General features: G+C 44.4%; 1 protein-coding gene across 1 annotated transcript; it reads right to left on the bottom strand.

Annotated features, from left to right (window-relative positions):
* Positions 1-43,571: 43,571 nt before the first annotated feature.
* On the bottom strand, positions 43,572-69,089 carry LOC137623924 (uncharacterized). Its single transcript, XM_068354698.1, has 2 exons — positions 68,971-69,089; positions 43,572-46,959 (listed from the first exon to the last, which is right to left on the bottom strand). The coding sequence occupies exon 2, from the start codon at positions 46,943-46,945 to the stop codon at positions 43,637-43,639; it is 3,309 nt and encodes a 1,102-aa protein (XP_068210799.1). The 5' UTR covers positions 46,946-46,959; positions 68,971-69,089; the 3' UTR covers positions 43,572-43,636.
* Positions 69,090-72,089: the final 3,000 nt, after the last annotated feature.

Genomic DNA, 72,089 nt, shown 5'->3' with positions numbered 1-72,089 from the left:
TCGCTTCGCTCGCATGAAAATAAAACATCAAGCTCGTATGTACTGGCAAGCGGTAATGTTGAGCTGCGCACGCTAACATTACAGGAAAATAAAACGATCAACCTCGTATGCACTGGCAAACGGTAATGTTCGCGCATGCGCAGATTATCAAGGAGAATTCTGAGATCGGGGTATCGTTCAGACCATCACACCGGCAACACCTCTTAGTCAGCACTGGGAGAGTTAAGAAGGTGACTAAGAATAAGATCTGTTGGCTGATCTGTTGACCGTACCCTTTCACCACCTAAACATTCTGCTCCAGGTAGAGCTTGGGTTAGAGCTCATGATGTTGAAGGAGTAAGCATGACCTTGACATTCCGTAAGAATCTCTGTGGTGCTAGTGCTCCAGGCATGCATCTGGAGAAGGCAGACCTCATTTGCTACCCATTACTTACAGGAACTGACCCACAGGTCCCCAGATATTTCTTTTCTAGGACCTGTAGAGGCTGCACAGAAGATGGTATAGCTACCTCGGCTTTTCTCACAGGACCATTAGCATCGCATCGAGGATAGAAATTGTGTTAGACTGGGCTTAAAGTGAAGATTGACTGGCCCTTTCCTTTTCCTGTTATCTTCCCTTCTTTTGGGGCACAGCATCGGAAATCCTGTCAAATGGAATCGATTTGCTTGCTGGTAAGCAGAAGAGTCCTTAGGATAAGCTGGATTGAGAAAAAGACTAATGTGGAAGTTCTACAAAAGATCAATATTGAAAAAAGTTTACTTGACATTTTGGATGAAAGAAAACTAACTTTTATTGGACACCAGGTTCGGAAACACAATACTCTGGAAAGAACGCTACTAATTGGATCAGTCTATGGTACAAGAACGAGAGGAAGGCCTAAAACTAGATTAAGTGACAATATCAAGGAGATGTGCGGGCTAACGATGGTGGAGTTGGAAAGGAAGGCTCAAGACCGGAATGAATGGAGAAGTTTTGTGCAGAGGGCCACGGCCGTTCGACATCGAACACCCCGTAATTGATGATGAAGCCCCACTTAGCCTGTAGCTTTTCTATTATATTAGTGTCATTCCCTACACTCCTTATGAGGGGGAGTGTGTTGTAATCAGGTAAGCCCATTAACATACTGTATAAATGCCTCATTGTTACCTCCGTCAATGAAGTTGGAAGGCGGTTATGTTTTACCCTCTGTCTGTGTGCACGTGTGTGTTTATTTGTGAACAGCTTCCTGGCCACAATTTTAATCGTAGAGTAATGAAACTTGCAGAGATTAACTGTTATGTAAAAAGCTGGAGATGATTAAATTTTGGAAGGTCAAAAGTCAAGGTCTCAGTCAAGCAAAATGTCCAATTCACGTAATCAGCCATAAGTTTGGACGTCGTCGTCACAGAAACTTCAAACTTGATTCATATTTCAATGTATGAAAATCCACACCAGTTAATACATGTTAAGGTTGAAGGTTAAGGTTGAGAAATAAGCTTCCTTGGCGGAGGTCTGCGCTCAATTGAGTGCTCCGCTAGTTACTACTCAGATTTTCTGCTCCTCATCCTTTAATGCACGGGCTGTGGACTCGCTTGTATTATCAAACCACTGGTGCAGAAGGTGTAAAGAACTTTAAATCTGCACCACTTACAAGGGCCTGAGTTTTTGGTATCTTGGGATAAGCATCCAGCCAGTTAGAATATTGTCCTCTTCCCACCACAAATGTGAGTTGTTTGCTCATACTTCCCGCCATCACCTACCTCTTATAAAGTCCTGGCTGCAATCAAAGCGAGTACAGTACTTAATAAGCAAGCAGGCGGCGGGGCTTTCCCACTCCTGGCTGTTAACTACTAGCCAACGGTTTACACTTCGTTTTGAAAGTTTAGCTGCCGTGTACTCCAGCTTTTCTGATATCTCTGCTATGTAAACGGCTCAGGTTTGTATAGCTAGGAAAAATACAAATTACCTCTAAATTTGTCATGTTTTGGATTGGTAGTTTTATTAATGTTATCTGACTTTTGTTGTTTTTTTGTAATTTTTTGACATGACCAACTGTAATTTCATCAATTTCAAAGTTGATTATAAATGTAACTTTCTCGGTTCAATATGTAGCTGTTGTCATATATCTGGAAATTAGATTTATCCTAGAAATAATCACCAAATCATGTACTGCTTGCCAGATTCATATGAGCCTGCCAAGAATGTTTAATTATAAATGAAGCAAACCACAGCAGAGCAAACATTAGGATCAACAAGTTTTTGAAAATCAGTCTCATTCTGGGAAGGGACCACTAATTGTAGAGTCGAAAAAACTGTGACCGTTAATGTTAAAAAAAGAACATTATGACAGTTTTTTTTTTTTTACATAAGCTCCAATATAGTATTAAATACTGTATGACTAATAACTTAGATCTTATGAAAACTGACTCAGGTTAGCTATGTCTCTACAAATACAGTGTAACTACACTACCATGTACAGTACATGATAGTGTAGACAGTGAGCTAACACTAACTAATGTCTAAGATTTGAGAAATCAACAGAATTAGGCATATTGCTTAATAAACTAAGTTTGTTCCGTAACCGAAATACAAACCACGCTATTTACATTGGGTATTACTTTCGGCGTAGCTGAAATGACGAGCCATTAGATTTTAACGAGGGTTTCCTACCCCGCGCTAGTTAGCAGGGGTAGGGGGAGGGGTAGCTTGCTACCCCTCCCTCCCTCCCTCACACACCGGTGAAATGTCTCACTTCACTTTTGGCTCGGACGATGGACAGACGTGCCTGTCTTCGTCCTCGCTTGGCAGCCATTATTTGTTTTGTCTTTACTTAATCACTTACTTTTCTTTTACTCAATATATATGTAAACATTTTTTCATGTTTATGTATATATTTGAGTATAGAAATCAGTAAGTTTCCTTTTCAGAGTTCGTGCTTGTGTGTGTAGTGTACGATATCTCTGTGGAGCCCTCGGCAGTTAGGCCACCACGTTGTAATTTCATGGGTCGCGATCGAGTTTGACTACGGTCTTTCTCTCTCTCTCTTTTGAGGTCGTTCACCCTTACTATGTTTTACCTTTACTACGTCTGAGTAGCTTCCTTCCCGGGTGGGTGGGGTTGCTACGCCGTACGTTGTCTCAATTAGTTTATGAATCCAATTGTATTTGTTGGTTGTTCAGCTTTTGTAGAACGATTCCTTTCGGGGTTTTCGTTCTTTATTTAGTGTTCATTCATTTTTAAATTACATAATTACATGGTTACATAATTATAATTGTTATAATTCTGTGTTTGGTACAACTCTCCTTCTGTGAGTGAAGTGGTTGTGAAGGCACGTGCCTGTTGTGTAATTCTTGTGTTCTTTTCCCTCGGGATTCCTCTTCGGAGTCTTCCCGGGGGAATGAATGTTAACTAATGTTTTTTTTGTTTTTATTTTTCACAGTTAACGATCTAGCTCGTTTCTGTAATGTGACAATGGAGTGAGCTGTCTTGTTGAGGCCTGGGGAATCTGCTGTTGCTGCCTCCCCTATAGATCTTTGTCAGGGGCGTGTCTCCTCCTGGAAGTACTCCTGTGACGACTGACAGCTCTCCAGTTCATTTTAGAACACTGGAGGCTCGCCTCCTTGGGTGGGTAACTTTCCTTCCGAGGGAAGTTTTCCTGTCCAGGCTTGAGTTTTTTCCCTTTGGGGGATCTCCTCTTGCCTTTTTTTAGTGCGACTATGCTCTTGGTGCTGAGCGGTCGCACCTGCAGTTACGCTCAAGGGGCTGGGCTACTGCAGGAGTCCCTCTTCGGAGGATTGCTCTTTTTAGGTCACTGGCTGACCCGTCTCTTCTACGAAGTGTTTCTCTCTCGTTCACGAGGGAGGACACTCATAGAGACTCCTCTTCGGAGGACTCTTCTGCTGTTGTTGCTGTTGGCCGCCTTCGCCGTAAGGCTCACCGTCCGCTACGTCGTAAGGGCCTCCCGTCTCCCTATAAGGGTGCTAAGAGGCGCCTTTTTTTAATCTCCTCGTCGTATGCAGCCTGCAGCTCCTTCCTGCTTAGATCTCTCCGGGGTTCGATCTCCAGCGCCTTCCAGACCTTCCGCCCCTGGCGTAGATGGACAGCAGTCTGACCTCGTCATCCGACGGGCAACGGTCCCTTCGGGGCAAAGGGTTGCCTCCCACGGTGTGGGTGCTTCCCTTGCGCGTCAGGGTTCCCCTGCGCGCCCTTCTGCAGTGTTAGCGCACAGGCGCTCTCCTGCTCGTCAGCGTTCTCCTGATCGCTAGCGCTCTCCTGTTTGCCAGCGCTCTCCTGGTCGTCAGCGCTCTCCTGATGATCATCGCCCCTCTGCTCGCCAGCGCTCTCCTGAGGACTCCGAACATCCTGCTATTCCTGTTGTGCGCCCTGCGCGCCATCAGTTTCCTGAGCGCTCTAGATCTCCTGCCCGTCAGAGCGCACCTGCGCTCCCAGTTCCTGATACGCGCCCTGTGCGCCCACGTTCGACCGCGCAACCTGGAACTTCGGTTCAGGTCTTGGACAAGGACTCTTCTCTCCTCGCCCTCGCGATCCGGCTCGTCAGCCTGTTCCAGTGCAGCAACGCTCACGGTCGCCTACGCGTGCTTCTAAAGCTACTGTACGCACAGTTTTAAATATTAAACTTAGCCGGTGAATATATAATAGCTGACGTCTCCGACGGCTCGACAGAATTCAAAAACTCGCGAGCGATCGCCATGAAGGTAGCGGGTGTGCCCACCAGCGCCGACTATTGGCCAGATACCGCATATACATGTAAACAGCTCCAGTTCTTCTCTGTCGGTTTCATCGACAAGTCGATTCCACTCGCTATTATGACCTCAAGTTTTCTACCGAATTGGTGAAGTACTTGGTTTTGGTTTTATTGCTTTCGCCGTGTTGGATTATTCAATACTATCCTCAAAAGAAATGCTTTTGAAAGGAGAGTAAAAGTGTTTTCCCCTTGCTCTTTTATCTCTGGTTTTTTCCATAGAGTAAAGATGGCCGACCCTTCCCTTAGTGTACGGAAGTGTGTTTTAGGCTTTTAGCAATTATCTTATCACGTTATAAATTGTTGTTGTTAATTATAGATTTTCCTCTAAATATTTTATTTCTCACCCGCCTTTATTAGGCCTCTTCGATTAGCTTTCCATTTATACTAAACATCAAGATAAATTTTATGTTTTGTTTATATGCGGCCTTACCTATTCCTCCCCTAGTCCGAGGGTAGGCGGTCCTAACTTGGAAACCGAAGTTAAACAACGTTGAGCCCATTCAACTTTTATTTTCGTTAAGTTTAAATCATTTGCTCTGTAAGAGTTATGAAATGAATATTTTTTAGTAGATATTTTATGAAAGATTTTCTTTGAATAGTCTTCGTGCTGTTTCAAAGATGAACTAACGTTTGGTTTATTTATGCTACGCAGTTTGCGCTCTATCGTTACGATAGAGAAAGAGAGAATCACGGTTTCACTTTGCAGAAAGAGTAAATCGATTTTGACGTTTTGTTCATTCTTCTTTCAAACTGAAGTGTTTTAAATACTAATTTAAAGGAACTTGTTAATTTTCAATTTCTTAGTCCTTTCAGTTTTTTCCTTTGGTCAAATAACCTGTTTATTGACGAAGGGTGAGTGGGTTTTTTTTTCTCTTCTGTGTGAAATCAAGAGAGAGAGAGAGAGAGAGGAAGAGAGAACGTTCCGATCTTTATTCTCGTCCCAAGCGAGTAACGTTGTTCTCGATTCAGTTTTTTACTCTCGTCCCAAGTCTCTGTACGGGGAGAAAGGATAAAACTTTTTTAGTTTTTATTCTCGTCCCAAGGCACTGTACGGTGAGAGATTGAAAACGTAGTTTTTAATGAACTAGTGTTTAGTCTCCTCCCCAGTCACTGATCCTTTTAACTTTATATATTTCCGTTTTATTCGATATATATGTTTACTGATTTTTGCTTGTACTAATGTGCTTACATTATACGACTCATTTCGCAATTATAACCTTTTGATGTAGGGGAGAATTGCGTGCTTCAGGTAGAAATCAGTTTTATTCATGCCTAATGTGAAATTATTGAAAAATACGATTTCATTGAAGTAAGTGCAAAAACAGAAAATCGTAGTGATAAAGTGATAATTGCGCAAAGTGTTTTTTAGTGTTGCGACCGAGGGTTCGTCTGTTCGTGCTTGTCGTTCACCTAGTCCGAGACCTCTTTCAGGCTCCCATGCTACCAGGGAGAAGTAATGTTGTAGGACTTATGGGGACGAGAGGCTTTAACCAACGAACAAACGTTCCCTCTATGGTATCGGGCGTGTCTAGCAAGATCGCCCCTACCATAAGACGAGCGAGGCTGTTTTTCTCCTCATCATCCGAAGGCTTATCGCAAAAGAAACCTTGGAGCAAAGTTTCTAGACCCTTAAAGCGGAAGTCAGTCCCTTCAGGACAGGTCCAGCGTCCTGGCTGTAGCCATGGGGACAGCTCTGACCCTTTGCAGTCGTCGGAAGACGGTTCGCCTATTAAACGCAAGCGTAACACGGGGTCCGAGGGTCGCGGTAAAGGCAATGTTTTGCCAACACAGACGTTACCGTCGTCTCGGCCCGTTCCGACTCCTGTTGATCCTAAATGGGTTGTTCTGCAGGACATGCAGACTAAGCTTGCCTCCCTTATGGAGAAGTATGACGTTGAGCAGGTTCACGATGAACCTTCGCTTTCGAGTCGCCGTTACACTGAACGAGACTCTGGCCGTCAGCCGCCCAAATGAGCATTTACTCGTCCTTTTGACGTTATGAAACGTGAGGTCGGTAGTTTGTCACGTCAGTCACGTGACTTGGATCCTCACTCGCTGCAGTCCCGTGTTGACTTTCAGCCGCTGCCGCAGCCTCGTGTTGACGTTCAGCCGCTGCCGCAGTCTCGTGTTGACGTTCAGGACGTTCGCCAACCAGCTCAGTTGCCTTGTTTTGACGTTGAACGTCAAGCACCGCAGTCAAGAGTTGTTTTAACTGCTCTATCTAGGCAGTCAAGGCAGTCTCGACTTGACGTCGAGCGTCCTCCCGCACCTGTTGTTGTTGCTGGTCAGTCCTTTAAGCAGTTACATGACGTAGCGTCCTTGACTGCTACTGATGCTCCTTTGCGTGTGGACTCTGCTTGTCAAGCATTGCCACCACGGCAGGTCTCTCCCTTGCTTGAGACTCGGCAATTGTCGGACAAGGTTCCTTCAGATGAGGAAGTTGCTGATCCCCCTCCTACTGATATTCCCTTGGGGACTTTGTCAGACGGGGAGGAGCCTAAAGCTGCTCAGCCCTCTATGGACTTTAAATAAATCATGCTGATTTTTAAGGATCTTTGTCCGGACCTTTTTGTAACTGCTGCTCCTCGTTCGCCTAAACGTCAGAGTTTACACTAGGCCTAGCTACTTCGAAGCCGTTGTTTTCTAAGCTAGTGCTCTCTCGCTCTTCTAAGAGAGCTTTACGTTTGCTAGGCGACTGGTTGATCACCAGGAGGAGTTTGGGGGAGACAGCCTTTGCTTTCCCTCCTTTTAAACTGGCTTATAGAGCGAGCGTCTGGTATGATACGGGAGAAGTTCTCGGCTTGGGAGTTCCTGCCTCTGCCCAGAGAGACTTCTCAAGCCTCATAGACTCTCCCCGGCGTCTGGCCATGAGACGCTCCAAGATTTTATGGTCGGCTTCAGAGCTAGACCATCTCCTGTTAGGAGTTTTTCGAGCGTTTGAAGTTTTGCTGTACAATTATGTCATGCATAAACAAGGCAATGAGGGATGGCTCCAATGATCTGACAGCCACGTTCTCTGCAGGAACAAGACTATCAGGGATGGCTCCAATGATCTGGCAGCCACGTTCACTGCAGGAGTACTTAAGATGTAAGTGCGCTCAATGTGTTCATTGTCAAGACAAACTTCACGATGAAGACTACCAAGCTGTCTTGACAGCATTAAGGGAAGGCGACTGGATGGTCTCTCTCGACCTTCAGGATGCATACTTCCACATCCCGATTCATCCAAACTTTCAACTACATCTGAGGTTTGTGGACGGGAAAGTAATGTACCACTGTCGAGCACTGTACTCCGACCTCATTCCTGCTCCTCTTGTTTTTACAAGGCCCTTGCAAAATGTAGCAAGCTTTCTACATTTTTTGAGGATTCAGAGCCTCCCTTTATTTTGACGACTGGCTAATCAGGGCGTCGTCATTATATCGCTGTCTGGAGAGCCTCTAATGGACATTAGACCTAACCAAGGAGCTAGGTCTCATAGTGAACGTAGAGAAGTCGTAACTTACAGTATCCCATCCCAGACTATTCTTTTTTTTGGGAATGGAGATACAGTGTCTGATTTTTCGACCCTTTTCGTCTCCCGCAAGAATGGAACAAGCTCTGTTAAAAGTCCTTCACTTGCAAGAGAAAAACAGTTGCTCTGTAAGAGTTTGAACTAGCCTCGTGGGAACTCTTTCATCGCTGGAGTAGTTTATCTCTCTGGGGAGACTCAACCTATGCCCTTTCCTATTTCACCTAAAACATTGGAACAAGGAGAAGGGCTTAGTGAGTATCTCTTTCCCAATCTCCAACTCAGTCTAGACATGTCTGACTTGGTGGGACAGCAACATCAGACTTCGAGAAGGTCTTTCTCTTGCGATCAAGAACCCAAACCATGTGTTGTTTTCAGATGCATCGGATTTGGGTTAGGGAGCTCCACTGGACAGTCTGGAAGGCTCGGTTCTTTGATCCACGGATCAGAAGGAACTCCATTTAAGGCAGTAACATCTCTCCTTTGACGAGATTTGTGCAGAAATGAATGTCTTGGCGAACGGCCTCAGCAGAAGAGGACAAGTCATCTCCATGGAGTGGACGTTGCATAAGACTGTGTGCGAGAAGCTATGGATGACATGGGGTCTACCCACCATAGATCTTTTTGCTACTCTCTCTGACAAAGAGGCTCTCGACTTACTGCTTTCCAGTTCCAGATCCAGAGGCAGCTCACATAGACGCTTTCCTGCTGGACTGGTCTCACCTGGACGTTTATGCCTTTCCACCTTTCAAGATCCTAGACAAGGTGCTGCAGAAGTTCACCTCTCACGAAGGGACCAGGTTGACATTGGTTGCTCCACTCTGGCCCGCGAGAGAGTGGGTCACAGAGGGACTTCAATGGCTGGTAGACGTTCCAAGGAGTCTACCTTTAAGGATGGATCTCTTACGGCAGCCCCACGTAAGGAGTCTTCATCAAAGCCTCCCCGCGCTTCGTCTGACTGCCTTCAGACTATCGAAAAACTCTCAAGAGCTCGAGGATTTTCGAAGGAGGCAGCCAGAACGATTGCGAGAGCTAGGAGAGCATCTACCATCAAGGTCTATCAGTCGAAGTGGGAAGTCTTTAGAGACTGGTGCAAGTCATCATCCATTTCCTCTTCCAGTACCTCTGTAGCCCAAATTGCAGACTTTCTCCTACATCTGAGAAATGTTCGCTCCCTCTCAGCGCCCACTATTAAGGGCTACAGGAGCATGTTGGCGTCTGTGTTCAGACATAGAGGCTTAGATCTGTCCAATAATAAAGATCTCCAAGATCTCCTTAAGTCCTTCGAGACCTCTAAGGAGCGTAGTATGGCAACTCCTGGATGGAACTTAGACGTGGTCCTAAGGTTCCTAATGTCCGACAGGTTTGAGCCATTACATTCAGCCTCCCTGAAGGATCTCACCCTCAAGACGCTTTTCTTAGTGTGCTTGGCTTCGGCTAAAAGGGTCAGTGAGATCCATGCCTTCAGTAGGAACATCGGCTTTTCTACAGATAAAGCCACATGTTCACTTCAGCTTGGTTTTCTTGGCCAAAAATGAACTGCCTTCTCGTCCTTGGCCTAAGTCATTTGATATACCTTGCCTGTCAGAGATCGTAGGCAACGAGCTTGAAAGAGTGCTGTGTCCAGTTAGAGCTCTGAAGTTTTATTTAGCTCGGACTAAATCCTTACGAGGTGGATCTAAGGCCTTGTGGTGCTCAGTTAAGAAGCCTTCATTGCCTATGTCAAAGAATGCTTTGTCATATTTTATTAGATTTTTAATCCGAGAGGCTCATTCTCACTTGAGTGAAAAAGATTGTTGCTTGCTTAAGGTTAAGACGCACGAAGTAAGAGCTATAGCAACTTCCGTGGCCTTTAAGCAAAACAGATCTCTGCGAAGTATTATGGACGCGACCGTTTGGAGAAGCAAGTCGGTATTCGCGTCATTTTACTTAAAAGATGTCCAGACTCTTTATGAGGACTGCTACACACTGGGTCCATTCGTTGCAGCGAGTGCAGTAGTGGGTAAGGGTTCTACCACTACATTCCCTTAATTCCAATATCCTTTTAATCTTCTCTTGAAATGTTTTTAATTGGGTTGTACGGAAGGCTAAGAAGCCTTTCGCATCCTTTTTGATTTGGCGGGTGGTCAAATGTCATTTCTTGAGAGCGCCCAGATTAAGGGTTTTGATGAGGTCCTGTTGTATGGGTTGTCGCCCTGGATACTTCAGCTCCTGGGAGTCTTTCAGCATCCTAAGAGGATGGCTGGGCTTCGTGAGGAAAGCGGACTAACAAGGCAGAGTAATCGTTAGAGTCAGCTTCCTTACCAGGTACCTATATTTATTTGGGTTTTGTTATGATATAACTGTCAAAAACTCTAAGCATATACGCCGTAAACTGTATTAATACTGGTCTCTACCCGCCACCATGGGTGTGAATCAGCTATTATATATTCACCGGCTAAGTTTAATATTTAAAAATGATATTTTGATTATAAAATAAATTTTTGAATATACTTACCCGGTGAATATATGAATTAAAGGCCCCCCCTTCCTCCCCGATAGAGACCCAGCGGAATGAGAAGAACTGGAGCTGTTTACATGTATATGCGGTATCTGACCGATAGTCGGCGCTGGTGGGCACACCTGCTACCTTCATGGCGATCGCTCGCGAGTTTTTGAATTCTGTCGAGCCGTCGGAGACGTCAGCTATTATATATTCACCGGGTAAGTATATTCAAAAATTTATTTTATAATAAAAATATCATGATTCCACGCGTCGCCCTTCTGCTCGCCAGCGACCACAGACGCGTCAACGTTCGCCTGCTCGTCAGCGACCACAGACGCGTCAACGTTCGCCTGCTCGTCAGCGACCACAGACGCGTCAACGTTCGCCTGCTCGTCAGCGACCACAGACGCGTCAACGTTCGCCTGCTCGTCACCGATCTCCTGCGCGTCAGTGATCTCCTGACCGCCCGCGTGATCTTTTGCCTGCGCGCCATCACTTGCCTATGCGCCGGCGTTCACCAACACACCATCGATCGCCTGCTCGCTATCGATCTTCCACGAGTTACAGGTTCCCTGGACACCATCAGTAGCGATCTAGCGATCGGCTGCTGTGGACCACGATCTCCAGTAGCTGAGTCTTGCCGTAGATCTTCCTCTTGCTTGACGGCACTCACCTTTACTTCTGTCCTTCTGTGCGCCCGCTTTCTTCAAATTGCCAGCGCACATCTGCGCGCCCTTTCCCTGCCACGCACCAATGGGCGCTAACGTTTTTCCTGAACATCCAGGATCGCCTGATTGACAGCTCGCATCAGCGCTCGCCATCAAACGTCCCTAGTTTCTTACGCGTCAGCGATCTACACGCCCGCGCGATTCTTTGCCTGGGCGCTAGCGTTTTGTTAACGCACCACCGCTCGCCAACGCGCCGTCGCTTGCCAACGCGCCGTCGCTTGCCAACACGCTATCGCTTGCCAACACGCCTTCACTCGCCTACGGGCCATCGCTCGCCAAGACGCGCCATCGCCCGCCTACGCGCCATCGGTCTCCCGACCGCCTGCGCTCGGCCGCGCGCCCACATGCCTACGCGACCGCACGCCCACAGGCCCGCGCGACCGCACGCCCACGCGCGACCGCACGCCCACGTGCCCACGCGCATGCGCACTAATTTTCGCCCGCGCGCGAACCAACGGTGTTCCATCACGCGAGCGCCAGCTCGATTCCTGCAGTAAGCCATCGCTTGCCTACGTGTCATCGCTTGCCTGTGAACTATCGGATTCCGACCGCTAGCTCTCGCCCTTCCAACCACGCCCACCCTCCTTCTGCGCTCCCTCGCGCACTTTCGTCTGCGTGCCTGCGCACGGGCGCTTCCACGTTCGCCCACGCGCGAACCATTGATTTACCATCGCGCGAGTGCTAGGGCGATTGCGACTGCGATTCTCATCGGGGTTTCGCAACACGGCCAGCCTGGCGAGTCTTCTGGAGCGCGTATTTCCAGAACGCGGTCTTCACCCCGTAAACGCAGAGCATGGCTAGAGCAGGAAGAATCTTCTGGGAGGTCTGTGCAACATTCTTCTTTCCAGAACCTTGGTTAGTCCTTTCTCTTCGTCATTCCCTGGAAGGGTCTTGCCAGGGAGTTTTCCTTTCGAGATTTCTCCGTCGGGCAAGGGGTGACTGGTTTAGTCCCTCCTCTTCACCTCTCGTGGAAGGGGCTTACCAGGCCTTTCCCTCCTCGGTTGCGACCTGAGGTTTTGTACTAGGAAGCCCCAGGAAGATCATGGGTACTTTCCTCCTCTCGGGCTCAAGCCCCTTTGCATTCCGTTGCCAAGTTTCGAACTTGCGGGCAACCTCGATGTTGGAGCATCTAGACGCAGTGTCCGAGGGCTTCCTCTCGGGTGTCTCATCCGTGAATGTCGACAGGCTCAGACACTCTTCCATCCTTGGGAAGAGCTTGTTTTGAGCCCAAGGACAGAGAAATGGACAGTTGTGGTGTGGAGGAAGTCGAATTCCGTTTTCACTCCTCCAAGGCGCTTACTTCCAGACCCTGCAGGCCTCTGACGCCTCTTCATTCAGCCTCGTCAGCCTAAGTTATCGGAACCGGCTACGGCAGCTAAGACAAGGTATACAATAGCAGTCCCCTCCTGTCAGGGACAGGTAGCACGGGAGGCTCTCCCGGGGGGCCATAATCCTAGAGGGAGCGGCAGAGTTCGCAAATTCTAGGATTGGCAATCCCCCTTGCAGGTCTCACGCTGGGGGGATGCCTAAGGTTACTCGTCCGGATAACAGCCTCCCGATGCCGATTCCTGCACGATCTCCGTGATCAGCAAAGGATATCGCGCCTCGCTCTTACCATCTCTCCTTCACTGTCAGCGAATCCAGTGTCACTGAGCCTCTATGCCATGGGGTCGGCAAGAGGTTTGCCCGTTGGGCAGAAGGATCCATGCCTTAGGAGAGGGTCCTCCATAGGCTTCTTCAGTCAATCCTTTCTTCTGGGAAAGCATCTGAGACGGGAGTTCCGTCGTCGACCTCTCAGCTCTGATCAAGTTTGTGGAACAAACTTCGTCCAGCGTGGAACAGCAGAGTCGATCAGACTGGTAACGAGGCTGCAGGACTCCTTAGGCCATGGATCGGAAGGATGGGTACTTCCAGGTTCCATTCCATTCATCTTCCAGGAAGCTCTTGGAATTCAGCCTAGTCTACAGGTGTTCCTGCTTACGAGGTGGGGTGGCGATCCCGCCGCGGCATCGCAGGTTTTTCACCAGAGAACTCTCCCTGCTTTCCTCATGGCCGCTCAGGAGCAGGCTTCCGCCTCCTTCGCTTTTTGGAGGTCTGGTCAACTCCGGTAGGCTCGGGTTCGACCTTCTTCAACACCGGGACAAGCTTCTGGGTCTTTACCAAGAGTGAGGGATCATGGTAATTTGCTAGGAGCCTTCTCTACTTCTGCCTCAACATCTGGAGTATCTAGCCATGATATTGACTCCTTCTCCGAGCTTTCCCTTCAGTTGACTGTGGCAAGGCTGAGGAGAGGTGCAGTACCTGTTCTCAGTCAAGGAGAGCTTTCAGCCCTATCTTGGAACGTTTCCCGGGTCTCTTTTCCTCATTGACCCGTCTAGTTCCGAACGGTCGCCTCAGGATAAGTTCCCTGTGAGGCGGCCCAAGTTCCGGTGGTATCCAAGCAACGATTAACCGGACCAGCGGAAAGTTTAGACCGGCAATGGGTGTTGACCTATGGAACCTCTTGCATGGGAGTGGATATTCTCGGCCTTTCCCCACATTTGATGCTGTTCTCGGACTCGTCAAAGAAACGGGGGGGCCATGTTCCGGTTCAGGCCTATGGTCAGGACCTGAAGGGTACCTCCCCTTCATTCAGGCAGGCTTAGGGGCCGTAGTCTGGTCCCTCTACAGATCCTACAGATCCTGCCGAGTCGCTCCGTGCGCGACAACTTCATGGTACTGGCGTATTCCAACCAGCAGGGAGGCGCATTTTCATACTTTCGCATCTTGCAGTAGAGATGCTGAGAGGATCCGAGGTCCTCTCAATACCACTTTCGGCTCGCTCATTCCGGGCAGAGGAATGTTCTCTCCGACTATCTGAGCAGAGCCTCACAGATAGAGAGTACCTGGGGGTCTTTGGCCTATAGTGACCAGCAAGTCCTGGCCTGGGGGACCTGATCACGACAGCCTGGAACTTCAAGCTTCCGCTGTTCTTCCCCCCAGTCACAGACCCCAAGACACTTTGGCAAGATGCTTTCCTATGACGGTGGGACAACATCGACGCCTGCGTCTTCCCACCATTGTTGTCTGTTGAGAATGGGTCTCCACAAGACCAGGTTGTCTGTCAACCTTTCGATGGCCCTGAGAGCTCCGCTGTGACTACATGCAGAACGGTTTCCGGACCCTCTGCTTCCCCTGACGGAACTCCCGGGAGAGCTTCTTCCACGACACAGGCTACTCAAACAACCACACTACAACATCTTTCACGAGCCGTTGCATTGCTTCGGCTTAACGCCTGGAGACACTACGCCGCCTCCTCAAGAAGAGTCAACCCGCTACAGTTGCGGAGCGGAGGTCGCGTCACCTGCGATAGTCATCCGCAGGGGTCTACCAGGCGAAGTGGAGAGTCTTCTGTGGTTGGTGTCGTGGGAGAGATACCTCTTCCCTTGAGGCCTCTTCTCCAGCAATAATGGAGTTACAGTATTGCTTTTCGGCGGGAGGAAACTCTTTTCCGCTCTCGGCAGTGAAGCCTATCGCTCAGCCTTTCCCTGGCCTTCAGGCTGAAAGGAATAGACTTTTTTTCCTTCCCGCTGGACCTTTCTTCGCTCATGCGAAGCTGCGAATGTTCCTGCCCCCAGTCGGAGTGAGACCTCCTCCATGGAGCATGGTTTGGACTCTTTAGTCCCTTAAGAGATCTTCTCAAGAACCATTAGGTCAGGCCTCTGATCGTATTCCTTCTTGGGGGACGGTGCTCCTGCTCACTCTGGCCTCGGCCAGTTGTAAGCAATCTTCATGGTCTCGTACGACTCCGCCCTTTCAAAAGAATAGGGGAAGGCAACATTCAGGTTCGCTCCTGAGTTGTTTTCTAGATTCAGAATCTTGGAGTCCCGGACCTTCGGTTCGACTCCTTCAAGATTTTGAGTCTTCGTTCTGTATCAGATGACCCAGACCTTCTCCTTCTTGCCAGTAAAGGAATCGAGGGGTTATCTTTGAGAACAGCTGCAGTTTGTCCTCACGTGCAAGCCGGTTTGGGAGCACAGGGAGGACACAGGGGAGAGTCACCAGTATACCTCTTCAGCTCGGACTCGAGGGCATTCATCTCGACCTGAATCCAGACCCTCCCCCGTCACGTCGCCCTACAGCACGATGTCGGATACATCGCAACGTCCCTCGCCTTCGAGTAGAACTTCTCTGTGACGCAGGTGCTACAAGCTGGAGTCTGGAAGCGTCTAATGACCTTCGCAGCCCGCTTCCTGCAGGACGTGACCCACAGGAGTATTGATACGTTTCTGTCGCTCTGTGGTGGCTACACAACAGCTGGTCTAACCTCAGGCTCCTTTTTGGACAGGTAGCAGAAGGTTGAGGGCATTGTTATCAGGTTTTAGTCTGCATGAACGAAAGAAGTATGTCTGGCCCTTACTTCTTTCTTCATCGTCCCCTCTACTGGGGAAGCAGCATCCTGGTATCTGCATAGCTGACCTCAAACCTCTGCAGGTAAACCATGCTTCCTTGTGTTCCGAGTATTGAGTCAATACTGTTGCGTCCCCCATACCCTGACGAGGTGGTATTGGGAACGTCCTAACCCAGAGTTCCTTCTGGAACTCCAGGTCAACTGCCTAGGACGGGTCACACTTTCTTCCTTCACACACAAGCTTATGTAGGCCACATGTTTCCTTGCGGAGCAAGGAACTTGTGAGGTGCAGGGACAGCCAGTATGGCTGGGGACTTCCACCCTTCCTAAGGGGTTAGTCACCCAATGTAAATGGCGTGGTTTTTATTTCGGTTACGGAACAAATGACAAATTCGGAGATAATTTGTATTTTTCCTAACCATACAAACCTTAGCTATTTACACATATTTGCCCGCCAGCCCTGTCCCCCAAGTCAAGTCCTACCTCTAAGTGAAGTGAGACATTTCACCGGTGTGTGAGGGGGGGAGGGGTAGCAAGCTACCCCTCCCCCTACCCCTGCTAATTAGCGCGGGGTAGGAAACCCTTGTTAAAATCTAATGGCTCGTCATTTCAGCTACGCCAAAAGTAATACCCAATGTAAATAGCTAAGGTTTGTATGGTTAGGAAAAATACAAATTATCTCCGAATTTGTCATTTTAAAACAATTACATTTTACATATCTTGCTATTTGGTTTTATTTTTATGGTTTATATACATAGGCTATACATGATAACAAATGGTTCATAGATGCTCTATCTTCAATTAACCTAAGAGAACTTAGCAAGTACTGTATAAATTCTCTAGCTCAAGATTCCAGAATAGTTTTCTGTGTTCCCCATTTGTTCCTATACGAGTAGAAGGCACCATCCTTTCATTTGTTCCGTAACTGGAATACAAACCACGCTATTTAATAGGGGTACTACTTTCGGCGTAGCTGAAATAATTAGCCATTAATTTTTAACGAGGGTTTACTACCCACACCGCTAGTTAGTGGGGGTAGTGGAGGGTAACTTGCTACCCCCACCCCCCTCACACACCTGGGCTTGAGCTCACTTTGCTCTCGGCTCGGAGGGTGGTCGGACGTGTCTGCTCTCATCCTCGCCGTCATTTGGCAGCCATTTAATTGCTTTTGTTTTTTCTTTTTCTAGTTTCTGCGCACCTGCCCTGGTTTTCCCGACCGCCCCTGTGGAACGTTCATGTCGGCAGTTGAGACTGATCCTCACTCCCTTTGTCCTTCTTGTAGGGGCCAACGGTGTGATAGTACCAACAAGTGTAGTGAGTGTAGGGAGTAGTCTGCCTCCTAGTGGGAGAGGTTTTCGCAACGATGGAAGAAGTCCAAACGGGATATTTCTCCTTCGAAGATTGCTTCAAAAGGAGAAAAACCCAAGGCCTCTTCTACCGTTGCCCAAACCTCCTCCGAAGCTCCCACTCGGTTGGTCTTTTTTGAGAGACCGTTGAGTGGTAGCGTAGAGATGACGTTGCTTCCCCTAGCGAAGCAGCTTCACCTCTCCCCCTGGGGGAGGACGTGTCACTAACATCCTTGTTTCAGCTTTGGTCCTCCTTGGGGCTTACGGGTTCGCCCTCCAAGGAGGTTTTGGTTATCTACATCCGATTGGGTGCTGATGTCTAGTAATCGTCACATTCAGAGGTTGATCCTCTGTCTCTTGTCAACATTGTGGTGTCAGAAGTATCCAATGCGGTTTCACCCATCTCCTCTTCCACTCCAAACTCTACGGTAGCTGACGGCTTAGTTTCTCCCGTTCCTGATCAACCTACGAGGGGGAAACTAAGTCCATCGTCAGTCTCTCCTGCTAGTGTTTCTTCCCCTCGGGGGAGTTCACTTACAGAGACTCCTCTTTGGAGGACTGCAGAAGATCAGCTTGCTGATCCAACGGCCCTCAGAGGGCGCATCCGTCGGAAGGATCGCCTTTCTCTTCGCCATAGAGGCCTTCCTTCACCTGTGGTGAGGAGGCGCCTCTTTGGTTCAACATCTTCTATGCAGCCACCCGCAGAGGAGCCTCTAGACCGATCATCCGTCACAGCACCTGCATTGGTCCTGGACCTCTCTGCAGATCGTTCGCGATCTCCTTCGGTGGAAGGTCGTCCTTTTAAAGGACACGTTGACCTTCCACCCGACAGACCTGCTGACCTGCCGTCGCTGTTCCTGCATAGGCCTAACAAGGGTCCAACCAAACATGCTATTGCGCGCCAATAACTTACGTGCCCACGAAACCTGACAAGCGCTCATTAGCAGCTCGTCAGGCCCTATCACTACGCGCTGATATTCATCCTTACCTTAACACAGGGCATCAAGAGCGTACGCGCCAACATGCACATACCCTCCAACAAGAGCATAGCTACATCACGCGCCATGCGCGCCCTCATGCACACATGCGTCCACGATCTCCTGCGTGCCAGGTCTCGCCTGCGCGCCCTGCGCAAACTGCATCCATGCGCCCTGTGCTGACACTCCGATAATCTACGCGCCAGCGCCCATCTGCGCATCAACACTCACCTGCGTGCCATCGATCTCCTATGCAATGGCGCTCTCCTGCGCGCCAACATTCTCCTGCACGTGCGCATACGCGCCCAATATCTCACTCTCCCGCGCGCCATACAGCTGGAATGGACGTGTGCGAACAGTTTCCCACACGCTCTTCGTGATACTGTAATCCTGCGGGCCCCGATATCCTCCCGCGCGCGAGCCCACAGTATCCTCCCGCGCGCGCGCCCACGGCATCCTCCCGCGCGCGCGCCCAGGGCATCCTCCCGCGCGCGCGCCCAGGGCATCCTCCCGCGCGCGCCCAGGGCATCCTCCCGCGCTGGCGGCCAGGGCATCCTCCCGCGCGTGCGCCCACGGCATCCTCCCGCCATCCTCCCGCGCGCGAGCATACATGTATCAAAGAATGACATATGGTAAGGTCGCCATCGCCTCATTCCCCTCCCCGCAAGCGCGTACCACTCTCACATTGTGGGAGAAGGGAAACTTCCAAAGGGGTCCAGGATCCCAAAGCTACCACAGGCAAACCCACCAAATATAGTGACTCCTCCCAGGGATCCTTCAATCCCTTTCCCTTCAAGGGGTATGTCTGACAGTGGGTCTGTCAGCCAACAGCCCTGGTTCGGTGCCCTGATCAGAGCCGTAACTCAGGCTTTCAAGCGTGTCCTCTCTGAATTGGGACATAGAACCATGGCTTCTTCTACCCCATGGTGGGGAAAAGAGGAGTTCCAGGCACGGTCACTTCCCCAAGGGCGAAACTAACTCCACGCAGACCTTCGAGGCAGGTTCCTTCTATTCCTCAGACTGTTCCCTTTCAGACAAAGATTTCCCGTCTCCAAGGGAATCACGCGAGGAGAGACTTTCCTCCATTGCACCAATGGAGGAAACCTCTTTTTACGCCGAGCGGTCCACTCAGTCAGGGATTGGAAGGAACATGCCACCCTCATCAATGTTGGAGTCTTATATCCTTCCCAGGAAGGAATCTAAAGACTCCAAAACATTACCTAAGTCCTCTATGAAGACTAGGATGGAGCCAACTAGCCACTCAGGGAATGTTTGCGACTCTCCCCAAGAAGAGCCTTCGGGGATAGAAGGAGACTTCGCTGCAAGTCCTACAACAGGAGGAGACCAGCAAGAGTCAGAATGCATTTTGGCAAGTTCTGACTCTAATGAGGGCTCTCAACAGGTTTTCCGACCCAGAGATCATTCCTCGAGAGGGCAAAGACACGGTCTTAGACCGCGTCTTTGGTACTCAAAAGCCCTCCAAGACCAGTGCAGTCCTGCCCTGGTCTCCAAGGGGTAAAGAGTACCAGGGACAAGATCTCATAACAGCTATCCGAGATGTCCTCCTCCAACCGTTCCGGTACCACCAACAAGCTCCTCCCACCTCGCGTACAGCAGAGGAGGTACTTTGAGATCCTAGAGGAGCCTTGTCTAGCTCTTCCACTTCACCACTCGCCGGAAGAGCTAACCAGGGGAGTCCCTCTTGAGAGACTCTCCAACCCGCAGGTCTCATTCTCGGCAGCCGAGATCCTCAATCAGGAGAAGGTCGTGAAGTGTGCTATGCAAGCCACTTTGTGGCTCGATATCTGGGTGGGGACCTTAGGTATCCTGATATGTTCTGAGGATTTCTCCAAGGAACGTACCAGGAAAGCTATGGAAACCTTCCTTCTCTCAGGTACTCGCACAGTTGAGTTTCTGGCCCAAATACCATCCTGAATCGTCGGGATGCAGTAGCTGAGAGATTCCATCAGAAGGTCCCTAGCACCGAGATCAATAGGCTCAGACATTCCTCCATGGAGGGGTCTGTTCTTTTCGAGCCTAAGGATGTGGAACATGCCGCTGAGAGGTGGAGGAAATCTCTTTAAGACTCCCTCTTTCATAGGGCTTTAACATCCAAGTCCTATAAGCCTCCAGCACCACAGCAGTCCCGTCCAGTCAAGACCACTACGACGACAACAGCAGCGAAGACGATGGTGTCTAAGCCCTTTCCTGTTAAAGAAAGGAAAGGAAAAAGTGCTCCAGGGGAGGCAAAAATCCTTGAGGGAGCAGCCGAGACAGAAAACGTTAGGATAGGCAGTCTCCCTGCATTTCCACCAGTGGGGGGATGCCTACAAAGTTGCTCAAACAGGTGGTAGCAACTCGGGGCCGATTCCTGGACAATCTCCGTGATCAGTCTAGGATATCGCGTCCCGTTCATAACATCTCTACCTCCCCTGACAACGAATCCAGTGTCATTGAACTCCCTTGCCATGGGATCGGCAAGGAGGCAAGCCCTTCGGGCAGAAGTCCAGACCCTGTTGAAGAAGGGCGCTCTCCAAGAGGTCCTCGACGGATCCCCAGGCTTCTTCAGTCGACTCTTTCTTGTATAGAAGGCATCTGGAGGCTGGAGACCAGTCATTGACCTCTCAGCTCTGAACAAGTTTGTCAAACAAACTGTTCAGCATGGAGACGGCAGGCACGGTCAGACTAGCAGTAAGACCGCAAGACTTCATGTGCACACTTGACCTAAAGGACGCGTACTTCCAGATCCCAGTCCATCCGTCTTCAAGGAAGTACTTAAGATTCAGCCTAGACAACAGAATGTACCAGTTCAAGGTGCTGTGCTTCGGTCTTTCCACAGCACCACAAGTCTTCACCAAAGTGTTCACCCTAGTATCATCTTGGGCACACAGGATTGGCATCCGTCTCCTCCGTTATCTGGACGACTGGTTAATCCTAGCAGACTTAGTGTCAACCCTTCTTCAACACCGAGACAAACCTCTGAGACTTTGCCAAAATCTGGGGATCATGGTAAATCTTGAGAAGTCTTTCCTGCTTCTCACTTAAAGACTGGTATACTTAGGCATGATTATAGACACCACTCTCCACAAAGCCTTCCCATCAGACGACAGGATAGCAAGGCTGAGGAAGGTCGGAAGATCTTTTCTCAGACGAAAAGAACTTCCAGCCCAAGCGTGGTTACGTCTCCTCGGTCACCTTTCGTCGCTGGCCCGTCTAGTTCCCAATGGTCGCCTCAGGATGAGATCCCTCCAGTGGCGACTCAAGACCCGGTGGAATCAGGCTTACGACTCCCCGGACATCCAGATCCCCATGGGACTTGCGGAACTGATGGATCTCCAGTGGTGGGTGGCAGACGAGAACCTACGAAAGGGAGTGGATCTTCTCGTCCTCCCCCCGGATTTGATGCTGTTTTCGGATGCTTCAAAAAAAGGGTGGGGGGCCCACATACTGCACAACACAACCTCAGGCCTGTGGTCAGAGTCAGAAAAGTATCTTCACATAAATCTCCTAGAGATGAAGGCTGTCTTTCTAGCCCTTCAACAGTTCCAACAGTACCTGACAAGTCACTCTATGCTGGTGATGAGCGACAACCCCACAGTAGTGGCCTACATCAACAAACAAGGAGGTACTTTTTCACAGCAACTATCCCATCTAGTAGTAGAGATACTGGGATGGGCTGAAATCCACTCGATACCACTATCGGCATGCTTCATTCCGGGCAAGAGGAATGTTCTCGCCGACAACCTGAGCAGAGCATCTCAGATAGTGAGTACCGAGTGGTCTTTGGATCATCTAGTAGGCAACAAAGTCCTGACTTTGTGGGGTTCTCCGACTGTGGACCTCTTCGCAACGGCCCTGAACTTCAGGTTCCCGCAGTACTGTTCCCCAGTCCCAGACCTCAAGGCTCTCTGGCAAGATGCTTTCCAACAACGGTGGGATAACATCGACGTTTACGCCTTTCCCCCGTTCTGTCTGATGAGGAGGGTACTCAACAAGACCAGAACATCGGTCAATCTTACAATGACCCTCATAGCTCTGCTATAGCATCATGCAGAGTTGGTGTCGTGGAAGGGGTATCTCTCCACTCGATGCCACTATTCCAGCAATAGCGGAGTTCCTCGTGTATTTGCGTGAAGAAATGCGCCTATCAGTCTCGGCAGTGAAAGGCTATTGCTCAGTCTTAAGCCTCGCCTTCAGGCTGAAAGGAATGGACATTTCTTCTTCACTAGAACTTTCTCCACTCATACGGAGTTATAAACTTACCTGCCCTCAGTCGGAAGTGAGACCTCCCCCATGGAACGTGGTTCGAGTTCTCAGGTCTCTTAAGAGACCTCCCTATGAACTATTATGCCAGGCATCAGATCGCCACCTAACCTGGAAGACGGTGTTCCTGCTAGCTTTGGCCTCGGCCTAGCGAGTCAGCGAACTTCATGGTCTCTCGTATGACATCGCCCATTCAAGGGGATGGGGGGAGGTAACGTTCAGCTTCGTCCCTGAGTTTATTGCTAAGACTCAGAATCTGGGAGTAGCAGATCCTCGATTCGAATCCTTCCGGATTTCTAGTCTCCGTACTGTAACAGATGACCCAGACCATCTCTTACTATGCCCAGTAAGGAGCTTGAGGTTGTACCTCAAAAGAACAGCTGCAGCCCGTCCTCGTGTGCCAGTACTATTCGTCAGCACAGGAAGGACTAAGAGGAGAGTCACCAAGAACACCATCTCTGCATGGATTCGCAGGGTCATTGACCTGGCACTGAATCCAGACCCTCCTCCGTTACATCGCCCCAGAGCACATGATGGTCAGGGGCATAGCTACGTCCGTGGCCTTCAAAAGAAATTTTTCAGTGACACAGGTTCTTCAAGCTGGGATGTGGAAATGGCAAACCACGTTCACATCCCACTCTCTGCAAGACGTGACCCACAGGATACTCGATACTATCGGTCCTGTGGTGGCTGCACAACAGCTGGTTTAAAACCTCAAGCTCCTTATTGGACAAGTAGCAGAAGGTTGAGGGCATTGTTACCTGGTTTTAGTCTGCATGAATTAAAAGGTTTGACTGGCCCTTATTCTTTTCTTCATCATCCCCTCTCTAGGGGAAAGCAGCATCCTGGGTTCTCTGCATAGCTGACCTCAAACCACTGCAGGTAAACCATGCTCCCTTGTGTTCCTAGTATTAATATTAATACTGTTACGTCCCCATACCTTGACGAGGTGGTATCGGGAAAGTCCTAGTCTACAAGTTTCCATCTAAAGAACTTCAGAACAACTTTCTAGGACGAGTCACACTTCTTCATACCTTCACACACAGCTTGCGTAGGCTGCAGACCTTGCGTAGCAAGGTTTTTCCGAGGTGCAGGGACTCCTTATTTCTTGAGTGCTAACACACTCAAATAAGGAGCCCCTGGGCAAAGCCAAAAGCCAGACTGGTTGGGACGTCTACCCTTCCTAATGGGTGAGTCTCCCCTATTAAATAGTGTGGTTTGTATTCCAGTTACAGAACAAATGACAAATTTGTAGATACAGTAATTTGTATTTTTCCTAACTATACAAACCTTAGCTATTTAACCAAACTTACCCGCCAGCCCTATCCCCCTTGAAGTCCTACCTCCAAGCAAAGTGAGCTCAAGCACAGGTGTGGGGGGTGGGGGGGGTAACAAGCTACCATCCCCTACCCCCGCTAACTAGCGGTGTGGGTAGCAAACCCTCGTTAAAAATTAATGGCTCGTCATTTCAGCTACGCTGAAAGTAATACCCCTATTTCTGGGCTCAACCTGTGTCGCTCCGTGAAATGCTCCTTATAGCACCATTTCTAAGGCATAAACATTGCTAAATATACCAGAGAAAAAAAGATGCATGGAATGCCACGAATAAACCCAGCTCACTCACTCTAATGAGTGTCGGTATAGTAACTGGGGCGTGTTAGAACCACGACCATAGGTCCCTCACCAGTTAGGCCTCTCCTTCTTCAACATCCCCCGGAACTACGAGGTGCCGATCTACACCCGACTGCTGCCTTCTACTACGACTATCCTCCCCTCACCCCTACCCCTCCCTACACTCCCTCCCTCATTCCTCCTTAGCACCAGCGAAGGTTCAGGCGTGTTTTTCATAGCTCTGTGTTGTTTTGTGTTTTTGAAGATGTCCGACGTTTTGGAGATCCCTGTTCCCAAGTTGAGTATTATATTTGTCTGTTTGAGATTTCTAGGTAGCAACACTCGTTGATTTAATAACCTTGTTGGTTTTTATCTCAGCCGCTTTGTTGACGTTCCCTCACGGGTGTCTACGCGGCCATTTTGGTGTCGCTTCCACGTGTTTTGCCTGACTTTCAATTAGTTCCTCATACTAATTGTAGTCTCATTATGTGTTCTGGACATCTAATTCAATGTTTTGGCATGATTTTGTCTTTTATTTAGGAAATCCCTTTAAATAGCTGAGGTTTGTAAAGTTAGGAAAAATACAAATTATCTATGAATTTGTCATATTATAATGTTTTCAGCTCAGCTGTAAATGGCCTTTTTAACATGAAACTTACCCGCTGGTTATATAAGAATGGCTACCATTCCTGACGCCTCGGCAGAACTAATTCAAAACCTCGCGGCTAACGCAGGTATGTCAGGTGTACACTAGTGCCCTGGTGGACTACAGGTAGAACTACCCCCACTTCATCAGATTTTTCCTGCCGGTCGTGCTGGTCGGAACGTTGAAAATTCACTCGCTTATTTACATTTAATTGGACGGTTTATTTGGTGATGTACTCTGTCTTTTTGTTTTGGCTTTCGCTTTGGAGTTTTTCCTTTTCAAATATTTTTTAAATCTTTATTATTGTGAGGTTATTTAGTTATTTTGACCTTTTGTTATTGTTTAATTTTCTCTGTCACTTTTCAATGTGGCCGACCCCTCCCCTTTATATAGGAAGTATAGTAAAGGTTGTCAGACTCGACTTCCTAAAGGTTCTATTGATCCGCACACGATTTGTGTTAAATGTAGAGGAAAATCGTGTGCATATGGGGATCGTTGTGAAGAATGTTCTTCGTTAACGGAAAGTCAGTGGGTAGCTTACGAGCGTTATACTCAGAAATTAGAGAAAGATAGAATTGGGAAAGAAAGGATTAGACGTAGTTCTTCCTGTTCTGTGGATTTATCTAGGTCTGATGTAGTTAATCCTTTTACCTCCCCCGTAGTGGTAGATCAAGAGCCTAAAGAGCCTACGATGAGGGATATGTTATCCGCAATTCAAGCTCTCGGTCTGAGGGTTGAAAAATAAATGATGTCAGAAATTAATTTTCTTAGAAGTGGTCGGACTAGTGATCGCTCAAGTGTTAAAAGTCTGACAAATGTGTTTAGTGTAGTGGAGGGCGAGCCTGCGCGATCCTGTCGTTCGCCTAGCCTAAGACCGCTGTCAAGTTCCCGGAAGGGGAGAAGTTATGTCGCAGGGCGAAAGGGAACGAGAGGCTCCATCAGTCGCGTAGACTTTCCCTCGAGTGATCCTGATGGCGTAGCTCAGGGTGCTCACCCTCACCATAGGAAAAGTGAGGTTGGTGCTTTGTCTCCCTCTTCAGATGAGGAGTCACGTGATGATAGGTGGCGTAAGGAATCTAGACCGATTAAGAGGAAAGTACAGTCAGTGGAACAGCCGCACGTTTCCTCCCCGCAACAGCCGGGTTGTAGTCATTGGGAAACACCTGAACGTTTTCGGTCCCTTGACGAGTGTTCGTCTGCGAAGTGCTCGAAGTTGGTTTCTGAGGGGGATAGAGTAATGGATTCGGATGCGGAGTTAATTTCTGGTTCGTTTGTAACGATTCATGCTCCTCCTCTTCCTTCGGACTGGGATTCGTCTCCCGAAAGGAATAAAGATGTGGAGAGCGATGAAGAAGACGAATTCGCTATAGAAAAGGCTGTAAAATTATCTCCTCAGAACGATCCAAAATGGAATATGTTGTTAAACATGAAACAACAACTCTCGCCGATGATGTCTTATCGACCGGTCGTTGGCGGTGAGGCTGGGCTTCAGTCTTCGGTGGTAGACCCGTTGTCGCACAGGCGGCCTGTTGTCTCTGGGACTGATGTGATATCGCACAGGCGGTCTCCCAAGTCCACTGTTCAGCGGAAGGTTGGAGTAGATTTGTTTCGGCAGAGCGCTGTTTCTCAACAAATATCAAAAGAGTATTCAGCCGATTATCAAGTCGTGTGTTAACGTTCGCCAAGTAGTGGAACGAGCCGCGAAGCGGCAGGATAGAAGCAGGTGCGACGCGCAAGCGGAGCCGAAGCGGCAGCGCGGCGAGCCTCAGGAGTTAATTGATGAAGGCCAACAGCCCCTGGCAGGCTCTATGTGCCAACGCGACGACCTACAACAATCGAGCCATAAATGGACAGAGCGCCAGCGCGGCAGGAGCTGGCAGAGCGGCGCCAGCCAGACTCGCCCCATTGTAGTATCAATAGTGACAGTAAACGCAAGTCGAGTGACTGTCAGTTGGAAACTAATATGGAACAACGCAAGCGCGCCCATATCGACACTGTTGAGCCCGCACAGGAGGTTCAATGTTTAGGACAAAACGTAGCCGCAACCTCTGTATTAGAAGATCAGGATGAGGCTCTCTCTCATGAGGAACAGTTGGAGGATATCTCGGAAGATGAGGAGGAGAAACCACCTCAACATTCGGTGGATTTCAAAAAGTTAATGTTAGTCTTCTCTTGAGTTATTTCCAGACAATTTTGCACCGGTTACTCCTCGATCTCCACCTTCTGAGTTTACCTTAGTTAGGACAGTGAAGACTTTTTTTTATACTAGAATGGAGCTTTCCCGCTCTTCTAAGAGAGCATTAAAATTAATGGGAACATGGACGGAAACAAGAAAAGCTATGGGCAAGACATGCTTCGCTTTTCCACCAGCTAAGTTAGCCTCTAAATCGAAGTTTTGGTATGAGGCGGGAGAGGTCTTAGGGTTGGGAGCTCCGGCGTCTGGGAGACTTCTCAAACCTGGTGGATGCTCCTCGTCGCATGGCCATGAGGAGGCCTAAAGTGTTGTGGTCAATGTCGGAATTTGATCACCTCTTGAAAGGATTGTTTAGAGCATTTGAGGTATTTAATTTACTGGACTGGTCACTGGGAGCCTTAAGCAGAAGAGTGACCGAGATGAAGGACACGGACACAAGTAGTCTTATCCAGCTTATGTCATGTATGGACAGAGCAGTCAGGGATGGTTCTAATGAGCTTGCTGCTTTGTTTACTGCTGGAGTTTTAAAGAAAAGAGCTACTTTATGTTCTTTCCTCTCTGCGGGTGTCACTCCATGTCAGAGATCGGAATTGCTTTTTGCGCCCACGTCTTCGGCTCTATTTCCGCAGGATTTAGTTAAGGAAGGGGCTGCAAACTTGACTCAGAAGGCTACTCAGGATTTGGTAACTAAAACAGTCAGTTAGGTTTTGCCTACGTCCTTCTCTTCTCATAGAACTAAAGAAGGGACGTTGTATTCTCATTCTGTTCAGCCCTTTCGAGGTAAAAGTACAGGGAGAAGCCAGAGGCAAGGAAGCAAAGGAAAAGAGGAGCCAAGTCCAGCCGGGCCAGGGTCTGATGGATCTCCCCTTCAAACAGTAGGAGCCAGGCTGAACAACTTCTGGCAGGCCTGGGAGAAGGCCTTGGTTGATACGTCTTCTAAAGGAAGGATACAAAATTCAGTTTGTATTAAAGCCTCCTTTAGTCGCAGATCCGGTGGATCTCTCGCCCAAGTACAGGAGAGGACCGAAGAGGCAAGCCATGCATCTACAAGTGTCGCTTCTACTCGAGAAGAGGGCGATAGAAAGGGTGTAGGATTTGGAGTCTCCAGGGTTTTACAACCGCTTGTTCCTAGTTCCCAAGAGTTCAGGGGAATGGAGACCGGTTCTGGATGTGAGCGCCCTCAACCGCTACATCCAGAACTCGAAATTTACTATGGAGACTCAGAAGGCTGTGCTGGCAGCAGTGAGGAAAGGTGACTGGATGGTATCATTGGACCTCCAGGACGCTTATTTTCATGTTCCAATACATCCAAGCTGCAGACGTTATCTGAGGTTCGTATACAAGGAAAAGGTCTTCCAGTTCCGAGCTTTATGTTTTGGCCTCTGCACAGCTCCTCTGATTTTTACAAAACTAATGATGAATGTGGTGAGCATGCTGCACTTGAGGGGTATCAGAGCCTCTCTGTACTTGGACGATTGGTTGATGAGAGCTCCCTCGTTCGAGCACTGTTTGAAGGACTTTCAGTTGACCCTGGATTTGACAAAAGAATTGGGACTTCTAGTGAGTTCAAAGAAGTCACAGTTGACTCCAACCCAGAAGATCCTTTATTTGGGGATGGAGATTCGGAGTCAGGATTTTCAGGCTTTTCCGTCGCCTGCAAGAGTTCAGTTAGCCCTTCTAAGGCTGGAGGCCTTTATGGAGAAAAGAGCCACTACGGTAAGGGAATGGATGAGTCTTCTGGGAACCCTCTCATCCCTAGAGAAGTTTGTATCTCTGGGAAGATTGCATCTGCGCCCTCTTCAATTCCACCTCAATGCTCATTGGAAAAGGGGAGACAGTCTTGACAAGTAGAGCATTCCCGTTACGAATACGATCAAATCACATTTTCAGTGGTGGAACAATGCTCACAAACTCAACGAGGGCCTCTCGTTGGAGCAGAGGAACCCAGACCTCGTGTTGTTTTCAGACGCCTCAAATTCGGGGTGGGGAGCAACATTGGGAAGAAGAGAGATCTCAGGGTGTTGGACAAAAGATCAGAAGGCTCTTCATATCAATCAGGAGCTATTAGCGGTACACTTAGCCCTAAAAGGATTCGAGGGGCTGGTCCTGGACAAGGTGGTACAGGTCAATTCGGACAGCACCACGGCCCTAGCGTACATAGCGAAGCAGGGGGGGACCCACACGAAGCTGCTGTACGAAATAGCGAAATCTCTACTCCTTTGGGCAAAGGAAAGGAGGATTCTTTTATTGACTCGATTCATTCAAGGAGCCAAGAATGTGAGGAGAGGCCAAGTTCTGTCCATGGAATGGATGCTGCATCTGGAGGTTTGCAAGAAGCTGTGGCGATTATGGGGTCGCCCCCTCATAGATCTCTTTGCAACCTCAAAAACAAAAAGATTGGGAATGTATTGCTCTCCGGTACCGGATCCTGAGGCAGCTCACATAGACACGTTTCTGCTGGATTGGACACACATGGATGTTTACGCGTTTCCACCCTTCAAGATCCTATACAAGGTAGTGCAAAAGTTTGTGTCCCACAAGGGGACCAGGATGACTCTAATCGCTCCTTTTTGGCCATCAAGGGTCTGGTTTCCGGAGATCCTGGAGTGGTTAGTGGATGTGCCGAGAAGCCTCCCGTTAAGAGCAAATCCTCTCAGACAGCCCCATTTGGCAAGAAATCACCAAAACCTCCGAGCTCTACGTCTGACTGCCTTCAGACTATCGGAAGACTCACAAGATTTAGAGGCTTTTTGAAGGAGGTAGCCAGGGCTATTGCAAGAGCAAGGAGAACATCTACCATTAGAGTATATCAGTCCAAGTGGGAGGTTTTCAGAGAATGGTGTAGATTTCTTAGCTCCAAAGTTATCTGTTATTTTACGCAAGTTAGCAAGAAGAGGAGCTTTTAGCACTTGTTGGAGAATTGGTAATGTTACTCCTCTATGTAAATGTGTTTGTGGTAGCTCAAGTCCCACTGATTACCGCCCAATTTCCATAACTCCCATATTATCTAAAGTTTTTGAACGTCTTCTGGCAAAACGTCTTAATAGGTTTGCTGAAGGTAATCATCTATTCCCTAGTTTGCAATTTGGTTTTCGGAAAGGCCTTGGAGCATGTGATGCCCTTCTTACAATCTCCAATGCAGTACAGAAATCCCTTGATTGTGGTCGGGAAGTTCGTATGATTGGCCTTGATTTTAGTGCTGCCTTTGACCGTGTTAATCATGAGGCCCTTGTTTTCAAACTGAAACAGTTGGGAGTGGGTGGGTCGTTTCTTAGCATTATTATTGATTTTTTAAGTAGTAGATCTCAAAGAGTTGTTGTTGATGGGCACCATAGTGAGTATAGGAATGTGATATCCGGTGTTCCACAGGGTAGTGTTCTTGGCCCATTACTTTTCGTACTATATACACATGACATGTGGTTTGGCCTAGAAAATAAGCTTGTTGCATATGCAGATGATGCTACTCTCTTTGCATCAATTCCATCCCCTGAATGTAGATCTGGGGTTGGTGAATCCCTTAATAGAGATTTAGCTAAAATTAGTGCATGGTGCAAATTATGGGGTATGAAGTTGAATCCTAACAAAACTCAAAGTATGATTGTAAGTAGGTCAAGGACGGTGGCTCCTCAACATCCGGATCTCAGTATTGATAATGTTTCTTTAAATTTGTATGACTCTTTCAAAATTTTAGGCGTGATTCTTGACAGCAAATTTACTTTTGAGAAACATATAAGGTCTGTGTCTTCTTCAGTTGCACAAAAAATTGGCTTATTGAGAAAGTCTTTTAAGATATTCGGTGATCAATCTATTCTGAAGAAATGTTTTAATTCTTTTATTCTACCTTGTCTTGAGTATTGTTCTCCTGTCTGGTCTTCAGCTGCTGATTCGCATCTTAATTTGTTGGACAGAAATTTACGGTCTATTAAATTTCTTATTCCTGATCTAGATATTAATCTCTGGCACCGTCGATCAATTAGTTCATTATGCATGTTGCATAAGATTTTTCATAACTCTGACCATCCTTTACATTCAGATCTCCCTGGACAATTCTATCCTGTTCGTAATACTAGGCAGGCAGTTAATTCTAATAGCCAGGCCTTCTCCATCATAAGACTCAATACTACGCAGTACTCTAGAAGTTTTATTCCAGCTGTTACCAAGTTGTGGAATGATCTTCCTAATCGGGTTGTTGAATCAGTAGAACTTCAAAAGTTCAAAGTTGGAGCAAATGCTTTTTTGTTGACCAGGCGGACATGAGTCTTTTTATAGTTTATATATGACATATTTGTTGTTGACGTTGTTAATAGTTTGTATATGATATATCTCTTTTGACATTACTTTCTTTAGAATGATTTATTGTTAATTTGTTCTCTTCAGTTATTTATTTCCTTATTTCCTTTCCTCACTGGGCTATTTTTCCCTGTTGGAGCCCCTGGGCTTATAGCATCTTGCTTTTCCAATTAGGGTTGTAGCTTGGATAGTAATAATAATAATAATAATAACTCGGTTTCTTCATCCAATACTGTACCTCTATAGCACAGATTGCCGACTTCCTTTTAGATCTGAGGAATAAGCGTAGCTTCTCGGTCCCAATGATTAAAGGATACAGAAGTATGCTGGCAACAGTTTTCAGACATAGAAATCTGGATCTCTCCAACAATAAAGATTTACAAGACCTACTTAGGTCTTTTGAAACATCTAAGAGATGTCATCAAGTATCACTAGCTTGGAACTTGGATGTGGTACAGTACTTAGATTTCTTATGAGTGGCAGGTTCGAGCCTCTGCGCTCGGCTACTTTTAAAGATATGACTCTGAAGGCCCTGTTCTTGGTGAGCTTGGCAACGGCTAAGAGAGTAAGTGAGCTCCATGCTTTCAGCAAGAACATTGGATTTAGAAACGGAAAAGCAATACTGTGTGTTTTTTGCAGCAGGGTTTTCTGGCCAAGAATGAACTTCCTTCTCGGCCATGGCCAAAATCTTTTGAAATTTCTAATCTTTATGACTTAGTGGGCGATGAGTTAGAGAAAGTGCTCTGTCTGGTTAGAGCTTTAAGGATATATTTAGAAAGAACAAAGAGCTTGAGAGGCAACTTGGAGGCGCTCTGGTGTGCTGTCAAGAAGCCCTCGCAGCCTATGTCGAAAAATGCGCTTTCCTTTTTTTATAAGTCTTTTAATTAGAGAAGCTCATTCACAGTGTAATGAGGCAGATCTTAGACTGCTCAAGGTGAAGGCTCACGAAGTAAGAGCAGTGGCTACTTCAGTGGCTTTTAAACAGAATCGTTCTCTGCAAAGCATAATGGATGCGACCTTTTGGAGAAGTAAATCTGTATTTGCATCTCATTATTTAAAACATGTGCAGACTCTTTATGAGGACTACTATACTTTGGGTCCATTCGTTGCTGCGAATGCGGTAGTAGGTGAAGAATCTACCACTACGTTCCCCTAATCCCTAGTACTGTACCCTTTTTCTTTCTCTTGGATCTTTCTTGTCTTTAAGGTTGTATGTGTAGACTGGTCGACAGTCTTCCGCAATCTATTGATTTGGTCAGGTGGTCATGTTGTTCCTTGAGAGCGCCCGGAAGAAGGGTATTAGTTGAGGTCCTGTCATGTTAGAGGTTATGGCACCGTTTGACAGCTCCTAGAGATCTTCAGCCCCCTGGGTGGACCGCTGGATCTTTTAAGGATAAGACAGAATAAGGCAGAGAGCCATTGCAGTCTGTTTCCTTATCAGGTACGAACTGCTTATTTTAGTTATAGGTAACTTCAGTATTAAGTAAATTTTCAATCAAATTGCAGTCTCAGACCTGCCACCAAGGGTGTCAATCAGCCATTCTTATATAACCAGCGGGTAAGTTTTATGTTTAAAAATGATATTTTCATAATAAAATAAATTTTTGAGCATACTTACCCGCGGGTTATATAAGTTATACAGTAATCCCACCCTCCTCCCCTCCAGAGACCTAGAGGCAAGAAAAATCTGATGAAGTGGGGGTAGTTCTACCTGTAGTCCACCAGGGCACTAGTATACACCTGACATACCTGCGTTAGCTGCAAGTTTTTGAATTAGTTCTGCCGAGGCGTCAGGAACGGTAGCCATTCTTATATAACCAGCGGGTAAGTATGTTCAAAAATTTATTTTATGAAAATATCATTTTAACTATAAACGATGTAGTATTAGTTACTGGTGGACTGAGGGCAAGCTTCGCCCACCCGACATTGAGCTTTGCAATCACTTTTGATTTCAGCTGCAAGTAGTACAGTACAGTATCATTATACTCATGCTCCTATCTAATTTTTGGCTGTTACGACTCGCTCCACAGCTCAAGATGACTATGGAAACCCCACTTAAGCTGGTGTGAAATGTTGGTATCTAGAGGTTAGGACTTGATATCATTGTCAGTCCTAAACTACCCTGACAGCATTACCATCGTATCATACATGTCCCTCATTTACATTCCCCTCATTATATACTGAGCCACTTTTTTTGTTGGGCATTCTAAATTCTTAGCATCAAAGTTATTTTTGTTCGAGTGTCTAGAAGCCTTTTGCAAGTAAATGGATGCTCTGTTCTTTCCTCCCTTACCTCACATAACTCGCAATTTAAATCCTCTTAATTTCTCTTTTAAACATTACTCTTCATTGTAGTGATAACCTTTTGCTAGATTCTTCCACTTCCTTTGGTCTTCCTGATTATGGTCAGAACACTTGCATGAAATTATTTTGTAAGATAATTTTACTCTCCATTATTCTTTTTATTTACTTCCCCACTACCAACACTGCTACTGTCATAGCTCAGAATATGTAACTTGTATTGAATATGAATATGTGATTGCCAAATTTCCTCATGTTAGGTACAGTACTTGGTATTTTATAGAGAAATGGATTAGGATAAAGGTAAACTAACCAATTATTGAAAACCAAAGCTTGTGGTGGCTAATGTGATAACGTCCCTGACTGGTGAACGCTAGACTCGTGTTCGAGTTCCGCTCAAACTAGTTACGTAGTTTCTTTGGTCGCTGCAACCTCACCATTCTAGTTACGTAGTTTCTTTGGTCGCTGCAACCTCACCATCCTAGTTACGTAGTTTCTTTGGTCGCTGCAACCTCACCATCCTAGTTGCGTAGTTTCTTTGGTCGCTGCAACCTCACCATCCTAGTTACGTAGTTTCTTTGGTCGCTGCAACCTCACCATCCTAGTTGCGTAGTTTCTATGGTTGCTGCAACCTCACCATCCTAGTTACGTAGTTTCTTTGGTTGCTGCAACCTCACCATCCTAGTTACGTAGTTTCTTTGGTCGCTGCAATCTCACCATCCTAGTTACGTAGTTTCTTTGGTCGCTGCAACCTCACCATCCAAGTTACGTAGTTTCTTTGGTCGCTGCAACCTCACCATCCTAGTGAGCTAAGGTGGTGGTGGTGGGGGGGGGAGGGGGCTATGGCGCAGTTTTGGGTGAGCCTATATGTCTACCTGCTGTGTCATCAGCAGCCATTGCCTGACCCCTCCTTGGTCCAAGCTCTGGTGGAGGGGGATTTGGGCGCTGATCATATGTATATGGCTGGTCTCTAGGGCATAATCCTGCTTGCTACTAGGGCAATATTACTGTCCATTGCCTCTTCCATTCATGAGCGACTTTTAAATCACTGAAATAATCTTATGTAATTTATCCACAGAACCTTGAAAGGAAGTAATAAAGGACCTAAATAAGATAATGAGAAGATATCCGTCCTCTCAATATATTTCATAATTATTTTTTGTGGCATTTGGAAAAACATAGTAAGCTCTTTTGGAAAAAGTAAATGCAATTGTATAGAAGAATTAAATGGTGGAAAATCAATTGAATATCTGGCTGTCAGGTTTCTGTTGGATTAAAGATTTTTATGGTAGTTTGGGAATTTCAAATTATGCTTACTCTTTCAATCTGACGTTGTAAATTCATTGGCATTGGAACAAATTTTGTACAAATTCAGTGAAAACTGGAGGTAAATTTTATCATTTTAGATAAGTGATTTTATGACTTAATTGTCAATGCAATTTATATAGCTCCTTGTTATTTAAATGACGATTTAAAAAAAAGTAAGCCTTCATTTCGTGTAGTAATTTCCCTTCTTTAAGCTTTGCTATAGCAACTTCCCTTCTTTAAGCTTTGCTATAGCAATTTCCCTTCTTTAAGCTTTGCTATAGCAATTTCCCTTAAAGCTTTGCTATAGCAATTTCCCTCCTTTAAGCTTTGCTATATAGCTTCAATTGCTATAATTCAAGGCATGAAAATCAATATTTTTCTTATTTTATTAAATTAAATCTCCTTCAAGGTCTCACGGCAGCTAAAACTTCAATTATATAGAAAGAAAGTGAAAAATTTCCAAAAAGAGGTCAAATAGTAGTGGTGATTTAGTTACCCATAATTTTCGTTTTCTATCGTTTCCTATAATATTAAAGAGAACTTGTTTCAGCGGTAACTATTATAAACATGAGCTTCTATTATATTATTATTATTATTATTATTATTATTATTATTATTATTATTTTAACCATTTAATTACCTATATAATTAGGAAAATAATTTGGATGATTTTGTCTTTTATATAAATGAGATTTTTTTTTTAGACAACTCCTTTAAAGGTTTAAAGTCTGCACATTAATGGTAGAGACAAAGGACAGTGACATTGCCCTATCAAGCAGGACAATGCCCTAGAGACTGACCATATATACATATGATCAATGCTCAAGCCCCCTCTCCACCCAAGCTAGGACCAAGGGGCTTCAGGCAATGGCTGCTGATGACTCAGCAGGTAGACCTATAGGCTCCCCAAACCCCCCATCCTTAGCTCAGAAGGATGTTAAGGTTGAATATCCTGTGTTAGAAACAGAGGGAGTTATTGGAGGGAATTTTGTTTTTAATATATGTTGAATAAGAAGGTATTAATAGATGAAAAAAATGTTGCAATATGACTGGTAGTAGGTTGGCCAAGACACCAGCCACCCATTGAGAGACTACCACTTGAGAGTTACTGGGTTCTTTGATTGGCCAAATAGTAAGGTACTACATTGGATCCTTCTCTAGTTAGGACTCCTTTTTCCTTTGCCTACACATACATTGAAGAGTCTGGCCCAATCTTTTCACATTTTCTTCTTTCTTCATACACCCGACAACATTAAGATAACCGAAAAACTTTTCTTCACTCAAGGGTTAAGTACTGTACTGCAGTGTAATTGTTCAGTGATTACTTTCCACTTGGGAAGAGTAGAAGAGACTCTCTAGTTATGGTAAATAGCTCTTGTAGGAGAAGGACACTCCAAATTCAGACCGTTGTTCTATAGTCTTGGGTAATGCCGTAGCTTCCCTACCATAGTCTTTCACTGTCTTGCACTACCAGGCTAAATGTTCTATCTGTTTCCAGATTTTCTTTCCTCGCTGGGCTATTTTTCCCTCTTGGAGCCCCTAGGGTTATGGTGTCCTGCTTTTCCAACTAGGGTGTAACTTAACTTGTAATGATGATAATGATAAAGAAGAAAAAACAAAGTTGGTATTGTTAAGGTGGAAAAGAAAATGTCTGTTAAAAGTGGTTTGGTTATGTGAAGAGATTGAAAGATCCCAAGCTGGTGAAACTATGCGTATTTCAGAACACTAGCTCAGCATTTGATAGGCTACAGTTGTGTATGAACCTCTACTAAATGATGTGTGATCCATTGGTATTGATGAAGCTTTTTGGTATTAAAAGACTACAGTACTTACATTACATGGAAATTCTTATTTATCTTGTGAAACTTTAACCCTTTAGTGAGCAAGTTACTTACTTGCTCGAGGACAATGTTCATGATGAAATAATCCATGTTTATCCTCATTAATGTGGTGATGTTAAAATCTGAAAAAAAGTGATCAATTCTGAATTATACACATTGATATGGAATACAATTGGGATGCATTTCTTACAGAATGAGGACATGTTTGATATACACCTTAATAGGTTGAAATGATAGAACCAAAACACCACTTTATGAAACTGTTTCCTTATAACGTTATCATTCCCTAAAACTCCTCTGAAACCACAATAATTAGTGACTGTAAGGTAGGAGCATGAAAGAAAGAGTTATGTCTCTCAGCTTATAGGACATATGATGTTTGCATAAAAAATCTTTAAGGCTGAAGAGACAGCAACACCATGGGCAAATGTGGTGCTTAGCAGTGGCAGTGCTTAATAACATTCTGCCAAAAATAACACCTAATCTATAATTAAGAGAATCGGTTACACACTCAGGTCCTGAGGAGCCAGATACAATTCATAGTATGAATGCTGGTTGTATTAAAAGATTATCATTAAGGCTGAAGAGACAGCAATATCACAGGCAAAGCTGGTGGTTAGCAGTGACAATGCTTAATAACATTCTTCCAAATAAACCACCTAATCTAAAATTAAGAGAATTAGTTACACATTCCCAGGTCCCCAGGAGCCATATAATTATCATACATGTCTTTATCTTATACACAGAGCTATAAAGACTTTGTCCTTTTTTTGTGAGAAAGCATGTCTAAACAAATTGTCAAAGGAATGGCCATGCCACTGATAACCAATGTACTTGAAAGGACAACCTTCGTTTGAAAAGCTGTGTACTGTATTTACAACAGTAGTATCATGATCTAACAGCCTAAATCAATGGCCTAACTTAACAAAAGTAAGTCACAAATATAAGAATGTTATCAGCCACCAATGCACTCATTTCCTAAAGGTATTTCCTAACATCAAATTGCAAGTCTTGTAGACCTGCTATCTACCAAGTAAGTGTAGATAATTATAAATTTGTAAATTAACAATCATATTCTTTCTTATGGTATAAGACATTCATCATAGTTTCTCAGATTGGTTATATGAGTGATCATTCAAAGCACTGTAGTCATGACATTTGGTCAAGCACAGCAGAATTAAAAAGGTCAAGCACAGCAGAATTAAAAATTGCCCCTTCCTCAAGGTGTACTATCCTTGTGGCAAGTTGCAACACACTAATAGTGTCGTGCACATATGGAACACAGATGAGTGACAACTACTGGAAGACATGCTTTGTACATAGCTGGAGACTTGCACTAGCCATGGCATGTACATTATAGTGTACAAAGCTATGAGTAACTATTTCTATAAGTGGGGTATTTGTGGGTTGACATGGCAGCACTGATAATTTGCACATAAGTGCAAGGGGGATCACTGCACCCCAAATATGTACAAATTGAAGAGGCCAGTTAAGCAGTGAGATCTGCAAAGAATCTTAAGCGTATACAGTACTGCAAAAAATCCTAATAAGAAAATTATTCAAAAGTAATGAAATAAAATGCAAAAGTCAAGTGAAAACTGATGATTGGACTTTGGATAATAAATTGGAATATAAGTGCGTAAAGTATTAATAAGCTCAATACAGTACAGCTTTCAGATTATGTATCTTAATGAAAAGGGTATCATTTAGAATGGACTACAGGTATACAACAGGACCTTAACATTTGTATGTTTACATTTTGTGGATCTTATTGCTATATTCACTTAGGAAGCTTGCTGTATTATGGAATAGATTATGCTATTTGTGGGTCTCCTCGCTGAATCAATCTTTTCTCTTCCTGTCCGGCATTCTCGGTGCTCTTCCCAGCATTCTATATTTCTTTGCCTGCACTGCTAGCCACAGTACCCTACCCTTGCATTGCCACTCTTGTTACAACTACTTATTGTAAATATATACAGTAGCTAGTGTATCATCTTTATGCTCCATGTAGTCAACTTTTACTACAGCCCCTAAGAGAGCTTCATCATCTGCCAAACCTACCCCTGAGGGCAAAAAGAATGTAATAACCTTAGAACTAAAGATAAATGTACTGAATAAATGAAGGGAAGGTATGTCTTTTGACACTTGAGTAGAGTATTCGACGTGAATGAGAGTACTGTGCAGTACATCAAGAAATCTTAAGCCAACATTTGTACCATTGTAAGTCTTAGTCATCCTTATAGTGCTTAGCATGTTGCAGTGGTGAGGGACAAGGGTATGATTGTGATGAAGAATGCCTTGTTCATGTGAGTTGAGGACCAGCACTCTTATTGAGGAGAACGGGAAGTTTTGTCTGCTGACATTTCAAGTCCAAAATCTAGTACGAGTACAGCTAAGGAACTCGGACGGAACTCCAGTTAGACCCCCTTAGCTACACCACCTACACCTTTCCAAGCCGTTAAGGGATTGTATGAGGATTTCAGGGAAGGCTTCTCAGTGGAAAAAGTTAAAATAGCTAAGGAGAAAGCATTGATGGACCGTGAGGAAGTGGAAGCTGTTCCTTCTTAGCTGTGAGCGAGTTATTTTTGAAAAGGTTTAGAAAATACCTCTTGATTTGTTTTTAAGGAAAGTTTTATTAGTTCAGTTTTCTGTGTTCTGGTTTAAGCACAGAAAATTATTTATTCTTTTCCTTCCTTTGCCATGATTTGTCTAGTCCTCATGTTCCGTCTATCTAAAAATGCAAAGATGATTCTTGTGGCGCAATTTTAGCCAGAAAGAGAGTGGTTCACAGACCTCTGGTCTCTTCTATGGGTAATTCCACTCCAGCTACTAAACAGGACAGATCTAATCAACCACAAAGTCATGCAGTACTGTACACAAAAACCCCCCCTCATGCCATAGCTAACTGCATGTAAATTCTCCATCGTACCCTTAGAGGTAGGGGTGTATTGATACCCTCCAGGCTCTTCATCATATCAGCGTAAGATCTCCTACAAATAGTTGTATCGGCATCAGTGGGACACCTACTAAAGTTAGTGTAAAAGTAGAAAGATATTAGCAGCTTAAACCAACTTGAACAATATTGTTAAAGTTTTCTGGTTTCTTAAATATATGAAAGGTTTCACACTTCCATCAATTACAGGGTACAGAGCCATTTTAATTTCAGCTTTGTAACATTTTAGAATAGATATAGCTACCAATGGTGTAATTTGGGATACTGTTTGGTCTTTCGTCATTGAAAAACCTGACTCAAAACCCAATTAAGTTTAATTTGGATGTGGTACTGAGGTATTTAAGGGGTCCGTAGTTTGAACCTCTGGATAAAGTACCCTTTAAGTGTTTTAACTTTTAAAATCTCTTCTTTTAGCTTTAGCTACAGCCAAAATGGGACTGCAATCTACATTTGCCCTAATGGGATTAAACAGTGAGGGAGCATTGATTTTATTTTAGCAAAGTTTCAGAGCAAATAATATCAAAGAAGATTATCCCGCTTCTATCTCATTACTCTTAAAGAAGACATTGATGAGTCACTTGTTCAGTTAAAGATCAAGGAAATTGTATTTAAAGTTTTCTAAGCAAGTGAGAGGACTGGTTAAAAATCTTTTTAGTGGTGTATGTAAACCGATAAAGGCACTTTAAAAGATTCTGTCATTCCTATTGAAAAAATCTCATTGCGGATCTTCAATAGATGGAGCTCATCTACAGCACAAAAAAATACGACCAAGCGAGCAAGTCCAAAACAGAAGGATGTCCTAGAGAGCGCTCGTGTTAGGTGTCGGTGGCGTGGTCCAAGTGTGGTTTCTAGGGCCTCTGTTACGGCCCTTCCTTTTGATAAAGGAATTATCTAAATGGAAGACAGCCTGTGAATAGTGGTTTTCACACGCCCCTACTTTATAAACGACACCCACAATGTGCTCGTGCGAGGGTAGTAACCTCTGCATTCCATGCTTTTATCTTTCTCTGGTATATTTGGAAGATTTATATCAGAAAAGTGTAAAGAAGGACCCTTTTCACCGGGCGTCACAGGTCTCTCCCCAGAAATAGATTTTTCCTTCGTCAAAATCCCTTTTATCCTTGGAGAAAGTTTCAAAGGCACAACAGTGACGTTGTTCTTCGGTATTTTCTAAATAATAGTTGAGAGAAGTAAAGTTTGCTTTCCATAAAGGCAAGTTTACTCGGGGATAGTTCACTGGCGCCAGTAACTAGCAGCAAGTAAACTTTCCAGGATGGTAAGCCTTTGCATGGGGATAGTTTGCTGACGCTGGTAAGCTATCTCCGTGTAAATGGGCCTTAAGTTTTGGGTCCATGCAGGCATATTAATTACTCCACCTCTTCAGTCTTTCTCTTCATTGTTCCAGCATACCATATGCTCAGTGGTAGGATATGTAACGGTTCGTCATTTATCCTTCCCCTTAGAGGAAAGGTCTATTCAGGGTGCAGATATCTATGGTTTTAAAGGTTTAAAGGTCGCTCATGAATGGCAAAGGCAAGGGACAGTGGCATTGCCCTAGCAATCAGGACAATGCCCTAGAAACTGACCATATATTATATGATTAGCGCCCAAGCCTCCTCTCCACCCAAGCTAGGACCAAGGGGGGCCAGGCAGTGGCTGCTGATGACTCAGCAGATAGACCTATAGGCTCCCCCAAACCCCCCAACCTTAGCTCACAAGGATGGTAAGCTTGCAGACACTAATTGCACTAACGAGTCTGAGCGGGACTCGAACCCCCGACTGGCAAACATCAGGCAGAGACGTTACCAATCAGGCCACACGATATCTTCGGATAGTCGTTCCGGGGGTTAGAACCCTGTGATACCTGACGGTAATTCTCTTATATCAATTGCAGAAATATTATACAGTAGGAAGTAGCCGGAGGGAACTTCCATCAGGACGACATGGCTCGAGCCCAAAAAAGAGCTTTATTGTAGGTCTTTTAGAACCTCTGCCTCTTTGAAGGTTCATGTTCACTTTAAGTATAGGCTTTTGGTCACCTTAAGTACAGAAGGTTCTCAACTTACAAGCATTCAGAGATATAAACACAAATCCAACTGAAAATAACAAAGACAAAAGGAAGAAATATTGTAATAAAACGATATTATATCATTTAATACAGTAAGCAAAATGACATTTGGGATAACCTGGTATCTATTTCATATGGAACCCGACTATTTGTTGACTTGTACATACATAAATATACCAAGGCACTTCCCCCAATTTTGGGGGGTAGCCGACATCAACAAATGAAACAAAACAAAAAGGGGACCTCTACTCTCTACGTTCCTCCCAGCCTGACAAGGGACTCAACCGAGTTCAGCTGGTACTGCTAGGGTGCCACAGCCCACCCTACCCCGTTATCCACCACAGATGATGAAGCTTCATAATGCTGAATCCCCTACTGCTGCTACCTCCGTGGTCATCTAAGACACCGGAGGAAGCAGCAGGGCCTACCGGATGTTGACGTCTCGCAGGATTATATACAGGAGAGGGGGTTCCCAGCCCCCTCATCCCGTCCCTTTTAGTCGCCTCTTACGACACGTAGGGATAACGTTGGCGCTATTCTAATTGTTTTTATAATAGGTATGGGATTCAGGTTAGGCATACCCTAGGCCAAAATCTAAAAAAAACCCCTGACTTACAAACAGCTTCTTGGAACTAATTAATTTTGTAAGTTGAGGCAGTATAGGCTTTAGACCAAGTGATAATGAGGCATTAGCTCATTTTACATTTTATAACCCCAGTTATTTTAGAATCTATTGTAATGAAAAGATTTACCTGATGGTAGCATTCACAATTTTTTCAAAACTATTGAAGGAATAGGTATTCTTGTGAACTGTGTATCACTAGAATAATTTACATGTACGATTGATAGAATAATTCAGAAAGTTTGGTGTGGAAAAAAAATAATTGACAAAATGAATTTGTACTGTACTTTTATTATAAACTATTAATAATAACACAACATAACAAATCTAGAGTATTATTGATTTTAAAAGCACTTCCCCATACCCAACTTTATCAGCACTCTTAGAAATAATTTTTTTTTTTTTATCAAAACATTTATCATATAATGGTTAATATCAAAGACTGACTTGTTACATGTTGACATATTATTGGAGATAACTTTTCTTTTTCAAATGTGGTTCTACTCCTTGCTTTATTATAAAAATGGATCATGAACCTTCTGAAAGCTTCTTTTAAGAAATTCTTGGATTCAATTGTTATTACACTTGTCCTATCTTTCAAAGTTATATTAGACACTATATATCAAGTGTATAAGGTAGGCAATGTAAAACAAAAGAGCAAAGCGAGGTCCGATTACAAAAAAAAATTATCACTTTTTCCTCAAAGCTATTTTCTTAGCCTAACTTCCTTGATAAATAAATAGGGGGAGCTTTAAGACATTTCCTTTTATTATTAGTGTCATATTTTTATATAAAAAAAATATATATATCAATCATACCTCTGTGATAAATCTGGATACATACCATAGACATCCTATATAATAAAAAGAAAAATACTGTGCATAAAGCATGGTTATTTCCCTCGTCAAAACTATAAAAAAATATATGACCTCAACATTTTAATAGATACTTTTTCCATTTTATTTTCTCTTATTTTAAAGAGATGTCTTCCATTCCTTGCCCAGTGAACCATTTTCAGTATATAGCATATTAACACAAGTTAATTCTCTCATAAATACATCATAGTTCTTATGGAAATAGATACCTTCAACATTATCCACATTTAGTATTCTCCTCTCACCTCAAATTAAGATAAACACACTGCACATCTGTTAGTATTATGACTGGCTTTGTATTGGTTAAGAGAATGTGTTTCTACTACATTGAAAGCCCTTTCATGTTTAAGGGAACAACCAATTTGAAAACCTCACTTGGAATAAAACAAAAGTCTTCCAATCAAAGAACTACTGTATTCAGATTTAATGGAATAAATACATACAGATTTTATGCAAAAAAAAAGATGTTAACTGAATAAATATCTTATTTATCAGTTTTTAGCAATACTATTTTTACTTCCCCTTTTATAACCTCCATGCCATAAAACGAAGGTAATTCATTCATGAACACTGATCTTGTTACCGACTTAAAGCTCATTCTCATTATGTACTTATTCCTAATTGGCTTCATATCTATTTCAAACTTGTAGAACTTTTTCAAGGAATTAAAGCCAGTTTTAAATTTACCAGATTTTGCGGCTGTTTTTGAATTTCCGATATAAGCATACAACGATTTGTCTGTTATGTGTAATCTAAGGATAGGTTCATCACTGTGCTTGGGAATTTGCCTATACAGAAAATACCAGAAGGACAATACTTCCGTTGTTTGCATAATCATATGCGTGGACCTATAATGACCAGCCGAAATGCTTTTTTCAGTCGGGTAATATCTATTCACCCGGGCTCCTTTCTCGTACGCTGAAGCCTGAATTCCCAATATCTCTCGCATTTCTGTGTCGTTCAAGACTGGTTCGACGTGCACTGCTACTAATTGGTTTGTGGGTGTGAAATCCTCTTGGTAGCAGGAACTCAGCTGGATTTTTGTTAACTGATGAGAAGTTTCATATGTTATCGAGGGACTGAAGTCATCTCCGTGGAACAAATGCCATCCAACTGCAGTCTGTGCTATAGTGTATACATTAAATGTCCAAGAATTGAGATAATAAGAGTGTCTTTCGCTTGAAACTTCAACGTATTTCATAGGTACTCCCAAGTGGGCCATGTCCATGTAAAGGCTTGAATCAGTAATCTTAAATTCAATCAGAGGATAATTCTCAAGATCGCAGTAGAGATAGAAGCAAACGGGTCCTTGCTCGGAAGATGAGAAGCTCCTCAAGTAAAACGCTAAGCCTTTTTCGGGATTTAAGATCTGGGATCTGATTCCCGATCCAATCTCGTATGGAACGTCCAAGTCCAAATAGAAATTAAAATCAACATTTGAGTTACAAATATAACTTTGGAATGAACTCGTGGGTGAGATGTGTAATTTCTCCTTGACGGTTGAAAGACATCCCATGTCTGTTATTATGTCTATGCAATTTGGAATTTCACACATTTCCCTGGTGCCTCTCAAATCCACATGGCACCAGAAGTCTCTATGAACATCTTTTCTATTCTCTTGATTGTCAATTGGAGAAAATAGGCAAAAATTTCCCTCTGGAGCCTGTTCTCTATTAGCCATTGCTGCCAAATGGCTTTTAAAATAGGACCATGGAAAGCAAGATTTCCCAGATTTGCTCCATGTTATTTGATGCGTGTAGTTCACATGTACTATATAATTAACGTCCTTGGCCTGCATCAAACAGTATGATAATAAAGGGTTGATATATTTATAACTGGTGCAAAATTTGTTGAAAGTGTAGAATCCAAGAGGTCCAAGCTGGGACAGTGTGGTATCTTGCTTACTCGGCATTTTCTTCATTAGAGTCCAGTAACGCAGAAATGCTCCTCCCTTCAATACTGTCTCTTTTAGAATCGAGTTTTCTCCAATCTGACCCGTAATTCTAACAATACTCTGCTTTCCCTCTCGGTAGTTCTCAATACAAAGACTTACTACTTCTCCAACTGGTATAATACCATCCAATTCAATTTCCGACACAAATTCTGTGTTACTGTCGCAGCTGATGTCCATGTCTTTAAGATCAATATTTTTAATATTCATACACCGTGTAATCTTTACAACCTCTCTCTGCACTTCTAGCAGCAATGTTACCACCTTCTTGAGAGCATCGGTATTCTTACTATCATAAATGGGGGCAGAAAAGAAAATGACAAGGGCTGGTGTGTTGGTTAACTGAAGGCAAAGCTTTCTGCCCCAGTTTTTCACCTTCTCATCCAGTGGGTTGTCATTATCCGAGTACATTAGGGGCATAGCAGCCATGGGATGAATGTGGGTATGGTTATCCTCGGAGGGGATTTTGAGTCTACCTTCCACGCAAGTGTAAACCTTATTGTTCACCATAGTAAGAGCCACAATGCTTGTTCCTTCAATAGAGTGAAAGTTAACGTATCTTGGCGTCTTGAATCTTCGAATCACATACTGTTTTTTATATTGATATTCGTTCATTCCCATCATGCCTAATGGGAGGTTCATTTGTAGGATAGGTTTACTCTCCTTCTCAAAATACAGATATATTCTAGTTCCAAAAAATTGTATCTGAAAAGTTAGCCAATCATGTCGTAGTTTGAAGATTGGTAATTTTGCATATATCCCTGATTTATTCGTTTTTTTAATGATTCTAGTTTCATTTCGCTCTTTAACTTTGGCCTCTTCATTTGAATCAACTCTACTTTCCTTGCCCGCTTTCTTTGAATCGTCTGTATTATTCTTACCTGTTTCAGTGGAATTGTCTGTATTTTCCTCTTGTATGATAACCGTTTTATTTGCATATTGGATCCTTTGAATTTCAACCCCCTCTTTTGAAAAACTTACTGTGTAATAATCCTCGAAAGTTTCACCTGGCAAGAAATTTATGTGAAAATGAAAAGAGTCTATATCCCGTGGATCTGCAAGACGAATTTGAAAACTGACACTAAGATTGCTTCCAAACTTGGAAGAATCTGGTAAATAGAGCATCAACTCTCCTGAACCAGAATAGGTAATATTCCGATGTGACATAGGGACATACCAAGTTGTAGCAGGAATAGAAACAGTTCTTTCTCTGTATGTTTCAGTGAAAAATGGGATTTCGTGAAGCATAGGGACATCACATGGCATCAGTGTTGTGAATAGTTTGCCATTATTTCCTTGAAACTGGGCCGGGCAGGAAAGACCTAAATGCTCCCGAACTTTACAAGCACCCTGGCAATTTATCACGCTGCTGAAGTCTAGTTTACCTTGATACTCCTGGCCTTCGCTGCTAGTCCTGTAATGCTGGAGCTCAGAGCAAAATGGAATAGGACAAGACTGTTTTCCCTTTATACTAGAGTTTAAACTAAAGCAATATGGGGTTTCAAAGTCACCTGGGTTTCTACAGAAATTTTGAAGCATTGTTTCATCCTTTGACTTTAATTCCAAAATGTCAATCTTAGTTTTATTTGTAGGTTCACTTGGTTCACTTTCTGAAGTTATATTCTCCCAAAACCTGCAAGGTTCCAAAACACCCTTGGTTTTATGAAGATCTAAGTTAGATGAATATTCCCTGCCATCATGGGTTCTCAAACAGTAATCCTGAAGCTGTTCATCACCCTTTGGAAGTTCTGCCATAAGATAGTTGATGTTGCTTATTACTATCATCCATAAACTCAGCCTCATGAAGAAGGACTTGCTAGACTTACTATGGATGCCCAACATGTTGAAAGATATACCTGGAAAAAAATTCGATGAAATTATTAGAAATTAAGGATCTTGATAAGTTATGGATATTCTTTAGAACGATATACTGTATAGTGCACTGTATCAATGATTTATTAACTTTAGGCTTAATCACAACATATTATTGAGGAAGGTAGATAATAAGATAACAAAATTTTAAATTATTTTTGTTCCATAGATACAATCTTTTGGGTAGTTTGTAGCGCTACGGCCAAGCGTCCTAATTTGCTTATTATCGCTCCGACTGTTATCTTGTATAGAATAAAAACGTTTGGAAATGGTCTACGGATCTTAAATATGTTGTGTAAGGGGGGGTCCGGGGGGGGCGCAGCCCCCCTTGGTAAGGACACGGCTTTTAGCATAGGTTAGGTGGGTTTTTTAAGTTAGCTTCTCCCGTCGTACTCGTAGGTAAGGAAACTGTTGTGTAAGGGGGGGGGGGGGGGGTCCGGGGGGGCGAAGCCCCCCTGGGTAAGGATATGGCTTTTAGCATAGGTTAGGTGGGTTTTTTAAGTTAGCTTCTCCCGCTAAAATCGTTTTTAGAATGACGGCCACAGTTCAGAATATTCCCGTTTTCTACGGGATCTGGCCGTCACCCTACAAACGCTCCAATCTTTTTAATTGACTGGTAGTTAATGCTCTAATATCTGATTAGCCAGTTTGTGAATTATTTTATACATGGAAAAAGGAAGTAAATTTTTTAGGAGGTTATTCCTCCTGCTTTGAGGGAAGGCATCCAACTCTCTGCACCTTTGGTTTCAGAGCCTCCGGGTACTTTGGTCTTGGGGAAGTGGACTTATTCAGTGCCACTTTTTAAAGAGGTGAATGTACTGTACTTGAGAAATTGGTTTCCTAAATGTGATCATTTTGCTTCCACCTTGATCCCTTTCTATTACCTGATTTCTTTTAGCGGCTGTGACGTTCAAGCTGAGGACCATGTACGCATGTTGAGCTGTAGATTTGTTTCAGGTAAATGTCTTATAAGCATCCTATGCCCAGACCAACCTGTAAATTTCTTGATTCCCTGAAATTGCATTTTTCAATATTAATCTTAGCCGATGATCATGTAGCTGTCAACTCTGTTGCCCGACAGAAAAATCTAAGGTCGGGATACGCCAGCGATCGCTATACAGGTGGGGGTGTACCCAACAGCGCCATATGTCGAGTAGGTACTCAGGTACTTCTTGTCAACAAGAACTCAATTTTTCCTCTGTCGTGCCACCGGCAAGACCTACTTGGATACGCTGTTGTTTCTGGAGTTGTTTTTCACGATTTGGTGATGTATTCGCTCTAGATTTTAGCTTTCGCTATTCAGGAACTATTATCATTAGCTTATCAAGCTTTTTGATTAGATTTGGATTAATTGTTAATGAACTTTGCTAGATTTTGGATTTCCCCCTTGGCTAATTCAAGAATTCAAGATGTCTGACCATTCTCAAGTCCCTAAGTACAGGCAGTGTAGCGTTAGGGCTTGTTCTAGGCGTCTTCCGAAGGCCTCCATAGATCCTCACACCGTTTGTTCCAATTGTAGGGGCAAATCCTGTCAATTGGAAGATCGATGTGAGGAATGCGCTGGGCTTTCGGAATTCGATTTTAACGAATTCCTAAAGAATGCACGTAGGCTAGAGAAGGATAGGATCAGGAGGAGTTCTTCTCGCTCGTTTGATTTTTCCTCTCCCCATGCCCCTCAACCTACTCCTTCCCCTGTAGTGGTGACTCCCGACCCTGCTACTAGTGCTCAACCCTCCATGGCGGACATGATGCGTGCCATTCAGGCTCTTGGTGACAGAGTGGAGTCATTAGCTAATGACCGGAATCAACTTTTGGCCGATGTCAAAGAGTTGAAAGCGCAAAGTGCAGTGGGAAGTGTAGTGAGTGCAAGTGAAGTGAAAAGTGTCAGTGTCAGTGTTGCGCATGAGGGTACATCTGTTCGTGCCAGTCGTCCTCCCAGTCCGGGACCTCTTGCAAGCTCCCAAGCCCAGGGGAGAAGCAATGTCGTAGGACCAAAGGGTTCGACAGGCCTTGATCAGCGTACGGATGTACCCTCAGTGGTTGCGGACGTATCTGTCAGAGATCGTCCCATCCACAAACAGACGAATGAGCCCTATCATTCCTCGTCTGTGGAAGAAGTTTCTAGGAAGAAACGTTGGACCAAGGTCTCACGACCTCTCAAGCGTAAGGTCCCTTCCGAGCGAGTCCAACGGCCCAGGTGTAGCCACTGGGTCAGTTCGGACTCGCCGCAGTCTTCCGAAGACTGCACACCTCCCAAGAGAGGTAGAGTGGTTCCGCAGCAGGCAACTACTCCGTCTGTTGCTGCACCAACCACGGTAGACCCTAAGTGGTCCATGCTGCAGACTATGCAGTCTCAGCTTGCTTCCTTCATGCAGGAGTATCGTGCTGAGAAGGTTGACACTGCACCTGTTAACCTACAACCTGCCACGGTTGTGCGCTCAGCAGATACTGCGGCTGCCTGCTCCCACACTCCACCTGTGAGAGCTCCACCACCGATGCGCAGTCGACCCTGCCAGACGCATGTTCATGCTGCACCCTCCGTTGACATGCGTGAGCTACCGCATCAGCAGTGGGAAGGTGCTGTCAAGCTGCCGTGTTTTGACGCAATGCGGCATGCTCCGCAACCCACGGCAGTCCCTCCCACGCACCAGCACTCCGCTTTTGTTGTTGCCAGCTCGCAGACTGACCAGCAGCGGCATGATGTTGGATCCGGTGCAGCTACGCATGCTCCCGTGCTGCCGGATTCAGCCGTTCAGCTTTCTGCTCCACCTTTGCCACTTCCTCCTCAGCATTCGGATGATGGAGTATCTGATGACGACGAAGCTGCGCATTTGGACGATCCGCACTCCGACTTAGAAGAACCCAAGTCTACGCCTCCCTCCTTAGACTTTAGGAAAGTCCTTGCCCTGTTCAGGGAGTTGTATCCGGAACAGTTTGTGTCTGCAACCCCGCGCTCACCTCCCTCCGAGTTCGCTTTAGGCATGCAGTCAGCAGCTCCTGCCTTCACGAAACTCGTACTCGCACGCTCATCCAAGAGAGCTTTGAGGGTAATGGGAGAGTGGTTGCAGTCCAAGAAGCAACAGGGAAAGACTGCTTTCATCTTTCCGCCTACCAAGCTTGCTTCCAAATCTAGCGTCTGGTATGCCACGGGAGAGGAACCCGGCTTGGGAGTTCCTGCCTCTGCCCAGGGCGACTTCTCAAGTCTGGTTGACTCTCCCCGCAGGCTGGCTATGAGACGCTCCAAGATTTGCTGGTCCTTCTCTGACATGGACCATCTGTTGAAGGGAGTTTTTCGTGCTTTTGAGATCTTCAACTTCCTCGACTGGTGTTTGGGGGCGTTAAGCAGAAAGACCTCCCCTTCGGATAAGGACTCTGCCATGCTTATCATGTCTAGCATGGACAAAGCCATTCGGGATGGGTCTGGTGAACTTGCGGCTTCGTACGTGTCTGGAGTGCTTAAGAAGAGAGATCATCTTTGCTCCTTCTTGTCTGCGGGGATCACACCATGCCAGAAGTCGGAGTTGATGTTTGCTCCGCTTTCCCAGTGTCTCTTTCCGGAAGAGCTGATCAAGGGGATTGCTGCCTCGTTGATCCAGAAGGATACCCATGACCTGGTGGCTTCTTCCGCACGTAAAGTCTCTTTACCTTCCGTGCCTAGACCTAGGATGGACACACCAGCATCTAGGTTCATCCCGCCCTTTCGTGGCAGAACCTCCAGCAGAGGAGGTACCCGTGCCGACAGTCATCATGGCAAAAAGAAGAAGGGTTCCAAGTCCTCAAAAGGCAGAATCTGACTGCCTTCCTCTCCAGACAGCAGTGGGAGCCAGGCTCAAGAACTACTGGCAGGCTTGGGAGAGCAGAGGTGCAGGCGCTCAGTCTGTGAAGTTGCTAAGAGAGGGGTACAGGATTCCGTTCTGGCGCAATCCCCCTCTAGCAACTACTCCCATCAACCTCTCTCCCAACTACAAGGAGGAGGACAAGAGGCTAGCTTTGCAGCAAGAGGTGTCTCTCTTGCTACAAAAGGGAGCGGTAGTCATAGTCCGGGACCATCAATCCCCGGGCTTCTACAACCGTCTCTTCCTGGTAGCGAAGAAGACAGGAGGCTGGAGACCGGTGCTGGACGTCAGTGCTCTCAATGCTTTTGTCACCAAGCAGACGTTCACAATGGAGACGACGAAGTCGGTGCTAGCATCGGTCAGGAAGGAAGACTGGATGGTCTCGTTGGACCTAAAAGACGCGTACTTTCATGTCCCCGTCCATCCAGACTCCCAACCTTTCCTAAGGTTCGTCTTTGGAAAGGTCGTGTACCAGTTCCAAGCCCTGTGCTTTGGCCTAAGCACGGCACCTCTTGTGTTTACCAAACTGATGAGGAATATTGCCAAATTCCTTCACTTGGCAGACATCAGAGCCTCCCTCTATTTGGACGACTGGCTTTTAAGAGCTCCGTCAAGTCGTCGCTGTCTGGAGAATCTCAGATGGACTATGGATCTGACCAAGGAATTGGGTCTCCTGGTCAATATAGAGAAGTCCCAACTCGTCCCATCCCAAACCATTGTCTATCTAGGTATGGAGATTCAGAGTCAAGCTTTTCGGGCTTTTCCGTCGGCCCCCAGGATCAGTCAAGCCCAAGAATGCATCCAGAGCATGCTGAGAAGGAACTGATGTTCAGTCAGGCAGTGGATGAGTCTAACAGGGACACTTTCATCGCTGGCCCAGTTCATCGAGTTAGGGAGACTCCACCTCCGCCCCCTTCAGTATCATCTAGCTGCTCACTGGAGAAAGGACATGACGCTAGAAGCGGTCTCAGTTCCTATATCCGAAGAGATGAGGTCTGCACTAACGTGGTGGAAGAACAGCATTCTTCTCAAGGAAGGTCTACCATTGGCTGTTCAGACCCCCGACCACCTGCTCTTCTCGGACGCATCGGACACGGGCTGGGGTGCGACACTGGACGGACGGGAATGCTCGGGCACGTGGAATCAGGAGCAAAGAACACTTCACATCAACTGCAAGGAGCTATTGGCAGTTCATCTGGCCTTGAGAAACTTCAAGTCCCTCCTTCTAGGCAAGGTGGTGGAGGTGAACTCCGACAACACCACAGCCTTGGCGTACATCTCCAAGCAAGGGGGGACTCATTCGAGGAAGTTGTTCGAGATCGCAAGGGACCTCCTCACTTGGTCAAGAGATCGAAAGATTTCGCTGGTAACGAGGTTCATTCAAGGCGACATGAATGTCATGGCAGATCGCCTCAGCCGGAAGGGTCAGGTCATCCCCACAGAGTGGACCCTTCACAAGAATGTTTGCAGCAGACTATGGGCCCTGTGGGGTCAGCCCACCATAGATCTATTCGCTACCTCGATGACCAAGAGGCTCCCGATTTATTGTTCACCGATTCCGGACCCAGCAGCAGTTCACGTAGATGCCTTTCTTCTGGATTGGTCCCATCTAGACCTGTATGCGTTCCCTCCGTTCAAGATTGTCAACAAGGTACTGCAGAAGTTCGCCTCTCACGAAGGGACACGGTTGACGTTGGTTGCTCCCCTCTGGCCCGCGAGAGAATGGTTCACCGAGGTACTGCAATGGCTAGTGGACGTTCCCAGGACTCTTCCTCTAAGAGTGGACCTTCTGCGTCAGCCGCACGTAAAGAAGGTACACCCAAGCCTCCACGCTCTTCGTCTGACTGCCTTCAGACTATCGAAAGACTCTCAAGAGCTAGAGGCTTTTCGAAGGAGGCAGCCAGAGCGATTGCCAGAGCAAGGAGGACATCCACTCTCAAGGTCTACCAGTCAAAATGGGAAGTCTTCCGAAGCTGGTGCAAGGCGAATGCAGTTTCCTCAACCAGTACCTCTGTAACGCAGATAGCTGACTTCCTTTTACATCTAAGTAATGTAAGATCCCTATCAGCTCCTACGATCAAAGGTTACAGAAGCATGTTGGCAGCAGTCTTCCGCCACAGAGGCTTAGATCTTTCCACCAACAAAGATCTACAGGACCTCCTTAAGTCTTTTGAGACCTCAAAGGAGCGTCGATTAGCCACACCAGGCTGGAACCTAGACGTGGTTTTAAGGTTCCTGATGTCAGCAAGGTTCGAACCGCTTCAATCAGCCTCTTTTAAGGATCTCACATTAAAGACTCTTTTCCTCGTTTGCTTAGCAACAGCTAAAAGAGTCAGTGAGATTCACGCCTTCAGCAGGAACATAGGTTTTACATCTGAAACGGCTACATGTTCCTTGCAGCTTGGTTTTTTAGCTAAAAACGAGCTTCCTTCTCGTCCTTGGCCCAAGTCGTTCGAGATCCCAAGCCTGTCCAACTTGGTTGGTAACGAACAAGAGAGAGTACTTTGCCCAGTAAGAGCTCTTAAGTACTATTTAAGACGTACAAAGCCATTACGAGGACAATCAGAAGCTTTATGGTGTTCTATCAAGAAACCTGCTTTACCGATGTCTAAGAACGCAGTTTCTTATTACATCAGGCTTTTGATTAGAGAGGCCCATTCTCATCTGAAGGAAGAAGACCATGCTTTGCTGAAGGTAAGGACACATGAAGTTAGAGCTGTCGCTACTTCAGTGGCCTCCAAACAGAACCGTTCTCTGCAGAGTGTTATGGATGCAACCTATTGGAGAAGCAAGTCAGTGTTCGCATCATTTTACCTCAAAGATGTCCAGTCTCTTTACGAGAACTGCTACACCCTGGGACCATTCGTAGCAGCGAGTGCAGTAGTAGGTGAGGGCTCAACCACTACATTCCCATAATCCCATAACCTTTTTTAATCTTTCTCTTGAAATGCTTTTTATTGTTGTTTTTTTTGGGTTGTACGGAAGGCTAAGAAGCCTTCCGCATCCTGGTTGATTTGGCGGGTGGTCAAATTCTTTCTTGAGAAGCGCCTAGATTAGAGGTTGTGATGAGGTCCTTTAGTATGGGTTGCAGCCCTTCATACTTCAGCACCTAGGAGTCGCTCAGCATCCTAAGAGGATCGCTAAGCTCAGTAAGGAAGACGTACTTAATAAGGCAGAGTAATGGTTCAAGTCGACTTCCTTACCAGGTACTTATTTATTTTATGTTTGTTATTTTGAATAACTGCTAAAATGAAATACGGGATACTTAGCTTCTAATGTTAACATGTATGCTGGTCTCCACCCACCCCCCTGGGTGTGAATCAGCTACATGATCATCGGGTAAGATTAATATTGAAAAATGTTATTTTCCTTAGTAAAATAAATTTTTGAATATACTTACCCGATGATCATGAATTTAAGGACCCTCCCTTCCTCCCCATAGAGAACCAGTGGACCGAGGAGAAAATTGAGTTCTTGTTGACAAGAAGTACCTGAGTACCTACTCGACAGATGGCGCTGTTGTGTACACCCCCACCTGTATAGCGATCGCTGGCGTATCCCGACCTTAGATTTTTCTGTCGGGCAACAGAGTTGACAGCTACATGATCATCGGGTAAGTATATTCAAAAATTTATTTTACTAAGGAAAATAACATATTTACAAAAGATTAAAATGTAGAAGCAATTTTTCTCACATTAGGGGTTTCAAGGCTGGAGAGTGAATCTGACTTTTTGATGAGGCAGGTCATGAAAACGCGGATAGCCCCTGTAGAAAGGGACTACTGTAGTTGGTTGGGAATATTTTAAAATGGACAGCCTTTTGATGATGTTAATCTTTTAAAAATATGATTGGAGGGTAGACATTGGACAGAGGTTACCAATATAAAATTGTAAAGCCAAGATATAAAGAGGGCCATACCTCTGAAGCCCCTAAGATTGATATTACCATTTGGGCACTTCACAGCGCACTGTTGGTTGCACTTTCTTTTTATCCATTGACTTGATCTCTGTTCTTGCTGTATAACTACTGTACTTCTTTCTTCTACCCCTTAGTGTAACTAGATGCACTTGGGTGCTGAATAGCCTTACAGAACCCAGTACTGGGCTTTATAGCCCAAATTCAAAGCCATCCCACCTCTTGAGGGTATTTTTATTCCTGGCCAAAAAGAGAAGACTATGTGTCAGTATCAGCAGGGAAAGGAGTGAGGGTGAAGAATTAATGTTCTTTGTAAATGCTGCAAGTTTACGAACTTGTGCTCCTAAGGCTAAGGCTATAGAAAATCCAATCTTTGGAAGGAGCTCTTTTAGACTAAGGGAGTTACCTGATTAGCCAAAATTTCAAGATAGATATCAGGTGACCAGGATATTGAAGGAGTTGGTAAAGATGGTCATAGCAAAGTGAAGGACTTGAGTAATTTTGTGAATTTCAAGAAAGCTATCAAGTGACCAGGACATTGAAGAAATTGGTAAAGATGGTCATAGCAAAGTGAAGGACTGAGTAATTTTGTGAAACATTCCAGAGTCTAAATCCATGTTATAAGCTTGCCTGAGACGTTCTGCCAAGGCAGATATGTATAACAAAATTGTTTATGGATTAAGCTTCGTATCTTCAGAGATGGACCAGAAACGATGCCAAGAAGTCCAGGGATTATCTGGCATGGGGTTTTAACCATAAGGAAGGCCATCCATGCCTTCCCCACTGACTGATACAGTATAGTCTGGTGGAAGAAGAGCTCTTCCAGGCCATCAAATACCTAATGTTGTTAGCCAAGAGATGTTTTCTTATATTCATGAGAGAATACCCAGGCATGAAGGTTCTTGGTCAAAAAGGAGGAAGTAAAGAGATTCAGTTTCTTACTATCCGATACAGCTATACTGAGCAGAGGTGTGACCGTGAAACTGAGTGATCAGAAACCATGGACTGTTCGGCTAAAGTAAAAGCACAAGCGCAGCCGTCCCTTTATGGTCTAATTGGTTCTTCAAAACATTCTAAATCAAACTGTTTGGAGGAAACAGATTGACTGAAGACCAAGTGTCCCTGTCGAGGTTCAAGGCATCTCTTATAACTGCCTAAGAATCACCATTTGGAGCTACATCAAGTGGAACAGGTACCCTTGGAGATCTGGGATAATTTTGAGGAACTCTTGGAAGTAGCTCCAGTCTAAGATCCTCTAGGTGTCCAGGTTGTCTGCCTTTATAAGACATCCACCACCCAATTGAGAGAGCCTGGTAAGTGGACTGGGGTGGAGATAATATCCCTCTTTCAAGGCAACTTCATAATTTGAAGGACTACTGAATTTGATTTCATGAAGATCACCCTCTCTGGACAAAACAGACTTCTGTCTGGTTGTTGATGAAGATTTTGGTGTGCATGTTCCTTAGACTGGGCTTTTTCATTGTCAGGAAGACTGCCGCAGGGTCTAACACATTTATTTGTAATACAGGTACTGCAAACTAAAGGTACTATTTCCTAAACACACAGGTCTCCTCTGTATAACTCTCCCCCCCCCCAAACCTACCCTGAATGTGTTTGTGTGAAAAATCATGGGTATTAGGAGAGGGATCTGTGAAATCAACAAGGGGAGAGCCTTTGGTAAGGTGCATGGTCTTAAGAATTTTTTATGTAGACAATGGTTAACTAGGAAATTGTCCGTAAACCCCTTACAAGCTGCTTTCCACAACAAATTGATGTCTTTCAACATGGTCTTAAAACTGGGTTGACGATCAAAAGAGGATGGAGTGATCTTAAACTTTTTCTCCTGCCAATTAAGCATCAGCTATATGCCCAAGGAAGATCAACATCCCTAGGTTCAGGTTGTTTTCATAGCCGTACAGCCACACGCAGTGAAGGGATTTCTACGTACAATCATACCCATTCCCTTACAAAAGGCACAAGGATGGTGAGATTAAGACTAGGTTTGTGAATAAACCTATTATACATTTGTATCTTTTATCAAGAAAAAACTGCATGTCTTCACACTTCTTCATGTATTCTGGAAAGAGAAAACATAAACTTAACATGCCCAAAATTTCAGAGGCAGGAAACGTATGTACAGTATTTACTGCTTATGGCTGAAGTCAAAATTGAGTGTCTAGTTGACTGACAGATGGACAGGTCTTCATTACAACCTGACAATAGTTATAACTACAGTACGTTGTTAAATTTTTAAGAAGACATCAAGTCTTAACCTGACTAAACATGAAATACTATGTGCGGAGCCTCCTTCTGCTCAAAAACCATTTGAGGAATGTGATATAAATGAAAGGTAATTAGGATACTATGATAGTGACCTATATTGATGGCATGCAAAGCACATCCAAGTACCACTTACAAGAATAGAGGACAGTTGAGATAATGTTTGTGACTGAAGCAAGCCAAGGCGGAGTAAATCCATCTGGGGGACATGGTATTAACCTAAGATTATGCATCCTACTGAATGGGGAGAGTGTAACTTTTCCCTAGCCGTCCATTAAATTTCTTACTTGTAGCCTACGAATAGATGACGTAGGTTTACCGCATACATCTGTAACATATATTCTTAGAATGAGTTATTTTTAGTTGTGGTAATATTCTAAAAAGAACAACTTGCTCATCTGTAGACTGTGTTCTAAAACCCACTCACGGCCTGATAGGTTTGACAGGTATAATAACAACTCGACTTTTTTATGTGAGCTAGAGATAAGGGTTAGCAATAGCATAGATGATCTATTTGCTTAGGTGGAGATGTGCTAGGGTGTTTGTTTAGTCGAAGACATTGTGCTAACTGTGTAGTGACATGCACTTTACCTCTGTTGCTCATTATTGTCCTTTAAAGACCTTGTCACTTGTTGTTACCTTGCATTACAAGTATAACTTATGCATTCTGGTCCACAGTTCTACAAACGATGTCATCTTGTACCTGAATTTTATTTGGGAAACATATACAGGGAAGACATTGAACTAGGCTTAGAGTTTACAGGGAAAAGATTAAACACACCAACCTAAAAGCTTAAGTTTCAGCCAACCTCAATAAGTATTTCCCATTAAAATTAGTGGGTATCATATGCTGTATAGGTAGGCTGGTTTGAAATGTGCAGTTATCATATAGCCTAGGCCTATTTTGTCTCAAAAGACAATGAAGACCCAGGATAGCAACAACGGTTTGCTCCCCTTATATTAAAAATATAAGGAAATATGCGCACCAGCATAAGTGTACCGCAAGTGGAATACAGTCTGGTGTGTAACCAAGCTAAGCATACGATCTCCCTTAAATCCATAGATCATGCAATAAATATGAGAAATGTATAATACTGTACAGTAGTTTAATATCTCACCAACTAGCTGGTTTGGCATGTTTCATTAGGAATTAAAATGGGCACACAAATATGTAGTAAATTACTGGACATATAAATTGACAAAAATGCAAACAATAACGTAACATTACAAGCTGTTTTGACATTTAGTGATGTAATGGTGACTTATTTGCACTCGGTTGACACAGTTTCTGATAACGGGGCAACACCAGCCATATTACGACAACTGTTTGACACCCATGACAGTGAGGCACTTGTTGACCAAATGCCCCACTTTTAGCACCTTAGGAAATAGATATCTGTTAGAGGCTCAAGGTGAGGATAGCAGGTTCATCCTTGCCAAGATTCTTGGACATGATGTCTTTCTATGATAGGAGTATTTTTAAATTTATATCAGAAGCAGGTCCTCTGAAAGCTATTTATCTTTTAAGGACAAATTTGCTATTATTGTTTTAAGTTAAAATTCCTTTTGTTCTTTATTTATAACAAATGATATTGGCGTCAATTACCTTAGGTGTCAGGATGTAAGAAAACTCCAAATCAGTCAATCAATCATGACATCCGCTTCCCTTAGTGAATAGCTTTAGTGTGAAGAGGAAGTAGCAGATAGAAATTTAATCCAATTAGATAATTTTCAATATTAAACTTACCCGATAATCATGTAGCTGTCAACTCCGTTGCCCGACAGAATTCTATGGAGGGATACGCCAGCTATCACAATACTAGAAGGGGGTGTACTTACCAGCGCCACCTGTGGCCAGGTACTCAAGTACTTCTTGTTGACACCTCCTCAATTATTCCTCTGTCGTGCTTCCGGCAAGACGTTCTGGGATACGCTTATGATCTTCGAGTTTGTTCACGGCTAATTGGTGAAGTATTCTCTCAGATTTCGGCTGTCGCATTACTGGAAACCTTCTTATATTAGCTAGATAGCTTTTATATAGTCCTGATTAACGGTTAACGATCTTTTGCTTGATTTTGGAAACCCCTTTGGCTAACTCTTTGGATTCAAGATGTCTGACATTTCGCAAGCCCCCTCCCATAGACGATGTAGGTCTTGCAATAGGCGTATTCCGAAGGCCTCGGTAGATCCTCACACCGCTTGTTCTGACTGTAGGGACAGGCCCTGTCAGTTAGAAAATCGATGTGAGGAATGCGCCGGACTTTCGGAACTGGAATTTGTCCGTCTTTTAAAATATTCATCTAAGTTAGAGAGAGGTAGAGTTAGGAGGAGTTCTTCTCACTCTTCAATGTTTTCCTCACCTCATGATCCCCTACCTTTTCCTACCCCTGTAGTGGCTACCCCCGAACCTACTGTTTGCCCTCCGCCTGATATGTCTGTTGTTTTGCGTGCTATTCAGGCCTTAGGCGATAAAGTAGAGTCAGTGGTAAGTGACCATAAGTCTCTGATGGCCGAAGTTAAGGAACTTAAGGTCAAGAGTGCAGTGGGTGGAGTTAGTGCCAGTGCTGTGACGAGTGCTAGTGTCAGTGCAGTGCCAAGTGCTAGTGTCAGTGCCAGTGTGGTGCGTGAGGATTCTTCTGTGCGAGCCAGTCGTCCTCCCAGTCCGGGACCTCTTGCAAGCTCCCATGCCCAGGGGAGAAGCAATGTCGAAGGGCATAAGGGTTCGGCAGGCCTTGTTAGGCGCACAGAAGTTTCCTCGGTGGTTGCGGGCGTGTCTTCCAAAGACCGTCACTCCCACCCGCAGACGATTGAGCCCGTCTTTTTCTCGTCCGCTGATCATCTGTCAGGGAAGAAACGTTGGTCTCAGGTCTCGAGACCACTTAAACGCAGAGTCCAGTCCGCGAGTGCTCAGCCAGGTTGCAGTCATTGGCTCAGCTCTGACTCGCCGCAGTCATCTGTCGACTGCACTCCGCCCAAGAGGAGTAAGGTTCTGCCACAACAGAGCTCGACTGTCGACCCTAAGTGGACTCTACTACAGTCCATGCAAGCACAGCTTTCGGACTTGATGCGTGAGTGTCGGGCTGAGAGTGTTGCTCCTCCGCCTCCGCCTACACTCCCTCCGCCTGCGCTCGCTCCGCCTGCGCTCGCTCCGCCTGCGCTTGCTCCGCCTGATCGCAGTACCACCTGCCAGGCGTACGATGTTGAGCCACGGTCTGAGTTTGCTGTTCCCAGTGGTGTTCAGCCTCCGCCTTCTTTAAGGCAACCTTTGCTATGGGATCAGGAGGATTATACCTCTCTTCCTCCGCCTCCCTTTGCTGCTCCACCAGTGGTGCAACTCTTGGCTGAGGTACAACAACCTCTCCCGTCCATGAGTCAGTCTCCTCAGCTCTCGCTGCAGCGAGCTCAACCATCCACAAGGCAAGCTCCACTACACCTTGGCCTTGCGCCTCAGGAGCCTCAGCTTGCGAGACATTTACCTTGTTCTGCGCAGCCTCAACCTCATCACGCTCCGCTCACACCACAGGAACAGGAACTTGCTACTCCGCTTCCACCAACCGCTCAGCAAGCGCAATCCTTGGGTTCAACCGCTCATGCTAGGAGTCAGCCTCCTCCACCCATGCGCCTTCCTTCTGCTTCGTCTGCTATTCAGCCTTTGCAGTCTGAGCCTCAGGTTCTCCCTCAACAGTTACTTGTAGAGGAAACCACTACTATTGTTCCTACTCGTTCTGACTCTGCTGTTCAGCATTCTTGTCCGATACCTTCACTACACTCTGGTGATGAGGCGTCTGATGATGAGGAGGCACACCTGGATCCCTCATCAGACTTGGATGAATCCAAGCCTTCTCCACAGTCTATTGACTTTCGTAAGGTCTTGGTTCTGCTTAGGGAGGTTTACCCAGACCACTTTGTCTCTGCTATTCCCCGCTCTCCGCCATCTGAGTTTTCGCTGGGCATACAACAAGCTAAGTCCTCCTATACTAAGCTAGTCCTAGCAAGGTCCTCTAAGAGAGCATTAAGGATCTTAGGGGAGTGGCTGCAGTCTAAGCAACACCTAGGCAAGACTTCTTTCATGTTCCCGCCAACCAAGCTCACTTCGAAAGCGAGCGTTTGGTATGCCACAGGAGAAGCACCAGGCTTGGGAGTACCTGCCTCTGCCCAGGCTGACTTCTCAAGTCTGGTGGACTCGCCTCGGAGAACTGCAATGAGGCGCTCTAAGGTTTGCTGGACCTTCTCAGACCTTGATCACTTACTGAAAGGACTGTTTAGAGCATTTGAGATGTTCAACTTTCTTGACTGGTGCCTGGGGGCCCTCAGCAAGAAGACCTCTCCTGCGGACAAGGATTCTGCCATGCTATTAATGTCCTGCATGGATAAGGCCATTAGGGATGGATCTGGTGAGCTTGCGTCGATGTTTGTATCAGGGGTTTTGAAGAAAAGGGAACAGCTGTGTACCTTCCTTTCCTCCAGCATTACACCTTGCCAAAAGTCACAACTCCTTTTTGCTCCGCTCTCGAAGTTCCTCTTCCCTGAAGAGCTGGTTAAGGACTTGTCTGCTGCCCTGATACAAAAGGACACACACGATCTTGTAGCCTCATCGGCTCGTAAGTCTAAGGTTACGACCTCAGTCCCCAAGACTTATCGCTCACCAGTGGCTGATACCCCTGCGACGAGGTTCATACCGCCCTTTCGTGGTAGAGCCCCCAGCCGAGGAAGCTCCCGTCCAGACTCTTTCAGGAGCAAGTCCAGGAAAGGCTCCAGGACATCTAAAGGTAAACACTGACTCTCCGCTTCTCCAGACAGCAGTAGGAGCCAGGCTCAAGATCTTCTGGCGAGCCTGGGAGAAGAGAGGTGCAGACGCCCAGTCTGTCAGTTGGCTGAGGAACGGTTACAGGATTCCATTCTGCCTCAAACCACCTCTGACCACATCACCCATCAACCTCTCTCCCAACTACAAAGAAGAGGACAAGAGGCTAGCATTGCACCAGGAGGTGTCGCTACTTGTGCAGAAGAAGGCAGTGGTTATAGTCCGGGACCATCAATCCCCGGGCTTCTACAACCGTCTCTTTCTTGTGGCCAAGAAGACAGGAGGTTGGAGACCGGTGCTGGACGTCAGCGCGCTCAACGCGTATGTCACCAAGCAGACGTTCACGATGGAGACGACGAAGTCGGTCTTAGCAGCGGTCAGGCAGGAGGACTGGATGGTCTCGTTGGACTTGAAAGATGCCTACTTTCACGTTCCTATTCATCCAGACTCCCAACCTTTCCTGAGATTCGTTTTCGGAAAGGTTGTCTACCAATTCCAAGCCCTGTGTTTTGGCCTAAGCACAGCTCCTATGGTCTTTACTCATCTGATGAGGAATATAGCAAAATTCCTACACTTATCGGACATCAGAGCCTCCCTCTACTTGGACGACTGGCTGTTGAGAGCCTCCACGAGTCGTCGCTGTCTGGAGAATCTCAATTGGACTTTAGACTTAATCAGAGAACTGGGTCTATTAGTCAACATAGAAAAGTCTCAACTCATTCCCTCCCAATCCATTGTGTACCTGGGAATGGAGATTCGGAGTCAGGATTTTCGGGCTTTTCCTTCGGCCCCCAGGATAAGCCAAGCCCTAGAGTGCATCATGAGCATGCTGAAGAGGAGCAGTTGCTCGGTGAGACAGTGGATGAGTCTCACAGGGACCCTTTCATCACTGGCCCTGTTCGTCGAGCTAGGGAGACTCCACCTCCGCCCTCTTCAATTCCATCTTGCAGCTCATTGGGACAAGGGTTCGACTCTCGAAGCAGTCTCTATCCCAATCACCCAAGAGATGAAGACCACTCTCCTGTGGTGGAAGCACAACCTCCTTCTCAGGGAGGGTCTATCGTTGGCTATTCAGACCCCCAATCTTCATCTCTTCTCAGATGCATCGGACTCGGGCTGGGGTGCGACCTTGAACGGACGGGAATGCTCGGGAATGTGGAACGAAGAACAGGGATTACTACACATCAACTGCAAGGAGCTACTAGCAGTTCATTTAGCCCTGTTGCACTTCAAGTCCCTCCTGCTAGGCAAAGTGGTGGAGGTGAACTCAGACAATACCACAGCCTTGGCTTACATCTCCAAGCAAGGAGGGACCCATTCGAGGAGCCTATACGAGATCGCAAGGGACCTCCTCATTTGGTCAAGAGGTCTAAACCTCACTCTGGTCACGAGGTTCATTCAGGGCGATATGAACGTCTCAGCAGATCGCCTAAGCAGAAGGAATCAGGTCATTCCCACGGAATGGACCCTCCACAAGAGTGTGTGCAACAGACTTTGGACCTTGTGGGGTCAACCTACCATAGATCTGTTTGCCACCTCCATAACCAAGAGACTTCTGCTGTACTGTTCCCCTGTTCCAGACCCTGCAGCAGTTCATGTGGATGCTTTTCTACTGAACTGGTCCCATCTCGACCTGTACGCATTCCCACCGTTCAAGATAATAAACAAAGTTCTGCAGAAATTCCTCTCGCACGAAGGGACACGGCTGACGCTGGTTGCTCCCCTTTGGCCTGCAAGAGAATGGTTCACAGAGGTACTTCAATGGCTAGTCGACATCCCCAGGACTCTACCTCTAAGAGTGGACCTTCTACGTCAACCTCACGTAGACAGGTTGCACCCAAACCTCCACGCTCTTCGGCTGACTGCCTTCAGACTGTCGAAAGATTCGCTAGAGCTAGAGGCTTTTCGAAGGAGGCAGCCAGTGCGATTGCCAGAGCGAGAAGGGTTTCCACTCGTAGAGTCTACCAGTCTAAGTGGGAGGTCTTCCGAAGCTGGTGTAGAGCCAATTCAATATCCTCTACCAATACCTCTGTGACCCAAATAGCTGACTTCCTTCTACATCTTAGGAATGAGAGATCCCTTTCAGCCCCTACGATTAAAGGATATAGGAGTATGTTGGCTTCAGTTCTCCGCCACAGAGGTTTGGACCTTTCTTCCAACAAGGACCTTCAAGACATTCTTAAGTCTTTTGAGACGTCTAAAGAGCGTCGTCTATCCACTCCAGGCTGGAACCTAGACGTAGTCTTAAGGTTCCTTATGTCTCCTAGGTTCGAACCTCTCCAGTCAGCTTCCTTCAAGGACCTTACCCTCAAGACTCTCTTTCTCGTCTGCCTTGCAACAGCTAAGAGAGTCAGTGAGGTTCATGCCTTCAGCAAGAACATTGGTTTCACGACCGAATCTGCAACATGTTCTTTTCAGCTTGGATTCCTAGCAAAGAACGAACTTCCTTCACGTCCTTGGCCTAGATCGTTTGAAATACCTAGCCTCTCCAACATGGTAGGTAACGAACTAGAGAGAGTTCTTTGCCCTGTCAGAGCTCTCAGATTTTATCTTAAGAGGTCTAAACCTCTTCGAGGACAGTCAGAAGCCTTATGGTGTGCCATCAAGAAACCTTCGAGGCCCATGTCCAAGAATGGGGTTTCATATTATATAAGGCTTCTGATTAGAGAAGCCCACTCTCACTTTAAGGAGGAAGACCTTGCATTGCTGAAGGTAAGGACGCACGAAGTAAGAGCCGTAGCTACTTCGATGGCCTTTAATAAAAACCGTTCTCTGCAGAGCATAATGGATGCAACCTATTGGAGGAGCAAGTCAGTGTTTGCATCATTTTATCTGAAAGATGTCCAGTCTCTTTACGAGAACTGCTACACCCTGGGACCATTCGTAGCAGCGAGTGCAGTAGTAGGTGAGGGCTCAGCCACTACATTCCCTTAATCCCATAACCTTTTTTAACCTTTCTCTTGAATGCTTTTATTGTTGTTTTTATGGTTGTTACGGTAGGCTAAGAAGCCTTCCGCATCCTTTTGATTTGGCGGGTGGTCTATTCATTCTTGAGAAGCGCCTGGGTTAGAGGTTTTGTAGAGGTCCTTTAGTAGGGGTTGCAACCCCATATACTTTGGCACCTTTGGGTTGATTCAGCCTCCAAGAGGAACGCTGCGCTCAGTAAGGAAGACGAACTTAAAAAAGAGGCAGAGTAACGGTTCAATTCGACTTCCTTACCAGGTACTTATTATTTCATTGTTATTTGAGATAACTGTTATATGAAATATGGGATACTTAGCTATCCTTTAATCTTGTACACTGGTTTTCACCCACCCCCCTGGGTGTGAATCAGCTACATGATTATCGGGTAAGTTTAATATTGAAAAATGTTATTTTTATTAGTAAAATAAATTTTTGAATATACTTACCCGATAATCATGATTTAATCGACCCTCCCTTCCTCCCCAGAGAGAACCAGTGGATCGAGGAATAATTGAGGAGGTGTCAACAAGAAGTACTTGAGTACCTGGCCACAGGTGGCGCTGGTAAGTACACCCCCTTCTAGTATTGTGATAGCTGGCGTATCCCTCCATAGAATTCTGTCGGGCAACGGAGTTGACAGCTACATGATTATCGGGTAAGTATATTCAAAAATTTATTTTACTAATAAAAATAACATTTTATAATAATTATAACACACTATTTACACTGTCATGTTTAATCACCTGAATAGAGCAAGGAGAATTACATATTGTTCTATATACAGTATGTTAAGTTAAACACCATCAGGTTGAATTAGGGAAGATTGAGTTTCAGGTGTGCAAAGGCCCCCTCCTTGTAAGAGGCGGGCCCAAACTCCTTGTTTAGGTTAGGCGAGTGTGGCTAGGCTATGACATATTCCTGTTTCCCCTATCCAATAACCATGGCTTCCCATGGTACACATGAGGTATGTATTTTTCCATTATGTTTTGGTATGATTTACTCATATCTGCCATTAGCACATAGTGTAATACTCTTTTCTGGTAATTTCCCCACCCAAAATCTTCCATTTTCCCCCTATAATTATTTTCTAAAGGGTGTTAATGAAGCAAAGAAAAGCGTTTTGAATTATTAATAATGGTCAAAGATACATAACACTTCAAAACCAGTTAGGAAAATACTGTTCATGTATTTGACGTGAAACGAAAGCATCATGGCATCACCATAGGTTATTATGAATTTGGTAGCCATTGGTGTAGGCCTTGTTGGGAACCTCTGATCCTATACAGTGCATCAATTTTTACCAAATTAAAAAGTTCCTTCCGTGATATTTGATTTTCTGATGTCCTTATTGGGTATATATTAACACTAACCATCTGGATACCTGTGTACGATATTATTTTATTCAGAATCACTTGCTTATATACTGTATATTTCTTTCATGATCACTTTCTTATACAGTATGTAAATTTTGCTGGAAACAAACAGTTTTTTCTTGAAAGGATATTTTTAATGTCCTATTTTCTCATGTTAGAATTGTTCCTCCATTAATATCATCCGCTCCTTTATTATCGCACAGCTTTTTTTGTGCCAATCACCTACCTTCATTGTGGCACAGATTTTTATCTTCTTTTTTTATAGTTTTTTCATACCCTTGTTTTGGTAAGAAGTTTCTGTGCCCCAGTTGCAAAAATTCCAGTTATGAGGTCAATTCAATTTTTTCTAGGCGTAAAAAAATCTAATGATGAATTGATCTAGTTATAGATTATGTGAGTGCCTGAATTGTGGTGGAAAAACTTCACGTTTTAAGGTGCCGCCAGAATTTTGTATTTCAAATACTCTACTGTTTCTTGGTGAAAAGGAACTTTATAATTTGTTTTAGTAAAGGAAAGTTGAGCCATGGAAAATAGCCCCTCTAACTCATCACTTCCTCTACCACAACTGAGACAATTGGAATAGAGGATAATATTGGATTCACACTTCCAAAAATGCGGCAAGATGCTTACATTAAGTTATGAACATGGTGTCCTACGTTAGGTTAGGTGCGGAACATTATGCTAGGTCTTATTCCTATGTTTGTTTCCCTGATGAAATAGGGTATTCCGACTCGTAGAATATGTCAGGAATTCCGAATGGCACACAACTCCTAATGCTAAGGGAGAAAGGAAAATTACAAAAAATGTAATACAGTATAACAAGATATTGTTTTTTCAACTTTAAGCTACATATGAGAAAGTGATTGGTAATTAAAAACCTATTGTACAGTTGATATGAATACATTCATCATTGGATTAATATGTAAGAATTTATTTTTGTATTTTTCTGTACGACTAAAGGGTGCTGGAACATACTTGAGTCTGGATCAAGTAAAATGTGAACACCATTTTCTTTTCTAAGTCCATTGTTTACTTTTGAGAGACTGATTGTGGGTTACTGCGCATGCATTGTTTGCATTCGCTTTGACAGCTCTCTGTCTTTTGTATGAGTACAGTATCATTACTGTGCTTTTAACCAATTATATATGGTTACGTTCCCGGATGTTGTCCTACGTAATCAGTTTTTCCCCCTCCACTTCAGTTACAGCAAGACTACCACCACAAGAAGACGTCTCCCACAGGGAAGTTCAGTCTATTTCAAAATTTAGCGCAAAATACTGTACGGTAATCTATTTCGGTAATTACTGTATGTTGAAAATTGTCTCCGTTTAGTATATAGCTATTGTTGCTCATCTGAAAGTAAAAAATATCCCTGAAATGGTGACCCGCATGTTTGGCACGCGTAGCTCATCCATGTACCGCTTACCAGAACAGAGGAGCAATGACATACTGTACTGTAATTTACAAGCGTAGCAAGTCACGGCAGAGCAAAAGTATTTGAGCATAGTAATATAAATTAAAGGTAATTATGATACTTTAAGAGTGACTAACGCGGATGGCGTGCTTAGCATATCTAAGTACCACTTGCCGGAACAATGGAGCATTAAGATAATGTTGATTTGCCACCGAAGCGAGCCAAGGTGGAGCATGAACCATTTGAGTAATATGATGTAAATTAAAGGTAATTATGATACTTTAATAATGACCCACATTGTATGCTGGCTCAGCATATCCATATATCACTTGTTAGAGCAGAGGACCATTAAGATAATGTTTATTTACGATTGAACCACGATGGAGCACAAACCATCTGAGGGACGTCATTTGAATTATGGATTAATTATACTTTAGTTTCCTGCCACTTAAATGAACGTTATATTTTCCAACTGGTTATCTTGTGCTTATTATGCATTTCTAACCATTAATATTCCTGCAGATCACTTGTTTTTTACTTTTTTCCACCCCAAACCCCGGTTTCCCACAGGAAATTCCCATAATTGTTTTTATATGGGGAGGAGGATAAACATATGGTTCATGTATTCAGCTCTTCTAGGAGAAGGACACTCCAAAATCAAACGATTGTTTTCTAGTCTTGGGTAGTGCCATAGCCTCTGTACCATGGTCTTCCACTGTTTTGGGTTAGAGTTCTCTTGTTTGAGCGTACACTTGGGCACACTATTTATCTTATTTCTCTTCCTCTTGTTTTGTTAAAGTTTTTTATAGTTTATATAGGAAATACTTATTTTAATGTTACCGTTCTTAAAATATTTTACTTTTCCTTGTTTCCTTTCCTCACTGGGCTATTTTCCCTGTTTGAGACCCTAGGCTTATAGCATCCTGCTTTTCCAACTAGGGTTGTAGCTTAATAATTTATAATGATAATATAATAGGAATTAAAGTATCATATATTTACCCATCATTATTTATGAGGTGGTGTTAGGGGTAATATTTTCCCATTCTCGTGCATTCAGAATATTCCCTGACTTGGCTAGTACAGTGGTAACGCGTTCGCCTAGCATTCGCATGACAGCAGATCGATCCCCGCCCAGGGCCATGAGTTTAGGCTGTATACTGGGGAGGCCACTGCTGTGGTTGGGCACCACAAGGGGGGGGGGCCCGCTTGCGGGCTGACGTTCTAGTGAGCATCTATTCTGATAAAAGTGGAACTGAAACCAGACAACTTTAACTTTAAACCTTTAGTGACTATTTGTAAAAATTCCTGGCCCTAGGCCTACAAAACCTATGACAGTTGCTGTACTGGTTGAATGAACTGAAAATGTTTCTAGATATAATTAATGAATAAAGTTAGCAACTGCACTTGACCTTTTATGAAATAACTGGATTCATTTGAAACATACACAGAAAGCTTGGGCTGGTAGTCACAGCTTAACTTTGGGGTTAGTACCCTATAGGCCTACACATACATCTGCCTACCAGTAAACTTAAACATAGACTGTTTGAAACTGCTTTGAGTACCATTCTGTTGGATAATAAATCTTTAAAATAACAATTGAACATAAATATTAATTAAACATTTATCATGAAAGTTACGAGGCGAAAATGGAACTCTGTAGATTCTATTAGATAAAAAAACTTTAAAATAACAATTGAATTTAAATATTAATTAAAAATTGATCCTGAAAGTTACTAGAGGAAAATGGAATTCTGTGTTGAGCAAAACACTAGAATTTGAAATTTAAAATTTAAATTTCTCAACATTATATATATATATATATATATATATATATATATATATATATATATATATATATATATATATATGTGTGTGTGTGTGTGTGTATACTGTATATATACACACATACAAGTAGCGGCAAAGTACATAAGTAAGGCCCTTTGTTTAAGTGGAACAAAAGTAAAGAATTACTAATCATCCTTTTATTTCATTGAACATGAATGTATTCCACAATTTAATATATAAATATAACATTAGAAAAATTAATATAATGCATTATTCTGTTCAATAATGCTCAATAAAACTGAAATCAAACGAAATTTAAAGAGATTTCTGTGGAAAGAAGAAACGGAATAGGTCTAGAGTTTAGCCGAGCTTGGGCGCAATATAGCCCAGTCTTTCGTCGGTTGGAAAATCATTACGGTTGGTAAAACTCTCTCTCTCTCTCTCTCTCTCTCTCTCTCTCTCTCTCTCTCTCTCTCTCTCTCTCTCTCTCTCTCTCGCACAAAGAATCCCCTTTTTACCTTTAATGTTTTATTATGACATTTTTTCTACGACTTTGTTCTCAGGTCTTAAATTTATCAATCATATGTTTAATCAGTTGTATGATGACTTTTATCAGTCATGCGATGTCTTATCAGTCGTATGATGTCTTATCAGTCATGTGATGTCTTCTTAGCCATGCTCTTATCAGTCACATGATGTCACATCAGTCATATGGTGTCTTTTATCAGTCATGTGATGTCTTATTAGTCACGATATCTTATAAGTTGTATAATGTCCTATCAGTCACTTTGCTTATTAGTTGTATAATGTCTTATCAGTCATAAGATGTCTTATTAGTCATAAGATGTCTTATTAGTCATAAGATGTCTTATCAGTCATATGTCTTATCAGTTATCAGGTGTCTTATCAGTCACAATGTCTTATTAATTGTATGATGTCTGTCATCTGAAGTCTTATCAGTCACGATGTCTTATTAGTTGCATGATGTCTTATCAGTCATTTAATGTCTTATCAGTCATATGATTTCTATCTTCAGTCTTTAGAATGTATAGTGGAACCTTGTGTAATCATGGGGCTGCATATATATATATATATATATATATATATATATATATATATATATATATATATATATATATATATATATATATATATCTTGGTACCAATAATTTGAAACCATTTGTAACTATTCTCTTGTCGACATGATTTGTAATATATTTATGTATCATATAAGTATTTACACTTCATAAATACCTTTTGCCTTATAAGTTATCAACATTGTTTTACAAGTTAATAGTAGATTTTTTTCAATTTATATTTTTAAGGTCCATTGGATGTTTACTTTTGGGTATTTACTTTTTTTTATTATTTCTATACTATAAAATAAATGGACTATAGTATCAGTAGGAATCAGTATCATCAAAGGCAAATTATTAATTTACATTTTGCGTTTTTTGACAGATCCCTTTTGGACACAATGGCCCATCTGAAGCGAAGTCTTGTCCATACCATTGCTGCTGTTGTCAAGTTAATAAGGTAAGTCCCTTTTTTCAGTAGAAGCATGGTTTATTCTAACGTGCAGTTATACCCATTTGTTGAAGTTTTAAATCCAGATTTATGCAGCTGTAAGTCCCGATTTTGTGCAGTTGTACCCCATTTTTTTGCAGTTGTAAGTTCAGATTTTGTGTAGTTGAACCCCTTTTTTGCAGTTATAAGTCTAGAGTTTGTGCAGTTGTAAGTTCAGATTTGTGCTGTTGTAAGTCCAGATTTTGTGCAGTTGTACCCCATTTTTGCAGTTGCAAGTTCAGATTTTGTGAAGTTGAACCCCTTTTTTTTTGCAGCTGTAAGTCCAGATTTGTGCAGTTGTAAGTCTAGATTTATGCAGTTGTAAGTCCATATTTTATGCAGTTGTAAGTCCAAATTTTGTCCAGTTGTAAGTCTAGATTTTGTGCAGTTGTAAGTCTACATTTATGCAATTGTAAGTCCAGATTTTGTGCAGTTGTGGCCCTTTGTGCAGTTTTAAGTCCAGATTTCTGCAACTGTAAGTCCAGATTTTGTGCACTTGTACCCCTTTTGTGCAGTTGTAAATCCAGATGTGTGCAGTTGTGGCCCTTTTATGCAGTTGTAAATCCAGATTTATGCAGTTGTAAGTTCAGATTTTGTGCAATTGTACCCCTTTTGTGCACTTGTAAATCCAGATTTGTGCAGTTGTAAGTCCAGATTTATGCAGTTGTAAGTCCGGATTTTGTGCAGTTGTAAGTCCAGATTTATGCAGTTGTAAGTTCAGATTTTGTGCAGTTGTAAATCCAGATTTATGCAGTTGTAAGTCCAGGTTTTTGTGCAGTTGTAAATCCAAATTTGTGCAGTTGTGAGTCCAGACTTATGCAGTTGTAAGTCCGGATTTTGTGCAGTTGTAAGTCTAGATTTATGCAGTTGTAAGTCCAGATTTATGCAGTTGTAAGTCCAGATTTATGCAGTTTTAAGTCTAGATTTATGCAGTTGTAAGTCCGGATTTTGTGCAGTTGTAAGTCTAGATTTATGCAGTTGTAAGTCCAGATTTATGCAGTTGTAAGTCCAGATTTATGCAGTTGTAAGTCTAGATTTATGCAGTTGTAAGTCCAGATTTATGCAGTTGTAAGTCCAGATTTATGCAGTTGTAAGTCTAGATTTATGCAGTTGTAAGTCCAGATTTTGTGAAGTTGTAAGTCCAGATTTTGTGAAGTTGTAAGTCCAGATTTGTGCA

Source organism: Palaemon carinicauda, chromosome 2, assembly GCF_036898095.1.
Source record: "Palaemon carinicauda isolate YSFRI2023 chromosome 2, ASM3689809v2, whole genome shotgun sequence".
Taxonomy (NCBI): domain Eukaryota; kingdom Metazoa; phylum Arthropoda; class Malacostraca; order Decapoda; family Palaemonidae; genus Palaemon; species Palaemon carinicauda.
Note: the sequence above shows the minus strand (reverse complement) of the source record. Positions and strands in the feature narration are given on the sequence as shown.

Bases quoted from the DNA above. Each gene is read 5' to 3' on its own strand.
- LOC137623924 (XM_068354698.1), bottom strand. From the start codon at position 46,945: ATGTTGGGCATCCATAGTAAGTCTAGCAAGTCCTTCTTCATGAGGCTG.